The 72,089-nt window shown below is 43.5% G+C and overlaps 1 protein-coding gene and 1 long non-coding RNA gene across 2 annotated transcripts; one reads left to right on the forward strand and one right to left on the reverse strand.

Moving 5' to 3' along the window:
* Positions 1-9,376: 9,376 nt before the first annotated feature.
* On the reverse strand, positions 9,377-30,014 carry LOC140482405 (inhibin beta B chain-like). The gene is made up of 2 exons (XM_072579880.1): positions 29,603-30,014; positions 9,377-12,097 (listed from the first exon to the last, which is right to left on the reverse strand). Exons 1-2 carry the CDS (start codon positions 30,000-30,002, stop codon positions 11,307-11,309), a joined length of 1,191 nt encoding a protein of 396 aa, XP_072435981.1. The 5' UTR covers positions 30,003-30,014; the 3' UTR covers positions 9,377-11,306.
* Positions 29,660-46,160, forward strand: LOC140482408 (uncharacterized). The gene is made up of 3 exons (XR_011961723.1): positions 29,660-29,768; positions 34,696-34,965; positions 45,646-46,160. It is a non-coding gene; the product is annotated as an uncharacterized lncRNA (long non-coding RNA).
* Positions 46,161-72,089: the final 25,929 nt, after the last annotated feature.

Raw genomic sequence — 72,089 nt, forward strand, 5'->3', positions numbered from 1 at the left:
CATAGAAAAGGCTGGTCACATTAATCATGCACCTTTAATCTACATATGGACTGAGCAAACCATATTAACAATAATAATGTGGTGGATAAATTCTTAGGATGTGTACAAACTGGCTTCTGAGACCAATACATTGAGCAGCCAATTAGGGAACAGGCTATCCTAGATTTGATATTGTGCAATGTAGTGTCCTTTAGGGAATAGTGATCATAACATGGTAGAATTCTTCATTGAGCTGGAAAGTGAAGCAGTTCAGTCAAAAATGTAGTCGCTGAATCTAATCAAGGAAACTACAATGGTATTAGGGGTTGGTTACAATAGATTGGGTAACTTCATTTAAAAACAGTTAATAATAATAGCTAATATTTAAGGAACAAATGCATTGTAACACATTGTAATACATTGCTTTCTGCTACAAAAGCATGTCAAGAAAATTGGCCAATTTGTGGCTAACAAAAGAAATTAATGATACATTCCTTCCATTGGGAAGTCTAGCACATGTTGATCATTATGCTTCAGCGTGACTTCTGTTTCCAGAGGCCACTGCCATGTATGGACTACAGACATCTGTGCAGGGAGAAAACATATTATAAGGAATGTTATTTTGATTTTATTTTATTTATTATTGTCAAATCTACTGAGGTACAGTGAAAAGTATTGTTTTGCATGCTGTCCAGGCAAATCATTATTTACATAAGTACATCAGGGTAATAGAGGAGTGCAGAATGTAGTGCTACAGCTGCAGAGAAGGTACAGAGAAACATCAACTGTAAAATACTAAAGGTCCGTTCATAATTCTAATAACAGTGGGGTTGCTTTCCTGGGTAGGCAGAGTCAATGGAAGGAAGGCTGGTTTTTGTGATGGACTGGGCTGCGTTCACAATTCTGTAATTTTTTGCAGTCTTGGACAGCACAGTTACCATATCAAGCTGTGATGCATCCAGATGGGATGTTTTCTATGGTGTATCTATGATAATTGGCAAGAGTCATTGTGGATAAGTCAAATTTTAACCTTCTGAGGTAGTGGTAGTGTTGGTGTGCTTTCTTAACTGTAGTATCAATGTGGATAGACCAGGATAGATTGTTGGTGATATTTACTCCTGAGAACTTGAAGTTCTTGACCACAGCCACTTCAGCACCATTAATACTGACACTCAGCTTCCTGAAGTCAATGACCAGCTCCTTCATTTTATTGACATTGAGGGAGAGATTATTGTCATTGCTCCGTGCCACTAAGCTGTTTATCTCTTTCCCATACTCTGCCTTATCAGCAAATTTAAAAATTGAGTTAGAGCTGAATTTGACCACACGGCCGTGAGTGTATAAGGAGTATAGTAAGGGGCTGAGGATTATTCTTACTGATTGCAGCCTGCAGGTCAAGAAGTCAAGGATCCAGTTGCAGAAGGGTGAGCAGAGTCCGAGGTCTCAGAGTCTAGAGATGAGTTTGTTTAGAATTATGGTATTGAAGGTGGAGGTAAAAATCAATAAATAGGAGTCTGATGCAGGGCCAGGGAAATGGCGTCTGCTTGGACCTATTACAAAGATCAGTGAATTTTAGTTGATCATGGAAATCTGGGAGGCTGGAGTTGATCCATGCTAATACTAACCTCTTGAAGCACTTCATAACGATAGCTGACAGAGTGACTGGACAGTAGTCATAAGGGCATATTGCCTGATTTTTGTTTGACAGCGGGATGATAGTGGTCTTCTTGGTCATCGCTGTTTAAATAATGCTTGTCATTCTGCTTTGCCTATCAAAGTGGATAAACTCTCATTTAACCATACTACACAGCGTCAGCCATGAATTTGTCCATCCAGTCCACTGGTCTAAATGATCATGGAGCCTCTCTGCATGTCCCTTTTCACTGACAATGCCATCTTGTTCTACACCATCAGCAATAAGCTTGATCCACTCAGTGGCTAGTCAATAATTTTAATTAGATAAGCCTGTTATCTCAGGAACCTTGACTGAGTGAGAACCATTAAATTTTAGTTACCTAGTGTTAATTTTTGACATCCATTTAGTATCAATATACCAGTTATAATAACTTATTTTTGTGCAGCTTTAACAAGTTTATATGCTATACCTACCCCCAAAATTGTGACTATTCTATGCAACATGTTATATAACTCAACATTTCAGGTGATAAGGCATTCGATAAACTATTTAACCAATGCAAACATTTTACTTGGAAAATTTGGCCATCAATGCACTTTCATTTTATTTACCAATTTCTGCTTTGTTGCATCCATAATTAATTAACACTGGGTCAGATTTTCTTTGTGACATTTTACTCTCAATGTTAGTACAAAAACTTTCGTGGGGTGCAATTCAGCACCCATTGATGAACAGGGGTGCATTTACATTGCATGTGATTTCTGCTTTGAACAAATGAGTGTGAATCCAGATTTGACTCTTGACCCTAGAGGAAGAGTTTTACTCTGAGTTCTGAAGAAGTCACATCAGACCCAAAACGTTAACTCTCTCCCCAAACTCTCTCTTTCTGTTTGTCATTTTTATAAATGACCTGGAGGAAGGGTTAGAAGGTTGGGTGAGCAAGTTTGCGGATGATACGAAAGTCGGAGGAGTTGTAGACAGTGAGGAAGGATATGGCAGGTTACAGCGGGATATAGAGAAGCTGCAGAGCTGGGCAGAAAGGTGGCAAATGGAGTTCAATGTAGCTAAGTGTGAAGTGATTCACTTTGGTAAGAGTAATAAAAAGATGGATTACTGGGCTAATGGTAGACTACTTGGTAGTGTGGAAGAGCAGAGGGATCTTGGTGTCCATGTACACAGATCTCTGAAAGTTGCCACCCAGGTAAATAGTGCAGTGAAGAAGGCATATGGCGTACTGGCTTTTATTGGTAGAGGAATTGAGTTCCGGAGTCCTGAGGTCATGCTGCAGTTGTATAAGACTCTGGTGCGGCCGCTTCTGGAATATTGTGTGCAGTTTTGGTCGCCATACTATAGGAAGGATGTGGAGGCACTGGAACGGGTGCAGAGGAAGTTTACCAGGATGTTGCCTGGTATGGTAGGAAGATCCTATGAGGAAAGGCTGAGGCACTTGGGGTTGTTTTCTTTGGAGAAAAGAAGGTTTAGGGGTGATTTGATAGAGGTGTACAAGATGATTAGGGGGTTAGATAGGGTTGACAGTGAGAACCTTTTTCCGCGTATGGAGTCAGCTATTACAAGGGGGCATAGCTTTAAATTAAGGGGGGTTAGATATAGGACTGATGTTAGGGGTAGGTTCTTCACTCAGCGAGTCGTAAGATCATGGAATGCCCTGCCAGTAGCAGTAGTGGACTCTCCCTCTTTATGGGTATTTAAGCGGGCATTGGATAGGTATATGGAGGATAGTGGGTTAGTGTAGGTTAGGTGGGCTTTGATCGGCGCAACATCGAGGGCCGAAGGGCCTGTACTGCGCTGTCTTGTTCTATGTTCTATGTTCTAAATACTGCCAGACCTCCTGAGTTTCTGTGCTCATTTCAGATTTACACGTCCACAGCACTTTTGTTTTTATTGATATTTGTATTTTAGTCTATGTTGGTTTGACACCTCATTCATGGTAAACACAGTACAGTACTTCACAAAATGTTTGACATTTATTGCACTTGTATGGAACTGCAGGATTAATTGATTTTTTTATTTTATTTCTCCATAGATGCTGCCCTTGAATGTTTCAAGCATTTCTGATTTTATGAAGAAGATACTACCTAGTTGGAACCCAAACTGCAGCTAATGGTCTCACCCCTGTGTAAATGCATCCTCAAAACGAATAACAACAATAAACATTACAGCCAACAGGACATTGCTTCTGCTACCCAGTTGTAATACAGATGGATAGGTCCACAAAGAGTTGTGCCTGTGTTCTTTACTTGCTTATGTGGAGCTCAGCTCCCATCTGTTAAATATTAAAACTGGAGCAAGATTGCATACTCAGTGCATTTATAAAATACCCAGTAGTTCCAATAAAAGCCCTAATCTCTTACTAAATGTGGTTTTGCACCTCAGAATTTTTCCATTCCTTGTCAACTTTTGACTGCATCACCAAGAGGAAATAGTGGAGTAATAAAGTAGTGGTAATGTCAGGAGACTAATAATCCTAAAACCTCAGCCTAATGGTCTGGAGAAAAGGGTTCAAATCCCAAATGGCAAATAGTGACATTTGAATTCAATAAAAAGCTAGTCTAATTACAATTGTCATTAAAAAAAATCCCAGGGTGAAAGTGAGGTCTGCAGATGCTGGAGATCAGAGTCTAGATTAGAGTAGTGCTGGAAAAGCACAGCAGGTCAGGCGGCATCCGAGGCGCTGGAAAATGAGGCCTCATTGCTGATGAAGGGCTTTTGCCCAGAACATTGATTTTCCTGCTCCTCGGATGCTGCCTGACCTGCTGTGCTTTTCCAGCACCACTCTAATCCAGACATTAAAAAATCCCATCTAATTCCCAATGCCCTTTTCAGGAAAAAAATTCTGCCATCCTTACTTGGTCTGACCTACATGTGACTCCAGATCCACAGAATTGTTTTAGAGATACTTCGAACTGTCCTCTGAGCAGTTGGGGATGAGCAATAAATATTGGCCTAGCCAGTGATGCCCACGTTCTGTGAACAAATTTTTTTTTTAATCCCAAATTTTTCCATCTAATTAGTTCAGCACTAATGCTGATGCAGCACTGCATATGTTCCACCCTAACACCAGCTCAAGTCTGACTTGTGTTTTACCATCGTAAAGTGTTTTGCAAGTGAGTTATCAAATAACATTTCACACCAAATAGGAAATGTCGGTGATCAAAATTTGGTCAAAAGTATCCTAAAGGAGAAAGAGAGATTGAGAGACAGAAACGTTAAGAGGTGGTATTCATAACAATATAAGAACATAAGAAATTGGAGCAAGAGTAGGCCATCTATTCCATCAAGCCTGCTCTGCTATTCTATAAGATCATTTTTTTGTGATTTTTTCATGGACTCAACTCCATTTACCTGCCTGTTCATCATCACCCTTAATTCATTTACTGCTCAAAATCTATCTATCTATCTTTACCTTAAAAACATTCAACAAGGTAGCCTCAACTGCTTCACTCGGCATGGAATTCCACAGATTCACAACCCTTTGGGTGAAGACATTCCTCCTCAACTCAGTCCTGTATTCTACAATGTAAAGTCCATACTGCAGAAGGTATGGCCTCCAGTGACCAGCCAGTGAATTGGGGTTGGGGAGGAGGGCAGAGTGACAGAATGCAGAGATGGCCAGATGTGGAGGAGTACAGAGAACGCATAAGGATGTAGAGCAGTTTACAAAGTTGGGATAGGGGAGGGTGAAGAAGGTTTTGAAAACAAGAATAAAACTTGTTGAATTTTGAAGATTTGCTTTCTTCAGTGCCAATGAAAATTTACAAGGACATGGGTGATGGGTAAATTGGATCAGGTACCAATTAAGGTAGAGACAGCAGAGTTTGGGGTGAAATTTTAAGGAAGGTGGTAGCTGGAAGGCAGACTTGCAAGTAAAGAGTAGAGTTGTTCAGTCCAGTCCAAACAAAGAGTTTCAGTATAGGATAGACTAAGGACCAAATGAGGCTAAAGCTATGATACAAACATCAGTGCAGCAACATTAGCCTTATTCCCCAAAGTGCTTTTTAAACCTTAAAGTAGATAAAAACAGCTCTTTTGCAACAAACACCTTTAACAATAGCCATAACTAATGCTCCTCGTGCAGACAAGTCTTAACTGGACTTGTGAGCTTCCTATCCAATACTTCCAGACTGCTCAACCGGCTGGACTATGCTTTGCCAAACTCCGTGCATGTTAATATTAAGGAAACTCTCACTTATATTTCATTCCCGACAACACTCACCTATTTGTCACTGGGGAATTATGGACAAGTAGTTTTATCACAGCAAGTCCCCTTCTTTGCTGACCCACCTTTCCTTTGCTGGTCCCCATTGAAGTTGTAATATTGTAACATCAGTGTGCAAGTGTCTGGGCAGTGGGGATCAATGAGCGTGGAGCTTCATTAAACCACTGAAAGGGATCCACAGTCGTATCAACACTTAGCAGAAAACTAAGGGGAGTGAGAAACTTAGCAATTTTGTTTCATGATAGCATGAAAGCATGAACTGACACTGCGGAATTTGGTAAATTTGGAAAATTCAGCACCTCCCTTAGAGAGTTAAAAATCACACAACACCGGGTTAGAGTCCAAAAGGTTTATTTGGAAGCACTAGCTGTTGTGTGATTTTTTTAACTTTGTACACCCCAGTCCAACACCGGTGTCTCCAAATCATACCTTAGAGAGCCAGTTGTACTGGTCCAGGGAGCTGGGACTCTTGCATTGTAGGTGCAAGAAAAGATGGATCTTAATAACAGGATTGGCCTAACACTGGGTAGAATGTTTTCTCAATGAGTTGACAGACATTCCCATTCCCATGTACATTGGAATGGTTGACACAGATTTGTTGACATGTATAAGAAAACATAAATCCTGCAAATCGTGTTGTAATTGTTTAGGGTTGCAACTCTGAAACAAAACCAGCAAGTGCTGAAGAAAATAAGCCTATCAGTGGCAAGATTTAAAATGCCAGTCCAACATGACACTTCTTTGGAAATGACTCATGCCTCTCTCCACAAATGCTGCCAGACCTGCTGAGACTCTTCAGCACTTTCTGTTCTTATTTTAGATTTCCAGCATGATCAATTATTGATGATAATGCAGCTACGAAGGGATGTGAGGGACTGGCACTGAAAGGCTCGATGAGTGTAATGCTGTTGATGTCGTGTACATCGATTTCCACAAAGTATTTGCTATAGTGCCTCAAAACAGACTTGTGAGGAAAGTTGTAGGTCATGGTATAAAAGGGACAGTAACAATGTGAATACAAAATTGGTTGGGTGTTAGAAAATAGAGTAATTGGATATTCTTCAAGCTGGAGGAAGGTTTGTAATGATGTTCTCCAGAGGTTGGTATTGGGACCCTTGCTTTTCCTGATATATGTTAATGGTATACAATAATGATCGTAGTGTGCAGGGGGACAATTTCAAAGTTTGCAGACGACACTAAACTTGGAAGAATCATGAACCGGGAGGAGGACAGTGTGAAATTCCAAAGGAAAATTAACAAGTTAGTGGAGTGGATGGATAGGTGGCAGATGAGGTTCAACGCAGAGAAGTGTGGGATGATACACTTTGGTAGGAAGAACATTGAAAAAATAAAATAGGGGTACAATTCTAAAAGATGTGCATAAGGAGACGTTATACATGTGCACGGATCATTGAAGGTGGTAGGTTAGGTGGAGAGAATAATTAACAAAGCATATAGTGTTCTCGGCTATATTAATAAGGGCATAGAGAATAAGAGCAAGGAGATGATGCTAAACTTATACAAGACACCTGTTAGACCTCAGTTATAGTATACAGTTGTGGATGCTAAATTATAGGAAAGATGTGAATGATTGAAGAGAGTGCAGAAATGATTTACAAAAATGGTTCTAGGAATGAAAAACATCAGTTATAAGGATAGATTGAAGAAGTTGGGACTGTTCTTGGAGAAAAGAGGCTGAGAAAAGAATCATAAAAGTTTACAAAACAGAAAAAGGTCAAGTCTGTGTTGGTCAAAAACAACCACCTAAGTATTCAATTCCATTTTCCAGCACATGCCCCATAGTCTTGTAAGCTCTGGCATCACAAGTGTAACTCTAAATACTTCTTCTCTAAGGATTTCTGCCTCTACCATACTTTTGGGCAGTGAATTCCAGATTTCCACCATCTTCTGGATGATTTTTTTTCCTCACATCTCCCTTAGTCCTTCTGCTCCATACTTTAAATCTATGCTCCCTAGTCATTGACCCTTACCTCAATGGAAAAATTATCTTCCAGTCTACTTCAACTAGGTGCCTCATAATTTTTTAGATCTGTCATGTGTCTGTCCTCTGCTCAAAGGAAAACAACTCCAACATTTGATAGAGGTTTCAAAAATCATTTGCAGGTTGGGTAGAATAGGGAAGAGCTGCTCCCCCTCATAAAAGTAACAAGAAAACAGTGTATATTTAATGTGCAAAAGAAGCAAGGGCGATATGAGAAATAAACTTTTCACTGAGCAATCAGTTAGGATCTAGGCAAACGTGAGTACTGCAGATGCTGGAGATTAAGTCGAGAGTGTAGTGCTGGAAAAGCACAGCAGGTCAGACAGCATCCGAGGAGCAGGAGAATCGACGTTTCAGGCAAAAGCCCTTCATCAGGATATGTGTATTCCACCAAAGTTAAATGGGAGTCTGTTCATTGGACCTTCCCAATGCCTCAAATGCATGTAAGTATAGTTCTGCACAAGAGATGCCTTTGGTTTGTTTGATGGACAGAGTCAAACTTTGATGTTTGTTTGTTCCTTCATATGCTACTGTGCAGAACCAAACTGCTTCAGTTACTACGTATGTATATAACTCTCTTTAACGAATAAAATATATTGTTGAAATTTTAAAGTCTATTCCGTTGCCTAGAAATGTGGTGGAGGTAGATCCACTTGAGGTCTTCAATGACTACTCAGGTAGAAAGATTGTTTAAGGTTACCAATGTTTGATCAGACTATTGGGTTGCTCTCTATTAGAGAGGAATGTCAGGTGGTGGTTTAAGGTCATTGAGGGTTCCCATGGTTCAGGCAAGGGGAGAGGTTGGGGAGGAAAACCCTTCATCATAACCTCAGCTAACAGAGGAACTGAACCCATCTTATTGGCATCACTCTGTGTTGCAAACTAACTGTCCAGTCAACTGAGCTAAAACAACTTCAAAACACTAAGGATATGGGGAAAAAGCAGGAGATTGCATTAGATAATGATGCTCGTTCGAAGAGCTGGTGCTGCCATATTGAGTCTAATGGTCTTTTTTGGTGCCATACCAGTTCTGTGATTCTGTGAATACAGCTGACTGTTTAAACAGCCTAACTGAGCTCGGAAAGTTAAATTAGCTTGTTACAATTGCAGTCTGTTTATTGTAATATGTTCCAGAAATATACATTGTGTTGTGATATTTAATGGGGTCTGCAGTCCTCAATACAACCCCAATTTGTGGGAGTAATTGAAACAGGGTGTCAATGAGTAATTGTGTTTTGTGGTAGAGTGATAATGTCTCTACCTCTGGGCCAGAAGCCCCAGGTTGAAGTCTTGCTTGCCCTGGAGGTGTGTTATAATGTATCTAGATTGCTTACTTTTTCTGAAAAAAATCAACTGCTGGACAGGACAGATTAGGGACTTGCAGGGGTCTGAGAGATATCCGGTGTTGCCAAGAACTCGCTAGCAAAAGAACTGATAATTTGGAGAAAACACAGGGTCAGAGGGTGTGTCAGAGATCAACTCCACCCTGGGCTTGGAAGAAATAACTACTGACACAGATCCATCCATGTAGCCTTGCTTCTTTTTTTTTATTGTAGCCAAACTGTACAGAAATGTCAAATAGTCCAGCTGTTAGCTTGTAAATGGAGATGAATCTGAACCAGTTTGAAATGACCACACATTTAACAATAACGGTATGATGCAGCCAGAATGGGACAGGTTGGTACTATGGATATACGAATGTGCTAGCTTGTGATTAAATTACACGGGTTATTGGGACATTGAAGTAACATGAAGCTGACAAAATATTCATCTTCCTTGCTAATCAGCCACACTTAACACTAAACTTCTCAACGGCCTTGCCGCCCAATGACATTTACAGAATACTAAATACTTGACCTCTTTGGTTCCGTTATTTAATCCATTGATATTATAATACATTTCGATTACCCCTCCCCCCAGAATTCTTCTTCTTTCTATAAAAATAATATTTTCACTTTTTTTTAAAAATGGCAGTTTTTTTTAAAAACTAATCAACGCAACTTCTCAGTGCAAATAGAAAACGCGAACAGAACTATTATAAAACAATCATTCGCCGTATACCGGAAGCGAAAGATTTAGCTTCAAGTAATTGGAAAGATTTTAAATCCGACAAATTCACCTGTTTACTGCCAATCGCTTCCATTGCATAGCTCCCAACCGGCACTTATTAAAAAAAACGGAGTTGGGTAATTCATGACAAGTGCACTGTTTTAAGTACCATTTTTGTTTATCGTCAAGGCGTTCAGAACAAGTGCTTAATGTGCGTTCGGTACTTTGTAAGTGCTATGCAGCTCCAGCGTCTTCACGCAAGATATGATCAATAATGCACATTGCATTCATTCATTGTGGAGTGTTCCTGGACCGTGCTATCGCTGAAGGACCTCTTTTTAATACAATCGCCCATTTGGCCCACTGTGAATTCATTCGTCATCTGAAAACAGTTGGTGAAAGAAAGAAGGCTAGAAGGGGATGGAAGATACGATTAAAACACATCGTAGGAAAAGAGAAAACACAAACTCGGGAAGGGCGGGGCTAAACGTGTTGCATTCCACAGATGATGGATAATTGTATTAAAATGAGTCGATTCGTTATTTGGAAGTTGGTTGAAACGCGTGAAATCTTCGCCAAGTCGTCATTCAGACCGCCCCTATCCATGTCCGAGACACAGCCAGGTTGACTGAACAGAAAACAGAGACCCCAGTGTTCTGAGCTGCCTGCATTGCTGACCAGAAGTTACTTTCTGTGGGGCGGCCAAGAGGGGTAGTTTGTTCACTGGCGAGTAACGGTCAGTCTCTCAAAAGTTTCTCAGCGGTTAGATCGACATGCTTTTCTCTTTTATTTTCCACTTCTGTGCGTCCACGGTTCAAACAGAAGTGCGTGTGTAAACTCTACAGAGGGAGAGAAAGCAAAACAAAAACACAAGGCTGGCTTCCTTCAGCTCCGACCATTTCCACACCAGCTCTCTACAGCATAAAACAAAAGTCTTGGCGGCATAAATAATTGTGTTTCAACTTCTGGTCGAAGTTGCAAAGTAACAATCCTTTCCCCCACACACTTAAAAAAAACCTTTTTTAAAAAAGGTGACTCTGGTACCATTTAAATACATTGCTGATGTGCTTTGTTTTAAAAAAAAGTTTTACAGTGCTTCAAAGGGATTTGAGTGCTTCCATTGTCTTTAATGCACTTGGAGAGAAGCGACATCACTGCGTTTTGAACTGTGTCCAACCTTTGCTCCCGAGATGGTTCCAAGTCAGACGCTGGCCTGTCGCTGAGCCTGCTCCAAATGGACCAAATTTGACCCTCGAAAAGTCAACGACTGGAGGAAGGAGAGAAGGGAGGGGTTGGAGAAATACAAGCGTGGAGGATAACCACTCGACGGGGAAAAAAAAGTGTTTGTTGACCAAAAAAAACAAAATAAAATGGGTTGGAGGGGGTTGACTGCTGAAACACCCTCATGCACAACCGCACTCCTCCACGATCATGTTGGCCACGTCCCTCTTCACGATGTTGTACTCATCGTCAAAGTAGAGCATGGACATGGTGCTGAGTTTGGTGGGGATACAGCAGGAGTTCATGGAGCCGGGGCTCATGCCCCTCATGCGGTACTGGTTGACCACGGCGGTGTGGAACGACGACGCCGAGCCCGGAGCGCCCGCCATGTAGGCTGGGCAGCTCCCCTCGCAGTAGTTGCCATAGTAACCAGCAGGCGCGATGATCCAGTCGCTCCAGCCGATCAGCCGGAAGTCGATGTAGAACTGCTGGCGGCAGCACAGGCTCGTGCGGCCGTCACACTCCAGGCCCCGCTTCCGGATCCGGTGCTTGGCGTCCGGAGCGCGCGCCCGCACCACCAGGAACGGCCGGTGCGCCTCATCCGCGCGCTCCACCAGCACCGGTGACGCGGCCACTGCCCCGCAGGCCGAGCACTCGACCTCCAGCTCGTGGCGCCTCAGGCCCCGCTCCCACTGTGCCCTCACCGCCTCGGTCACCGGGAAGGTGTGCCAGCTGCTCCGCTTCAGCTCTAGCCGCTTCTCCACCGACGACCAGCGGGTCGACGCCCCAGCGCCCGAGCCCCGCAGGGACACCTTCACCGTCACTTGGCGCCGGCCTCCCTTGGAGGAGGAGGAGGAGGGCGGCGGCAGCAGCTTCAGGTACAGCCACAAGCTGGCCTGCTGCACCAGCAGGTTTTGGTTACCCTCGTTGGAAAGCAGAAAGTACAGGCGCGCTTTGGAGGATTCCGGTTCGTCTGCATGGACATGGACAGAGAGAATAAGTAAACAGTTATTAGGCCTGGAGTCAGAAATACATTCACCATCATCCTCTGTGTCTTAAGTTTACACTGACACTAACTCAGGTTTAACACCGAGAGGGGGCTACACTAACTCAGGTTTAACACCGAGAGGGGGCTACACTAACTCAGGTGTAACACCGAGAGGGGGCCACACTAACTCAGGTTTAACACAGAGAGGGGGGGCCACACTAACTCAGGTTTAACACCGAGGGGGGGCCACACTAACTCAGGTTTAACATCGAGAGGGGGGCCACACTAACTCAGGTTTAACACCGAGAGGGGCCGCACTAACTCAGGTTTAACACCGAGCGGGGGCCACACTAACTAACTCAGGTTTAACATTGAGGGGGGGGCCACACTAACTCAGGTTTAACATTGAGGGGGGGGCCACACTAACTCAGGTTTAACATTGAGGGGGGGGCTACACTAACACAGGTTTAACATTGAGGGGGGGGCCACACTAACTCAGGTTTAACACCGAGAGGGGGGGCCACACTAACTCAGGTTTAACATTGAGGGGGGGGCTACACTAACTCAGGTTTAACACCGAGAGGGGGCCACACTAACTCAGGTTTAACATTGAGGGGGGGGCTACACTAACTCAGGTTTAACACCGAGAGGGGGGGGCTACACTAACTCAGGTTTAACACCGAGAGGGGGGGCTACACTAACTCAGGTTTAACATTGAGGGGGGGGCCACACTAACTCAGGTTTAACATCGAGAGGGGGCTACACTAACTCAGGTTTAACACTGAGAGAGGGGGCCACACTAACTCTGGTTTAACACCGAGAGGGGGGGCTACACTAACTCAGGTTTAACACCGAGAGGGGGGGCCACACTAACTCAGGTTTAACACCGAGAGGGGGCTACACTAACTCAGGTTTAACACCGAGAGGGGGCCACACGAACTCAGGTTTAACACCGAGAGGGGGGGCCACACTAACTCAGGTTTAACACCGAGAGGGGGCTACACTAACTCAGGTTTAACACCGAGAGGGGGGGCCACACTAACTCAGGTTTAACATTGAGGGGGGGGCCACACTAACTCAGGTTTAACACCGAGAGGGGGGGCCACACTAACTCAGGTTTAACACCGAGAGGGGGGGCCACACTAACTCAGGTTTAACATTGAGGGGGGGCCACACTAACTCAGGTTTAACACCGAGAGGGGGGGCCACACTAACTCAGGTTTAACACCGAGAGGGGGGGCTACACTAACTCAGGTTTAACATTGAGGGGGGGGCCACACTAACTCAGGTTTAACACCGAGAGGGGGGGCCACACTAACTCAGGTTTAACACCGAGAGGGGGGGCCACACTAACTCAGGTTTAACACCGAGAGGGGGCCACACTAACTCAGGTTTAACATCGAGGGGGGGCCACACTAACTCAGGTTTAACATTGAGGGGGGGGGCCACACTAACTCAGGTTTAACACCGAGAGGGGGGGCCACACTAACTCAGGTTTAACACCGAGAGGGGGGGCCACACTAACTCAGGTTTAACATTGAGGGGGGGGGCCACACTAACTCAGGTTTAACACCGAGAGGGAGCTACACTAACTCAGGTTTAACACCGAGAGGGGGGCCACACTAACTCAGGTTTAACACCGAGGGGGGGGCTACACTAACTCAGGTTTAACACCGAGAGGGGCCGCACTAACTCAGGTTTAACACCGAGAGGGGGGGCCACACTAACTCAGGTTTAACACCGAGAGGGGGCCTCACTAACTCAGGTTTAACACCGAGAGGGAGCTACACTAACTCAGGTTTAACACCGAGAGGGGGGCCACACTAACTCAGGTTTAACACCGAGGGGGGGGCTACACTAACTCAGGTTTAACACCGAGAGGGGCCGCACTAACTCAGGTTTAACACCGAGAGGGGGGGCCACACTAACTCAGGTTTAACACCGAGAGGGGGGGCTACACTAACTCAGGTTTAACATCGAGAGGGGTCCACACTAACTCAGGTTTAACACTGAGAGGGGGGGCCACACTAACTCAGGTTTAACACCGAGAGGGGGGGCTACACTAACTCAGGTTTAACATCGAGAGGGGGCCACACTAACTCAGGTTTAACACCGAGAGGGGGGGCCACACTAACTCACGTTTAACATCGAGGGGGGGCCACACTAACTCAGGTTTAACATCGAGAGGGGTCCACACTAACTCAGGTTTAACACTGAGAGGGGGGGCCACACTAACTCAGGTTTAACATCGAGAGGGGTCCACACTAACTCAGGTTTAACATTGAGGGGGGGGCCACACTAACTCAGGTTTAACATCGAGAGGGGTCCACACTAACTCAGGTTTAACATCGAGGGGGGGCCACACTAACTCAGGTTTAACATCGAGAGGGGTCCACACTAACTCAGGTTTAACACCGAGAGGGGGCCACACTAACTCAGGTTTAACATCGAGAGGGGTCCACACTAACTCAGGTTTAACACTGAGAGGGGGGGCCACACTAACTCAGGTTTAACACCGAGAGGGGGGGCCACACTAACTCAGGTTTAACATCGAGGGGGGGCCACACTAACTCAGGTTTAACACCGAGAGGGGGGCCACACTAACTCAGGTTTAACATTGAGGGGGGGGCCACACTAACTCAGGTTTAACACCGAGAGGGGGCCACACTAACTCAGGTTTAACACCGAGAGGGGGGGCCACACTAACTCAGGTTTAACATCGAGGGGGGGCCACACTAACTCAGGTTTAACACCGAGGGGGGGCCTCACTAACTCAGGTTTAACACCGAGAGGGGGGGCCACACTAACTCAGGTTTAACACCGAGAGGGGGCTACACTAACTCAGGTTTAACATCGAGAGGGGGGGGCTACACTAACTCAGGTTTAACACCGAGGGGGGGCCACACTAACTCAGGTTTAACACCGAGAGGGGGCCTCACTAACTCAGGTTTAACACCGAGAGGGGGGCCACACTAACTCAGGTTTAACATCGAGAGGGGGGGGCTACACTAACTCAGGTTTAACACCGAGGGGGGGCCACACTAACTCAGGTTTAACACCGAGAGGGGGCCACACTAACTCAGGTTTAACACCGAGAGGGGGGGCCACACTAACTCAGGTTTAACATTGAGGGGGGGGGCCACACTAACTCAGGTTTAACACCGAGAGGGGGGCCACACTAACTCAGGTTTAACACTGAGAGGGGGGCCACACTAACTCAGGTTTAACACCGAGAGGGGGGGCCACACTAACTCAGGTTTAACATCGAGGGGGGGCCACACTAACTCAGGTTTAACACCGAGAGGGGGCCACACTAACTCAGGTTTAACACCGAGGGGGGGCCACACTAACTCAGGTTTAACACTGAGGGGGGGGGCCACACTAACTCAGGTTTAACATCGAGGGGGGGCCACACTAACTCAGGTTTAACACCGAGAGGGGGGGCTACACTAACTCAGGTTTAACATTGAGGGGGGGGCCACACTAACTCAGGTTTAACACCGAGGGGGGGGCTACACTAACTCAGGTTTAACATTGAGGGGGGGGCCACACTAACTCAGGTTTAACACCGAGAGGGGGGGCCACACTAACTCAGGTTTAACACTGAGAGGGGGGGCCACACTAACTCAGGTTTAACACTGAGAGGGGGGGCCACACTAACTCAGGTTTAACACCGAGAGGGGGGGCCACACTAACTCAGGTTTAACACCGAGAGGGGGGGCCACACTAACTCAGGTTTAACACTGAGAGGGGGGGCCACACTAACTCAGGTTTAACACCGAGAGGGGGGGCCACACTAACTCAGGTTTAACACTGAGAGGGGGGGCCACACTAACTCAGGTTTAACACCGAGAGGGGGGGCCACACTAACTCAGGTTTAACATTGAGGGGGGGGCCACACTAACTCAGGTTTAACACCGAGAGGGGGGGCCACACTAACTCAGGTTTAACACCGAGAGGGAGCTACACTAACTCAGGTTTAACACCGAGAGGGGGCCACACTAACTCAGGTTTAACACCGAGAGGGGGGGCCACACTAACTCAGGTTTAACACCGAGAGGGGGGGGCCACACTAACTCAGGTTTAACATCGAGGGGGGGGCTACACTAACTCAGGTTTAACACCGAGAGGGGGGCCACACTAACTCAGGTTTAACACAGAGAGGGGGGGCCACACTAACTCAGGTTTAACACAGAGAGGGGGGGCCACACTAACTCAGGTTTAACATTGAGGGGGGGGCCACACTAACTCAGGTTTAACACCGAGAGGGGGGGCCACACTAACTCAGGTTTAACACCGAGAGGGGGGGCCACACTAACTCAGGTTTAACACCGAGAGGGGGGGCCACACTAACTCAGGTTTAACATTGAGGGGGGGGCTACACTAACTCAGGTTTAACACCGAGAGGGGGGGCTACACTAACTTAGGTTTAACACCGAGAGGGGGGGCCACACTAACTCAGGTTTAACACCGAGAGGGGGCCACACTAACTCAGGTTTAACACCGAGGGGGGGGCTACACTAACTCAGGTTTAACACCGAGAGGGGGGCCACACTAACTCAGGTTTAACACCGAGAGGGGGGGCCACACTAACTCAGGTTTAACACCGAGAGGGGGCCGCACTAACTCAGGTTTAACATTGAGGGGGGGGGCCACACTAACTCAGGTTTAACACCGAGAGGGGGGGCCACACTAACTCAGGTTTAACACCGAGAGGGGGCCAAACTAACTCAGGTTTAACACCGAGAGGGAGCTACACTAACTCAGGTTTAACACCGAGAGGGGGGGCCACACTAACTCAGGTTTAACACCGAGAGGGGGGGCCACACTAACTCAGGTTTAACACCGAGAGGGGGGGCCACACTAACTCAGGTTTAACACCGAGGGGGGGGCCACACTAACTCAGGTTTAACACACGAGGGGGGGGCCACACTAACTCAGGTTTAACACCGAGAGGGGGGGCCACACTAACTCAGGTTTAACACCGAGAGGGGGGGCTACACTAACTCAGGTTTAACACCGAGAGGGAGCTACACTAACTCAGGTTTAACACCGAGAGGGGGCTACACTAACTCAGGTTTAACACCGAGGGGGGGGCCACACTAACTCAGGTTTAACACCGAGAGGGGCCGCACTAACTCAGGTTTAACACCGAGAGGGGGCTACACTAACTCAGGTTTAACACCGAGGGGGGGCTACACTAACTCAGGTTTAACATTGAGTGGGGGGCCACACTAACTCAGGTTTAACACCGAGAGGGGGGGGCTACACTAACTCAGGTTTAACACCGAGGGGGGGGCCACACTAACTCAGGTTTAACACCGAGAGGGGCCGCACTAACTCAGGTTTAACACCGAGAGGGGGCCACACTAACTCAGGTTTAACACCGAGAGGGGGCCACACTAACTCAGGTTTAACACCGAGAGGGGCCGCACTAACTCAGGTTTAACACCGAGAGGGGGCCAAACTAACTCGGGTTTAACACCGAGAGGGGCCGCACTAACTCTGGTTTAACAGAGAGGGGTGGACACCAACTGGTTTAATGGAGACAGTGTGCACATTAACTCAGGTTTAACACGGAGAAGGGGAGCAGACTAACTTGGGTTTAATGCAGAGGGGGTGCACACTAACTTGGGTTGAACAGAGAGGGGTGCACACTATCTCAGGTTTAATGCAGTAGGGGTGCACATTAACTCAGATCTAACCCACAGAAGGGGGCAGACTAACTCGGGTCAGCTTTAACATGGATGGGGGTCTCACTAACTCGGGTCAAACGCAGAGGGGGCACACACCTACTCGGGCTGAACAGAGAAGGGGCACACTAACTCAGGTTTAACACGGGCGAATGCTAACTTAGGTTTAACACAGAGGAAGGCACACTAACTCAGCTTTAACATGGAGAGTTAGGTTTAACATGGGGGGGAGCACACTAACTCAGGTCAAACACTGAGGGAGGCATACTAACTCAGGTCTAACGCAGAGGTGGGTGCACTATCTCAGGTTTAACTCAGGCGGGGATGTCATGATTGTCACAGGGTCAGGCAGGTGGACCTTACAGGCCTCTGAGGATTACCAGACCTGAAACGTTAACTTTGATTTCTCTTCACAGATGATGCCAGACCTACTGAGCTTTTCCAGCAACTTCTGTTTTTTGGTTCTCATTGAATATTAATTCCCTAATTGGGGCTGCTAATCTGGTCCATCTGGGAACCCTGGCTGACAGATATATAAAAGTGGGTGAGAGGGAGCATGTGGCATCCACCAACGCTTTTGACACCTTTAAGGAGAGATGCGAACCACGGGAGGGTGGTGTGCTTCATTTTGCCCCCCCACTGTCCCAATTCTATTTTGACTTAATCACTACTCTACCCTTCACGTTTTTCAAGTAAGCATTGCTGGTTCCCTGGAGACAACTGTTTTTCCTGGTGGTGGAAATATTGAATAAAATTATTTGCATGATGCTGTCTTCATGGAGCCCCTGCAATTAGCGTACATAACATAGGAGCTGTGGGGAAAAGTAAGCAACACTACTGTGTAGCAACAAGATACCAAGACAAAAAAAACAGGATTCAGAATCTCCTCACTTCAGGGGACTGAGTCAACGCTGGATAATAAACAGGAGGGTCAGAAGTCCTGTTCACTCTGACAGTTAGCTCAGGAAGCTAGATCAGTGTGAACTACTTTTCACGTGAAAATAAAAGGTGACTTGGTGACAGGATACTGGCGTCTGTGGAGTTATTTCAGTGGTGATGAGAGGAAAGAAATACACCCTGAACTAAACTGCCTCTCTTATTTTGAGGATCTTGTGTCTGTTTTGGAGTTCCTGATGCAGTACCCACCCTCCATCCACACACATACACACCCTGGAAGATCAGATTTAAGCTGGTGTGGGTTCTTCTCTCCATTAGCAACTGGAGCTATCCCTGTAGTTATATGAGAGGTGGTCTGAAAATCAAATAAGAACCAGGACAATTTGGTATCAAGTGAGCTGCAAGTTGTTTAAGCCTGCCATCAAAGTTTGGACTGCTTGCCACCAGACCATGGATAATATGGAATTACCCCGAAATGTTGAATGCCATTTGACTTTTGAATTCCCTGCTGGTAAATGATGGCCTGTGATCTGTGACTAACACTTCTGGGAGTATGTTGTTGCAAAAGTTGTTTGCAGCATTTCTATCATCGTCCTTCTGTTTGACAAATGAAGTCAATGCATGTCTAGCCACCTTGAGTGGGCATCCACAATGACTAAAATCTTGAATCTGTGGTGCAACCAGCATAGTAAATGTATATTCTGGATTAGTGGTGCTGGAAGAGCACAGCAGTTCAGGCAGCATCCAACGAGCAGTGAAATCGACGTTTCGGGCAAAAGCCCTTCATCAGGAATAAAGGGGAATTTAAGCTGGTGTGGGTTCTTCTCTTCATTAGCAACCGGAGCTATCCCTGTCGATTTCGCTGCTCGTTGGATGCTGCCTGAACTGCTGTGCTCTTCCAGCACCACTAATCCAGAATTTGGTTTCCAGCATCTGCAGTTATTGTTTTTTACCCCATAGTAAATGTGTAGCTGACCCCACGGTTTACTTGGCAGTTTGAGAACCAGGGGAGTTTGTGTTGGGATTTTTGACAATGTCAAGATGACTGGTGGAGGCATGTGACTTTGGTTTAAACCTTGAGGTGCTGAGACCATTTGGTATGTGGATTTAATGACATGACCATGCAGAATGCCTACTACCTGAATCAACTGGATTTCAAACACGCACTACAAAAGGCCTTATCATTAAAAATTTAGCAAGGAGAAAATATGAGTTAGAGGGTATGCCGATGGAAGTGGACACCCTCGCCAAGCCAAGTAAGCTTGGGGATTACTACTTAGGCTAAAGCAAGTGCTTAGTCTCACATGACATATCCTGAACAGACAGACTCTAGATCAGCCCACCACTCAACTCCAAAACGAAGCCAAGCCTTGGCCGAACGGTTAACATTTTCAGTGTCCAGCCAGCAAGCCATTGTACTTGCTGCTGGTATACAGACTCCAAGTCGGAAAAGAATCCCACTAGGCCTGAGTTGAGCAAGCAAACTCATAGGCCAATAACCAGGAGAGCCCAGCTACAGTTGATTTGGGTCAGTTAAATTGCTCAGCAACACCCAAATCAGAACCAATCAAAATAACTGTCTAATTAAATAGTCACTTGATTTTAATGTAGGTTGATACCAACAAGCTAAATCAGTCATTGCAGAATCAATCTTCAATAAATTAGCTTTGGACTCCCAACCCTTAGGTTTGTGTCAGAACTCAGCTAAACTGAGAACCTATACCAGGAAAGCCCTACTGATTAAGGCTCCTGTTTCATGAGAAGCAGCACTGATTCATTTACCACTGATTGTAGTAAAAGGCTCGAGCTCAAGCCTGATGGGGTGAAATTGGTTGAGAAAGATTCACCTTAATTGGCTCAACATCCTTTGATTAGAAACTGGGTGCCTGAGTGAAGTACTAATTAAATATCAGGAGGTTTTTCAAGAAGGTCTGGGAACTTTCAAAGGAGCCAAGGCCACTTTACATGTTGACCAGGAAGCAATTCCATGCTTCTGCAAGGCTGCTCAGTCCCATTTGCCGATTGTGCAAAAGCAGAGGCAGAAATCAGGAGGCTGGAAAGCGAATGAATCATCAAACCAGCCCAGTTTGAGGAATGGGCAGTACCTGCTGTACCCAATTGTGAAGTCTGACGGATCAGTTCGCATTTGTGGGGATTTCAAATGAACAGTAAACCACTTCTTGCAGCTGGAAAAATACCCAATCCCTTGCATAGAGAATTTATACACAAAGCTGGCGAGGGTGGGGGATGGGGAGCTGTCCTTTATGAAGCTGGACATGCACTTGATGAGAATTCCCAGAAGTATGCTTCAAATAATACCCATAAGGATTTGTAACAATATATGAGGCTGCCTTTTGGGACATCATGAGCCTGCGATTTTTCAGCAAACATTTTATACGATCAACCCCAGGTCATCATTTACCTGGTTGGTGTGCAAATAACAGGGAAGACCAATAAAGAGCACTTAGAGAACTTGGACATAGTCCTTAGATTTTTCCTGAAGGCAGATCTTTGCCTTAGAAGGGAAAAGTGTGTGTTCCAGGCATCCCCAGTGACCTACTTGGGCTACAGATTCGACAAGACCAGTTTACACTTATTGGAAGATAAAGTGAGGGTGATCAAAGTGCTCTGGCTCTCATGTCTGAACTGGAGCTTAGGATTTTCTTTGGATTGGTGAATTATTGCAGAAAGTTCATAAGTAACCTGGCCTTTATCCTGGAACCCTTCCATCTGCTATTGAAAAAGGGTCAGCCTTGGAAATTGTCTCAAAGTCAAGGCATAGCCTTTAGGGCAGTAATGAAACATCTTTCATCATCTAAGGTGTTGAAACACTATGATCCCGTGCAAGATCTGGTGCTGACATGCGATGTCTCCCTGTAAGGTATCGGGATAGAGTTGGCTCACAGATGGCCCAATGGGCAGGAATGACCAATAGCTTATGCTTCCTGGCCTTTGGCTGATGCACAGCGCAAATATACCCAGGTAGAGAAGGAAGGTTTGGCGGTAGTCTTTGGTGTGGAAAAGTTCCACCAATACCTATATAGATGTAAATTTGTAATAGTAACAGACCACAAACCCCTGCTAGGGCTGCTCAGAGAGGACAAGATCATGTAACCCATAGTTTCAGGTCAAGTTCAACAGTGGGCTCTCATTCTAAGTGCTTACAATTGCAAGTTGGAACATTGTCCAGGAGGCTAAGTAGCAAATGAGGATGTCTTGAGCTGCCTCCTGCTGGCAGATACACCACCAGTGATGCCGACACTGGGAAGAGTCCATTCTGCTTTTAAACTTTATGAACACCCTTCCTGTCACTGCTGACAACATGAAACTGTGGACACAAAAAGATCTGGTCCCGGCAAAACTAAAACAGCTGGTGATGATGGGGGAAACAACCAGAACTGAAACATTTTTGGACCTGGAGAGTCCAGATCACCATGGAGGACGATATTTTATTACAGGGAGCAAGAGTGATTGTCCCAAGCAAAGACCGCCATCAAATGCTGACTTAACTCCACTAGACTCTTAGAGTGGTGCTGGAAAAGCACAGCAGATTAGGCAGCATCCGAGGAGCAGGAAAATCGATGTTTCGGGCAAAAGCCCTTCATCAGGAGGCTCCTGCCCAAAACGTCGATTTTCCTGCTCCTCAGATACTGCCAGACCTTGCTGTGCTTTTCCAGCACCACTCTAATCTAGACTCTGATCTCCAACATCTGCAGTCCACACTTTTGCCTACTTAACTCCACCTAGAGTCATCCATGGGTTTCCAAAATGAAGATGGTGATACGTTATCTCTGGTGACCAGGATTGGACATAGCCATGCTTGTGGGGCAATGTGCAGAGCGCCAACAATGACAAAAATTACCACCAGCAGCTCCCCCCCCCCACCCCTCCCATTCGTGGAAATGATTGGGTACATCCTGGACTTGGTTACACATCAACTATGCCAGCCCTTTTACGCACTCAACATTCTTCGTCATTGTGGATACCCAGTCAAAATGGTTGGGCATGCATTGAGTTCATTCATTAAATAGGGGATGACAATAGAAAAGCTGCAAGCATCTTTTGCGATACATGGGCTCCCAGAAGTATTATAGAGTCATGGAGATGTACAGCACGGGAACAGTCCATCTCATCCATGCTCACCAGATATTCTAATTAATCTACCCCAATTTACTAGCATTTGGCCCATATCCCTCTAAACCCTTTCTATTCATGTACCCATTCCAATGCTTTTTTAACTGTTGTAATTGTACCAGCCTCCAGCACCTCCACTTCCTCTGGAAGCTCATTCCATCCAAGCACCACACTCTGTGTGAAAATGTTGCCACTTAGGTCCCTTTTAAATCCTTCCCCTCTTGCCTTAAATCTATGTCCTCTAGTTTTGGACTCCCTTACCATGGGGAAAAGACCTTGGCTATTCACTATTCATCCTATCCATGACCCTCATGAATTTATAAACCTCATATAAGTCACTTCTCAGTGTCTGACACTCCAGAGAAAACAGCCTCAGCCTATTCGGCCACCTCCCCATAGCTCAAACCCTCCAACTCTGGCATTATCCTTGGAAATCTTTTCTAAGCATTTCAAATTTCACACCATCATTCCTATAACAGGGAGACCTGAAATGAATGCAGTATTCCAAAAGTGGCCTAACGAATGTCCTGTACAGCTGCAACATGACCTCCCAATTCCTGCTGACTAACAAAGACACGGGTACCAAACATCTTCTTCACTACCCTGTCCACCTGTGATTCCACTTTCAAGGAACTATGAACCTGCATCCCAAGGTCTCTTTTTCAGCAACACATCCCACGACCTTATCATTAAGTGTATAAATCCTTCCCTGATTTGCCTTACCAAAATGCAGCAACCTGCAGACTAGGGGCCATCGTTTACCAGCAGGGAATTCAAATATTTCTTAAAGTTGAATTCAGAATAAGGACAGCTCCAACCATCAATCGTACAATGGTCTGGTGGAGAGCGCAGCCCAAACGTTGAAGGCAAGCTTAAAGAAACAGCCTGCAGCTACACTAGACAACAACTGTTCCGGTTCCGATTTAATTTTCGGACCACCCCTCATGCAGCTCCAGGGATCGCTCCAGCAGAGTTGCTAATGGGTTGAAGTCTCCAGGTTAAATCTGACCTCCCAGACCTGGGCAGGTGAAGGGCATTGAAATGGCATCAGGAATGCTGGGCACAAGACTCCTCTACACAAGAGAGGCAGTTTATCTCAGGAGACATAAATTTAGTGCCAAAACCACAGAAATGACCCTGCATAACTAAGAGGCATAGTTGACTTGCGGTCAGGTCCTATGATGTACAAAATTCAGGTAGGTAAGGCGGGATTGAACAAGCATGAGGACCACATGAAAGCTGCAAATTCACAACCAGGGCACGAGCAAATCTTACTCAGTCCCACAGAACAGCCAGAAGGCTGTCAAACTCCATGGCTGCTTCCCCCCCTGTCTTGCGTCAAAGAAAGCTTGGAGACTGAGATAAACACATCGGATGTTAGAGCCTCAATACTTTTTCCACCTGAAGAAGAGGATGAATTTTTTGCGAGATGCTCCAGGCACAAGAGGGAGGCTGCAATCTTGCAAACACTGCCTGTATCCAAGGCCGAGTCAAAAGAGCCGAACCTGGTACAAAAATGCCCCAGGAGATGCAGCAGCACTTACAGTGGGAGAAGTGTAGTGATTGTAATGAGGTCAACCAGGTGGACTTTATTGAATATGAGTTTTCTGATTGGGGAAGTTAAACTGATCCAAACAGGGAGCGCTGGCTGACAGATATAAACAGGAGTGTTGGACATCCTATTCACTCTGAGAGCTGGCTGAGAGGAAGTCGGACCTGTGTCAACTGCTATGCATGTGGAAATAAAGGGTGATTTGGTGATGGGGTAAACCACCCTCTGTGGAGTTATTCCAGAGGGGATGCACTAACTCAGGTTTAACACAGGGAAGGTGGCACACTGACTCAGGTTTAACATAGTGAGGGGGCACACTAACTCAGGTTTTACAGGGAGTAGGGACATACTAACTCAGGTTTAACACAGAGAGGGGGGCACACTAACAGGTTTAACATGGAGGAGGGGTCACACTAACACAGGTTTAACACAGGGGGGCACACACTAACTCAGGTCTAACATGGGAAGGTGCACACTAACTCAGGATTAACAAGGACACTGGGGTACACTAACACAGGTCTAACACAGAGCGGGGGGCACACTAACACAGGTCTAACATGGAGAGGGGGGCACACTAACACAGGTCTAACACGGAGAGGGGGGCACACTAACACAGGTCTAACACAGAGGGGGGCACACTAACACAGGTCTAACATGGAGAGGGGGGCCACACTAACTCAGGTTTAACACAGAGAAGGGGCTACACTAACTCAGATTTAACACAGAGAAGGAGCCACACTAACTCAAGATTAACACAGAGAGGGGGATACACTAACTCAGGTCCAACACAGAAAGGGAGGTACACTAACTCAGGTTTAACACAGAGAGGGGGGCACACTAACTCAGGTTTAATACAGGGAGGAGGCATACTAACTTTAGGGTGGCACAGTGGATAGCACTGCTGCCTCACAGCGCCAGAGAACCGGGTTCAATTCCCACCTCAGGCGAATCTCTGTGTGTAGTTTGCACAATCTCCCTATGTCTGTGTGGGTTTCCTCCGGGTGCTCCGGTTTCCTCCCACAATCCATTGGCCATGCTAAATTGCCCGTAGTGTTAGGTGAAGGAGTAAATGTAGGGGAATGGGTCTGGGTGGGTTGCGCTTCAGTGGGTTGGTGTGGACTTGTTGGGCCGAAGGACCTGTTTCCACACTGTAAATTAAGTAATCTAACTCAGGTTTAACGCAGAAAGGGCCACACTAACTCAGGCGTAACACAGAGAGGGGGCCACACTAACTCAGGTTTAACACCGAGAGGGGCACACTAACTCAGGATTAACAAGGGGGGAAACAAAAACTCACGATTAACACAGAGTGGGAGGCACGCTAACGCAGGATTAACACAGATAGGGGTGCACACTAACTGAGGATTAACACGGGGGTCACTAACTTAGGTTTAACATGGAGGGGCACACTAATTCAGGATTAACACCAGGGGGCACACTAACTCAGGTTTAACACGGGGGAGGTGCACACTAATTCAGGACTAACACTGGGGGACACACTAACTCAGGATTAACAGGTGTGGGGGCTTTCGGAACATGTCTCTCTGTAACTTCACACCACTAAGCCTTGGGGACATTGTTAACAAGCACCTCTCATTAAAACAGAAAACACCTCTTCCAAATAAACAGATGAAAGAAATGGCTCAAAAGCCTCCTCATCAGCTTCACACATTGGTGCTGCAGGCTGGAAATCACACTGTGTCACATTCAGAGACATCCACAACATGCCATCGGGGATGGGCTACCTAATCAGGCTGCTATAGAAAAGTGTCAAAAAGTGTGGTCCTGGAAGCACAACAGGTCAGGCAGCATCTGAGGAACAGGAAAATCAATGTTTTGGGCACAAGTCCTTCATCAGGAATGTTGGGAGGTGGGGGGGGGGGGGAATAAGACATAAATAGGAGGCTGGGGGTGTGGGTGAGGTAACTGGGAAGGCAATAGGTAGATGCAGGTGTGGGGTGATGGTGGTAGGTCTGAGGGGACAGTGGAGTGGATAAGTGGGAAGGAGGATGGACAGGTAAGTTAGGTCAAGAGGGCTGTGCTGAGTTGGAGGGTTGGATCTGTCATGGGGTGGGGGGAGGGGAGATGAGGAAACTGGGAAAGTTGATGTTGATGCTGTATGTTTGGAGGGTCCCAAGGTGGAAGATGAGACATTCTACTCCCAGGCTTGGATTTGACAGTGGAGGAGGCCCAGGACTTGCATGTCCTTGGCAGAGTGGATGGGGGAGTTGAGGTGGTGCATCCATTGCTCTCAAAGTGGCCTCCTCTGCATTGGGGAGACAGGACGCCAACTTAAACATGTCAGAGAACATCTCTGGGACACACACACCTAACAACCCCATCACCCTGTGGCTGATCACTCCCTCTCCCACTCCGCCAAGGACATGCAAATCCTGGCCCTCCTCCTGCACCAAATCCAAGCCATCCGATGCCTGTAGGAAGAATGCCTCATCTTCCACCTTGGGACCCTCCAATCACAGGGCATCAACATAGACGTCACCCAGTTTCTTCATCTCCCCTCCCCCACCTTATCCCTGATCCAACTCTCCAACTCAGCACCGCCCTCTTGAACTGTCCTACCTGTCCATCTTCTTCCCCTCCCTTCCCTCTGACCTATCACCATCACACCCCCCCCCATCACCTTCCCAGCTACCTCACCTCCAAGCTCCTATTTATCTTTCAACCCCCTTCCCCCCACCCCATCCTCCACACATTCCTAACTGAAGGGCCTATGCCCTAAACGTCGATTCTCCTGCCCCTCGGATAATGTCTAACCTGCTGTGTTTTTCCAGCGCCACACTTTCCGACTCTGATCGCCAGCATCTATGGTCCTCACTTGAAAAGACCACTCTCTATTTCTGGGAATCACGGTGGCCAGAGAGGGCTTGTTCAGGTTAATCCGGGGAAATTCGCGACTTTCCCTCCGGTACAGAGTCAATGGTCATGTCAATGGCAACCCCCTGGCGGGGGATATTTGTTTTACGCGCGTTTAGACTGAAACATGAGAATAATAAAAAAATAACTTTTCTCTTCCACGCTGGGACTTCGGGCATACTTTGATGTGCGTTCTCGCGCATCATTACCACGACATGCCAGAAATACTGCAGGGTTCAGTGCACTTCAATGTAACTGGCTCATTCAAGCACGGCTTTACAGTTTACCCCCTATAATACTGGCACACTTACATATTGGCAAAAACGTACAGTCGCCATGTGCAAGTGAATCCAACTGTATGCAACAGATTGGGTGATCAAAACCTTTCATTTTTACAAGCTGACCCTTGCCCAGATCATCAATCCCCAAATGCACTTTGTGCACAGACTCGGTTGAAGTTAGAATTGAATGTTTAGATTAGAACTTGTTCTGAAGCAGAGTGTATCTTCTGAAGCATTTTTGTTATCGATACGTTTCCGACAGAAAAGACAGTCGGCTGATGTAAAGATGGTATGGTTTAGGTCGACAGGTTTCAAAGACTTCGTGTTGTCACGGCAGGAGAAGCAACTAGGACTCTGCCACACAGCAGCCGCATAGAGGCTTCTGTAAAAATGTGGGAGCGCGTTATTCCAAGGCCCTGAAAACCATGTTCGCGCCGCTATTGTGGAGCTGACTGCAGACTGGGATGCAGCATTTTCTTTGCAAAGACCTACCGGCTGTCGGGAGCTCTCTGGAAGGGAGGTTCTTCACCTAACTTGCAAGGAAAGTAACCAGGAAAGTGTGCGCACGATACAAACTATGAAACGCTGGAACACTCTCTGATGCTTACTTTCCTCATGTCGCTGCCAAACCAATGGGTCTCATTCGAAAAGGAAAGTTATAGCCACGCTGTAACCCGGCAGGAAAACACCATTTTAGGTTTAATCCCGAGAGCTTGCTTCCTTTGAAATCAGACCTCCCCCCCATACGTATCAGGAATCGTGCGTTTATTATGGTTACGGAGAGGGTATTTTATCTGTAATACTATACTGTATCAAGTATCGCCTCCGAATAGATCTAACGATTTCATTGAATCCCTACAGTGTGGAAGCTGGCCCTTCGCCCCATCGAGTCCACACCGACCTTCTGAAGAGCATCCCAACCAATCCCTGTAACCCTACATTTCCCATGGCTCTAGCATCTAACCTGCGCGTCTTCGGACTGTGGGAGGAAACCAGATCACCGAAGGGAACCCCACGCAGACACACGGGGAGAATGTGCAAACACTACACAGTCGCCCGAAGTTGGGGTCGAACCCGGGTCCCTGGTGCGTCGTGGTAGCATTGCTAACCATTGAGCCACCATACTCCGATTTCCCTTACACTACGGTACAACTATCTTGAATAACTGCTATTCCTTCATCGATTTGTTACACATCTCACTTAACCAATCGCATAGACAAAATCAGGAATCCTTCCTTATCCAGAAGTTCCCTGGTTTGGTTTTCTGTTAGATCATACTTTGAACACCTCAGTTGAGCTGTCCAATCAGTTCACGCTTTGTTTATTGCTGGTGTGTGTACGGGTTGGCATCTACACACCGTGAAACCGATGCGAGAAAGCAGCGAGGGCTTTTGCCAGCTACTTTTTGTGACCAAACGTGACATCAAACTACTTTTCTCGGGTTATGGTTATAAATTGGAACTGCTCCCTCTCAGACACACACACTGCTGAATAACATTGGTCGCCACATAACTGAGCCCAATATAATTCTCTCCCACGTCCCTTTTGACCGTAACCCTTTCCACGCTGCCTTTTCCCCCCCGCAATTCTGTTTTTTGGTTTGATTCTGCACATGTTACAGTCATACAACAGCTACAGTGTTCACCTTACTGGTGGCTGTAGTGCCTAGTAAACTGCTCTCACATCGGAGGTGAGACTCACGGAATGCAATCTAAACACCCCTTCCACATCTAAGACTGTCATATGCTTTGGGACTAGGTTTCAGCTCTAGTGGTGTCTGAGCTGCGTTACAGTTAACTTTGTATACTGGCGAAAGGGAGATTCTAACTCGTGTATTATCCTAGCCGTTTTAATCGAACGCTCTGACCGGGAGCTGTTCCCATTCTTCAGTCAAACGCGAAATTTGGGGAAGCCTTTTAAACCCAGGCATTAGGTACTGAGTGGACTGGAGTAAAGTCACTGACAGTATTACTAAAGGTGGGGGGGGGGTCCTTTCCAATTTATTCCAATGATTTTACTCTCATTGTTGGGACTTTGGTATCCGTGAAAGTTTACCGACCTCTCTCAGCGAAACTGATGATCTCCGAGGTCTGCTCCTGCAGTTCCTTCCTGGTGTAGCTGGTCGCATGGCCATCCAGGTGTGGGATCTCCAGTCTGCCGTCTTCTCTCATCTTGCCGGAGTGCAACTTCCTCAGGGCGGTCACCATCGCCGCTTTGGGCACCGGGTGAGTGATGTTGGGCCTCTCCCGCATCTGCAGGCGGCTCAGGATGTGCTTCTTGACGGCTTCCAGCAGCAGGGCGTCGGTCTGGCCGGGCTCGTCCGGCTGGGCCAGCCCGCAGGTCGCGCAGGAGCTGGCGCCGGTGATCGGGAGGGAGCCCTCGGCGGCTGGGGCCGGCGTGCAGCCGCCACACACCACGATCGCCAGCAGCCACGCTCCGCTCAGGCAAAAGACGCTCATCTTTTCAGGGCCAACGAGATCTCTCCCCCTCCCACCCCTCCCTCCCCCCCCCCACCCCCCCAACAGAGAGGGAAAAAAAGTCCCCTATCAAATGTGACTTAGAAGTGGCTGAATATTCGTTGTGGGGTCGCCACTGTGTTGCGGTAGCGCCTCGGTTAGCATTATATCAGCAGACAGGAACCTGCTTTCGACTTGGAAGGTGTCTAGATAGCATCAAGTTCCTTGCGATAAATAACGTTTCGTTTTCTACCCCCACCCCACCCCAGAAACAAAACTGAAGGGGCACTGGGATACCAAAAAAAAATTAGCATCCACACTGAAAAGCTCTAACTCTTTTATTGCACTTTTGAACGCCGTTTCAGGCTTGCTTAAAGTTAATCTGCACGGTTTAACATTCCACCTCTGCCAGTCCCAACTTTAAGCCATTCTAGCGGCCCAGTATATAGACATTTATAAGAGAGATGCCAAGTATCCAGTTGGAAGAGCAAGGGGGAGGGTGGGGTGGACAAAAAGAGTGGGGAAGAGGGGATTTTGTTTGTAAAAAAAATAGCTATGGTTCGCCAGGACAGGAGTTCCCCTTGTCTTTAAAGTAGTACTCCAGCATGGGTCACTTTGCGTTATGATCCTGGGCCTCCACCGGCGTTAAAGGCAGTTCAAGTGACCGTGGCGCTGACTGTATTTCCCTAAATTCAGCAGCAGCAGGAACACTCCCCACTCCCAGGCGGCGCTGCCAGCGATAAGGACATTCGAGTCACTAGCAGCAAACTTTTATACAAACGGCAGCACCACGTGGGCAGTTCCACCTATGAACTGACTCGCTCCAGAGACAAGCGAGGGATCAACCGAACACTCCTGGGCACAGTTACTCCGTGGAAGAGTGTTTCCAATCGGGTTCCCCTCCGCCCCCATAACGCCCGAAACCAAACCAAAAAAAAGGGATTTCGGTCTTCCAAAACATCAATTAAACAAAAATAGCCCCAAACAACTCACAGGAATAAAAGCCAGCAATCTGAAATAAAACAAAGAACTGCAGAGGTTGGAAATCTAAAAGAAAATTCGCTGGAGAAATTCAGCATGTCCTTTCAAATTAACCCAAAAAGTTAATTCTGTCCCTCTCTCCACAGGCTTAGAGTCATTGGGATATACAGCATGGAAACAGACCCTTCGGTCCAATCTCGTCCGTGCCGACCAGATATCCAATATAAATCTAGTCCCATTCGCCAGCATTTGGCCCAAATCCCTCTAAACCCTTTCCGTACCCATCCAGATGCCTTTTTCTTTGCCGAATTTCTCTAGCAATTTCTGTTTATGTTAGCTCCAACCTTGACGGACGAGGGGAGCGAATGGTATGCGAGATTTCACGAGAAATTGGTTTTATTTTGTGTGGTGTTTGCCTCCTTTCGACGATTGGGGATGTTATTCAAACGCTCACGCTCCAAACTAAGATAAAGGATTTGAGTTACCTGAGGTAGCATTGTTGGAGGACGACGCCAGCTTTCCTAACTGTTTCTATTCCAGAATGTGTCTTGCAAAACTTAGAAGCTTCAGTTGAAACTTGCTTGTGGGGTTGTGTGTGCAAAAACTACTCCCGAACCTCTGCAGTCCCTGGGACCTTGCCTTAGTTTCCCCTCGTCAGATGTTTTAGATTGTAGTATTTTGCTCAGAAATAGAGCTAATGTCTCGGTCGATATCGAATAAACAGTTTCTGATTGAAAATCGATAACGTTTTGGGTCGTGGTTTGGATTTGAGTAACGCTGAGTGCAGTGCAGTTTAGAATCACCACGCACTATTACATGGGATGACATGCCCTTTGATTCCAGCCACGATCTCCCACACAGTCAATCCTGGTCAAGTATGCAAAATGCAAGCGAGCCTCCAACATGTCCCCTTGCCCTGCAGCGGTCAAGAGAGGCGACAGCAAAGGGAAATCAAAGCAGAGCTACTTAATCCAGGCACTTTTCAGAAAAAGACAATGCACACGTGGGCCAACATTGAGATTTTTACAAGCAGGATGCGATCGATACTATCCCCCCACACAGGTGACCTGGTGGTGATCGCCTTGGGCAGCTCTGAACGTAAATGTCAAGGGGTTTTAGCTCCTCCTGCCTCGGTTCATGAAGACTGACAAACTGAATGATTTTTCAGGGTGAACAACACCTCTAGCCCCCGCTCAATGAGTCCCAGCATCTGCAGTACCCACTTTCGCTTGCTCAATGAGTGTCAATAATGGACTGATTGCCATCGATAGTGACTTAGGTGTACTTAGGTCCTGATGGCATTGGTTTATAGCTCTCTCTCTCTCTCTTTCATCGCGGGAATTGGCTGTCTATCATTTCTGTAGCAATTCGCTTTCGTTGACCTTTCGCTTTCAAGAAAATCTTTCCAATGTCCTCGAAGTACGGGGTGATGGGGGGGAACGTGGGTCAAACAGGATGAGGGGACGTTGCGAAATATGGAAACTGGTTTCTGGCTTTGGGGGTCGGTGCTGATAACTGCACGGCGGAAAAAGGAATTCTGGTCAAAGCCTTATCAAGTAAATAGAGCGCCACCCACCTTCACAAGCGTGTGAGCAGCAAAGGTCCTGTCCTCGCCGCGCACTGACGCTGGTCAATGTAACGTGCAATGCTGTTACTCTGGAAGCCAGGGTCGCCACTTGCTGAACAAATCCGGGAGAGGGGTCACTGGTTGGTTTTATTGGATTGCGTGTTCTTGTTGCGGCCATGTAATACAGGTTCGGTCAACAACAAGTGGGAGGTGGGATAAATGTGTGAATCCTCTTACTCTTTAAACAGCTTCCTCAAATTAAAACACAAATTGCGAGAGCATCTGTGGAGAGAATTTTATTTCAGCCTCCTTAAATTGTCGCCTGCAGAATGAATAGTCACCCGGTCAGTGCGGGTTAATGAAGGAGGATGCTGTACTTGCTGGGTTTTGTCCGTTAATGAGGGAACAACAAAGCTTTTAAAATCAAGACGTTTTTATTCACTCGTGGGACTTGGGTGTTGCTGGCTGGCCAGCATTTATTGCCTATCCGGAGTTGCCTTTGAGGAGAAGGTGAGCTGCCTTCCTGAACCGCTGCAATCCCTGGTTGACCCACAACGACCTTAGGCAGGGAATTCCGGGATTCTGATCCAGGGACCCTGTGGAAATAGCAATACATTTCCAAGTTAGGATGGTGATTGACTTTGAGGGGAACTTACAGGTCATGGTGATCCCATGTGTCTGCTACTCTTGTGGTCATGGTTTGGAAGTTGCTGTTTTTGGTAAATTTCTGTAGTGCATCTTGGAGATGGTACACACTGCTGCGACTGAGCATCAGTGGTGGGGGGTGTGGATGCTTGTGAGTGCGGTGCCATTGTTGGAGCTGCACATCCAGGCAAGTGGGGAATATTCCATCACACTCCTGACTTGTGCCTTGTAGATGGTGGATAGACTTTGGCAAGTCAGGAGGTGAGTTACTCACTGCAGTATTCCTTCCCTCTGACCTGCTTTTGTAGGCACTGCGTTTACGGCAAGTCCAGTTAAATTTCTGGTCAATGGTAATCCCCAGGATGTTGATAGTGGGGGATTCAGTGATGGTATCACCATTGAATGTCAAGAGACAGTGGTTAAATTGTCTCTTATTGGTGATGGTTATTGCCTGGCATTTGTGCAGTGTGAATGTTACTTGCCGCTTGTCAGGATTAGAGTGGTGCTGGAAAAGCACAGCAGGTCAGGCAGCATCTGAGGAGCAGGAAAATCGACATTTTGGGCAAAAGCCCTTCATTAGGAATCATTCCTGATGAAGGGCTTTTGCCCAAAATGTCAATTCTCCTGCTCCTCGGATGCTGCCTGACCTGCTGTGCTTTTCCAGCACCGCTGTAATCTAGACTCTAAACTCCAGCATCTGCAGTGCCCACTTCTGCCTTGCCACTTGTCAGTCCAAGCCTGGATATTGTCCAGATCTTATTGCTTTTGAACATGGACTGCTTCAGTATCTGAGGAGTTGTGAATGGTGCTGAACATTGTGCAATCATTGTTGAACATCCCTATTTCAGATTTTATGTTGGAGGAAAGGTCATTGATGAAACAGTTGATGGTGGTTGGGTCTGGGACACTACCCTGAAGAACTCCTGCTGAGATGTCCTAAAACTGAGATGTTTGACCTCCAACAACCATGACCATCTTCCTATGTGTCAGGTATGAGTATAACCAGTGAAAGTTTTGCCCCTGATACCCATTGATTCTAGTTTTTCCAGGGCTCCTTGAAGCCACACTTGGCCAAATGCAGCCTTGATGTCAAAGGCTGTCACTCTCACTTCACCAGTGGAATTCAGCTCTTTTGTCCAGGAGAAAGTGAGGACTGTAGATGCTGGAAAGTCAGAGTTGAGACGTGTGGCACTGGAAAAGCACAGCAGCTCAGGGCAACATCCAAGGAGCAAGAAAGTCGACACTTTGGGCATGCTGCTCCTCGGTTGCTGCCTGAGCTGTTGTGTGTTTCCAGTGCCACACTTTTTGACTGTGTCCATGTTTGAACCAAGGCTGTAATGAGGTCAGGAGCTGAGTGGCCCTGGTGGAATCTAAACCAGGCATCAGTGAACAGGTTATTGCTGAGCAAGCGCTGCTTGTGAACAATGCTGATGACACATTTCATTGCTTTAGAGACGATGGCGTGGTACTTAGCTGAGTTGGATTTTTCCTTTTTGTGTACAGGACATACCTGAGCAATTTTCAACACTGCTGGGTAGATGCCAGCATTGTAACTGGACTGGAAGAGCTTGGCTAGGGGAGCAGCAAGTTTTGGAGCACAAACCTTCAGTACTATTTTGGAATGTTCTCATGGCCCCTAGTCATCACAGTATCCAGTGCCTCCATCCATTTCTTGATATCATGCGAAGTGAATTGATTTGGCTGGTATGTATGACGCTGGGAATCATGGGAGGAGGCTGAGATGGATCGTCCACTTGGCATTGGTGCCTAAAGGTAAGCAAAGCTTGGGTACTATGGAGAATCTACAAGTGCCAATCTGTACCACAACATGGTACAATATTTAAATAGTGGGAGAAATTCACTTTTTTTCTGTGCAATTCAAAGGTGGCAAGATATTAATTTACATTTGCTCTTGTACACAGTGAATTCATATATATAAGCCAAAGAAGTGTACACTGTTGCAGATTCAATATCTTATTGATTGAGGTAAAACTCTTCCAAGTATTCTGAATCTTGATGGATATGCCCCATTATATTCAACTTGGCTAATCACTGCAAGAGTTCCTTGGGGTAGTATCCTTGGCCCAGCCATCTTCCACCATTTAATCAATTATCTTCTTAGTATTATAAGGGCAGAGGTGGGGATATTCATTGATGACTGTATTTTGTTCAGCACCATTCATGACCCTTCAGGTACCCTTCAGATAGTCATTAGACCTGTACAACATCCAAGATTGACATGTAGCAAGTAACCAGAAAGTGCCAGGCAATAACCATTCCCAACAAAAGAGAACCCAACCATCCCTCTTGGATAATCAATTGTCACAGAAAAAGAAAAGACTTCTGGGTTGCTGATGCAATTTAGGGAAGGAAACTGTCTTTACCTGGTCTGATCTATATGTGACTCCAGACTCACCAGTTTCCTAATTTTCCCTCCCCCTACATTATTCCAGACCCACGCCCCCAAAGTGGCACCACCCTCCTGACCTGTCCATCATGTTTCCCATCTATCCACTCCACCTTCCTCTCTGAACTATCACCTTTTCCCTCAGCTTCATCTACCTATCGTATTCTCAGCTACCTTCTCCGCAACCCCACCCCACCCTCCTATTTATCTCTCAGCTCCCCCAGCCCACAAACCTCATTCCTGCTGAAGGGCTTATGCCCGAAATGTTGATTCTCCTGCTCCTTGGATACTGCCTGACAAGCTATGCTTTTCCAGCACCACACTCTTAACTTCAGACTCACAGCAATGTTGTTAAGAAGGGCGGTAAAGACAAGACAAGCCAGGGAACTATAGACTGGTGAGCCTGACCTCAGTGGTGGGCAAGTTGTTGGAGGGAATCCTGAGGGACAGGATGTACATGTATTCGGAAAGGCAAGGACTGATTTGGGATAGTCATCATGGCTTTGTGCGTGGGAAGTCATGTCTCACAAACTTGATTGAGTTTTTTGAAGAAGCAACAAAGAAGATTGATGAGGGCAGAGCAGTAGATGTGATCTATATGGACTTCAGTAAGGCATTCAACAAGGTTCCCCATGGGAGACTGATTAGCAAGGTTAGATCTCATTAAATACAGGGAGAACTAGTCATTTGGATACACAACTGGCTCAAAGGTAGAAGACAGGGTCGTGGTGGAGGCCTGTGACCAGTGGAGTGCCACACGGATCGGTGCTGGGCCCTCTACTTTTTGTCATTTACATAAATGATTTGGATGTGAGCATAAGAGGTGCAGTTAGTAAGTTTGCAGATGACACCAAAATTGGAGGTGTAGTGGACAGCGAAGAGGGTTACCCCAGATTACAACAGGATCTGGACCAGATGGGCCAATGGGCTGAGAAGTGGCAGATGGAGTTTAATTGCGATAAATGCGAGGTGCTGCATTTTGGGAAAGCAAATCTTAGCAGACTTATACACTTAATGGTAAGGTCCTATGGAGTGTTGCTGAACAAAGAAACCTTGGAGTGCAGGTTCATAGCTCTTTGAAAGTGGAGTCGCAGGTAGATAGGATAGTGAAGAAGGTGTTTGGTATGTTTTCCTTTATTGGTCAGAGTATTGAGTACAGGAGTTGGGAGGTCATGTTGCGGCTGTACAGGACATTAGTTAGGCCACTGTTGGAATATTGTGTGCAATTCTGGTCTCCTTCCTATCAGAAAGATGTTGTAAAACTTGAAAGGGTTCAGAAAAGATTAAGAAGGATGTTGCCAGGGTTGGAGGATCTGAGCTACAGGGAGAGGCAGAACAGGCTGGGGCTGTTTTTCCTGGAGCGTCGGAGGCTGAGGGGAGACCTTATAGAGGTTTACAAAATTATGAGGGGCATAGATAGGATAAATAGACAAAGTCTTTTCCCTGGCATTGGGGAGTTCAGAACTAGAAGGCATAGGTTTAGGGTGAGGGGGGTAAGATATAAAAGAGATCAAAGGGGCAACTTTTTCACGCAGAGGGTGGTACGTGTATGGAATAAGCTGCCAGAGGATGTGGTGGAGGCGGGTACAATTGTAACATTTAAGAGGCATTTGGATGGGTACATGAATAGGAAGGGTTTGGAGGGATATGGGCCGGGTGCTGGCAGGTGGGCCTAGATTAGGTTGGGATATCTAGTCGGCATGGACGGGTTGGACCGAAGGGTCTGTGTCCATGCTGTACATCTCTATGACTATGACTCAAATGCACTCTGGGCAATTAGGGTTGGGCAATAAATGTTGGCCTGGCCAGCAATACTGACATCATATGAATGATTTTTTTAAAAATCACTAAATCCTGCCCTATCATCTTCCTAGGAGTTAACTGTTGACCAGAAACTGAATTGGACTAGCCATTTAAATAATCATAAATATCTCATCTTCAACCATTCCGAAGTGTGTCCACTATATAATAGACACAAGTCAGGAGTGCAGTGGAGTACTGGCCACTTGGCTGGATAGGTGCAGCTCCAACAACACTCAAGAATCTTGGCACCAGACAAGGCAAATCAGCTCACTTGACTGGCAACCTATCTGCTACATTCAACATTCACTCCTTCCATCACGAATGCACAGTGGTAGCATGGTGTACTATCTACATAATACACTGCAGCAAATCATCATAGCTCCATTTATAATTTCTTCTGTACTGATGACTTCTATCACCTAACTGAACAATAGCAGTGGATTCATGACAGTACACCATCTACATGTTCCCAAGTCACACACCATCCTGACTTGGAGCTATACTACAATCCTTTCATTGTTGCTGGGTAAAACAAAAACTCTGGAACTCCCTTCCTAACAGCACCTTGGATGTACCTACACCATAAGTACTGCTGCAGTTTAAGAAGACAGCTTACCATCACCTTCTCTGGGGCAATTCAAGATGGAAAATAAATGCTAGCCTCGCCAGAAAAGTTCATATTCTCTTGAACAAATTTTTTTAAAAGGTTCTGCTGCTATATTCTTCATAAAGTGACTCCCTTCTGCTACTAAGCTAAAGGTAATGCATAAAACTAAGGACGTTGACATTTCTGAGCAGACTCCAGGAATTAAATATGACTCTCCAAATCATTACAATAAATACTCCAACAGAAAATGTATATTGGCATCAAAATGAACAGTGTTTTAAAACTTTCTTTGTTTTTTATTGTTTATTAATTATGAAAATACTGATGATGGGTATAATGGCTGTTTGACTAATAGTTCGGAATTATCCAATTTGTTAATGATTTGTTTTCTATTTAAGTGCAATAGATACAATGTGAGTTTGAATGTGCTAAGCAACCAATGGCATGGAGGATGATTATGAGCAATTATGTGATGAAACTTCATGGAATACATCCAACCAGATTGGTAACATTACATAAGCCAGATAAATACCGTGAACTGTCTTCTTGATTTATGGAACTTACTGCATATTTCACTTCCCCACAGTCTGTTCTCTATTTCATTTGTGTTGAATGGCATACCACTGCCAAATAATATCCAGAATATGCTTATTATTGTGAAGTATATTGTTGTGCTTTAACATGTAAATAAATACAAAGCACTACAGTTCAACTCAATAGACTTTCCCTTCATAGTATTTAATTCAAGCTCGTGACACACTCATGATTGGAAGTGTTTCCATAATTTCATAGAATCCCTACAGTGCAGAAAGAGGTCATTTGGCCAACTGAGCCTGCACCAATCTTCCAAAGAGCATCCCACCCAAACCCACCCCCATAACCCCTCATGGTTATGTTTTTGTTAAAAACCATGGCTAAGCCACCTAACCTGTACATCTTTGGACTGTGGGAGGAAACCCATGCAGATAATGTGCAAACTCCACATGGACAGTTGCCCAAGGCAGGAATCAAACCCAGGTCCCTGGTGCTATGAGACAGCAGTCCTAACCACTGTGCCACTATGCCATCTAATTTTTAACCTTTTCACAGAAGAATACAAAAATATATTTTGAGGGAATGATATTTCAGATTTAAGTATTTTCTTAAGTCATTTATTAAATTTATGAGTTACCTGCCACATTATAGAAAGTTTTGATTAAATTCTTGATAATAGTCAATGCGTTCCAACCTTTAAGATTATCTGAAATAAACCACAGAAATCCTACAAAGACAAAATTGTGACACAACAGGTGCCTGAGGTGGTCTTGCTCTGACAAGCATTGATAAGCAGTTTGCTCTGCCTGCCTTGGTAGCTTAAGCTGTATTTACACTGAACGTTTTGTGTCATGTTGCCATCATGCTGAAACTGTAGGATAGTTCCAGAGTTCAAACTCTAGAAAGATTCAGTCAGAGACTCCCTGGAGAAGGCTAATCTGACATTGTATCAATTTGTTACCTGTCAACCAGTGTCGGATCAAACTGGGTTTAAAACCCGACAAACTTGCGTGACGTTATTTAAAGGTGTTACCATGGTGGCTGCACTCTTCAAATATTTACACTGGAAGAACTTCACGCAGATTGGTAGCTGCAGTATAAACGTACATTTAAAGATATAAATTATAATATTTAGTCACTATTGATACAGAAAGTATAGCCCTGCACCCAGTGGAAAATTACTTTTTTTTAACCATTCGAGTCACCTTTCGTTCCTGTCATGTCTTACCTCCTTTCAAGCTATTGAGTCAGCAGCAACTGATTACTGAGTTACTTCAAGCCAGTAATCACAGCACAATATTTCAACTATTACACTGTCTCCAAACCAGTGTAAAACACATTGAAATATTTATTAAAGCCAAATTAATAATTAAGATTGAAAAAAGACTATTTGGCTTATTCAGTTTATTTAATGGTCAGTGTCAACACTGACTCAGTGGGCACAATCACCTCTGAGACATAAACATTTCAGAAATAGAACATTGGGTCTCTCCAACCATTCAGTATGCTTCTGGCTGATCACAATTTCACTTTCCCATCCATTCTCCCTGTCGTTTGCTTCCCTCAGAGACCACAACCCTCTGGGACAAGGAAGTCCAAAGATCCCTTTACAACCTTCTCTGGACTGCCTCAAATGTCAGTATATCTTCCCTTAGAAAAATGGGAAACCTGTTCACAGTATTGCAGCTGCTGTCTAACTAGTGCCTTACAAATTTTGCAAAACCCTCCCTACTTGCATACACGGTTTCCTTTGAAATATAGGCCAACTTTCCATTTGCCATCCTTATTACCCACTGAAACTAGATATGAGCTTTATGTGATTCTGGCACAAAGACCCCTGAATCCCTCTGCCCTGCAGCTTTCTCTTAAATAATACTTAGCTCCTCTATTCTTCCAAAGTACATGACCTCACATTTTCCTACATTGTATTCCATCTGCCAAATGTTTGTCCCATCATTTAACCTGTCTATATCCCACTGCAGACTTTTTGTGTCATCCTCAACCTTTCTCTTCTCACCTATATTTGTGTTATCTGTAAACTTGGCTATAATACAATCAATTTCTTGTCTGAGTGATTAATATATGTTATAAATAATTGTGGCCCCAGCACTGATCCCTGTAGGACTCCACCAGCTACAGATCCACCAATGGGAACAGATCTATTCTGCAGAATAGATCTATCTATTTTGCCTCAACACCTTATGAATTTGACCACCTTTATCAGCTCTCCTCTTAACCTCCACCTCTCAAGGAAAACAGTCACAATGTTTTCAGTCTGTCTATGCAACTGAAGTTCCTTATCCCTGGAACCATTCTCATGAAGCTTTCCTGCACTCTAGGAACACAGGACTTAGAAGCAGAAGTAGGCTATTTTGCCCTTCAAGCCTGCTTCACCAATTAATAAGATCATGGTTCATCTGGTTGTGGCCCTGACTCCACTTTCCTGTCTACCCTCATAATGCTTTGCTCACCAGTCAATCAAAAATCAATTTTTCCATGAATAAATTCAGTGACCTCACCTCCACTGCTGTCTGTGGAAGAGATTCCACATAATAATGAACCACCAAAAGCAAAAGAAACACTTAAAAGGGAGACCTCTTATTCTTAAACTAAACCTCCTAGTTCGAGTCTCTGCCATAAGGGGAAAAACTCTCTAACACCTTTGTATCCTTTCTAAAATGCCCTGAACTAGATGCAATGCATCAACTGAAGCTACAGGTAGCTATTAATAAAGTCTAGGATAATTATGCTTTATTAACCATTCTCTCAACATGTCCTGTCATCTTTAATGACTTATGCACATATACATGTAGGTCCCTCTGGACCTGCATCCCCTTTGGAATCATACCCTTTATTTTATGCTGTCTTCCATTGTCCTCATACAAAATCAATTCATTCTCCATTCTCTGCTTTAAATTATATCTACAATTTGTCCACCCATTCTATAATCTTGTGTATGAACTCTTGAAGTTCTACACTGTCCTCCTCACAGTTCACAATGTTTCTAAATATCATATTGCCCTAAATAGAACATGCTCTTCTAGCACCACTAATCCATAGAACGTTACAGCAGAGTAAAGGCCCTTCGGCCCTCGATGTTGCGCCGACATGTGCAACCAATCTGAAGCCGATCTCGCCGACACTATTCCATTTTCATCCATATGCCTATCTAATAACCATTTAAATGCTCTTAAAGTTGGTGAGTGTACTACTGTCGCAGGCCCGTACTACTCTGAGTAAAGAAACTACTTCTGACATCTGTCCTATATCTATCACCCCTTAATTTATAGCTATGTCCCCTCTTGCTAGCCATCACCATCCAAGGTGAAAGGCTCCCAATGTCCACCATATCTAACCCTCTGATTATCTTATATGTCTCAATTAAGTCACCTCTCAACCTTCTTCTCTCTAATGAAAACAGCCTCAAGTCCCTCAGCCTTTCCTGATAAGACCTTCACTCCATACCAGGCAACATCCTAGTAAATCTCCTCTGACCCCTTTCCAAAGCTTCCACATCATTCCTACAATGCAGTGAGTAACATGAATAAAGAGTACTGGGCTAATGGTAAGATTCTTGGTAGTGGAGATGAGCAGAGAGATCTCGGTCTCCATGTACATAGGTCCTTGAAAGTTGCCACCCAGGCTGATAGGGTTGTTAAGAAGGCATACAGTGAGTTAAGTTTTTATTGGTACAGGGTTTGAATTTCAGAACCATGAGGTATGCAATACTCCAAGTGCGGCCACACCAGAGGTTTGTACAGTTGCAGCATGACCTCATGGTTCCGAAATTCAATCCCTCTACCAATAAAAGCTAACACACTGTATGCTTTCTTAACAACCCTATCAACCTGGGTGGCAACTTTCAAGGATCTATGTACATGGAGACCGAGATCTCTCTGCTCATCTACACGATCAAGAATCTTACCATTAGCCCAGTACTCTTTAGTCATGTTACTCCTTCCAAAGTGAATCACCTCACACTTCTCCACATTAAACTCCATTTGCCACCTCTCAGCCAAGCTTTGCAGCTTATCTATGTCCCTCTGTAACCTACAACATCCTTTGTCACTATCCATAACTCTACCAACCTTAGTATCATCTGAAAACTGACTAACCCATCCTTCTATGCCCTCATCCAGGTCATTTATAAAAAAGACAAACAGCAGTGGACCCAAAGCAGATCCTTGTGGTACACCACTAGGAACTGAACTCCAGGATGAATATTTCCCATCAACCACCACCCTCTGTGTTCTTTTAGCTAGCTAATTTCTGATCCAAACCACTAAATCACCCTCAATCCCATGCCTCTGTATTTTGTGCAATAGCCTACCATGGGGAAATCCATATACACCACATCAACTGCTTTACCCTCATCTATCTGTTTGGTCACCTTCTTAAAGAACTCAATAAGGTTTGTGAGGCACGACCTACCCTTCACAAAACTGTGTTGACTATCCCTAATCAACTTATTCCTTTCTAGATGATTATAAATCCTATCTCTTAGAACCCTTTCCAGTACTTTACCCACAACCGAAGTAAGGCTAACTGGTCTATAATTACCAGGGTTGTCTCTACTCCTCTTCCTGAACAAGGAGACAACATTAGCTATCTTCCAGTTTTCTGGCACTATTCCTGTAGACAATGACAACATAAAGATCAAAGCCAAAGGCTCAGCAGTCTCCTTCCTGGCTTCCCAGAGAATCCTAGGATAAGTCCCATCCGGCCCATTGGACTTAACTATTTCTACCCTTTCCAAAATTGCTAATACCTCATCCTTGTGAACTTCAATCCCATCTAGTCTAGTAGCCTGTATCTCAATATTCTTCTCAACATTATTGTCTTTTTCCTGTGTGAATATTGATGAAACCTATTCATTTAGTTCTTCCCCATCTCCTCTGACTCCACACACAACTATCCTTGATTTGCCATACTCTTACTCTAGTCATTCTTTTATTCCTGACATACCTATAGAAAGTCTTAGGATTTTCCTTGAACCTATCTGCCAATTACGTCTCATGTCCCCCGCAGTAACTGTTCCTTGAATAAGCTCCACATTTTAACTGTGCCTATCTCCTGCAGTTTCCTTCCACATCCTATGCATTCTAAATCTTGCCTAATTGCATCATAATTGCCTTCCCCCCAGCTATAACTCTCGCACTACAATATATATCTATCCCTTTCCATTACCAAAGTAACCCTAACGGAATTGTGGTCACTGTCACCAAAGTGCTCACCTATCTCCAAATCTAATACCTGGCTGGATTCATTACCCAGTACCAAATCTAATGTGGCCTCACCCCTTGTTGGCCTGCCTACATACTGTGTCAGAAAACCCTCCTGCACACATTAGACAAGAATTGACCCATCTAAAGTTCTTGAACTATAGTATTCCCAGTCAGTATTTGGAAAGTTAAAGTCCCCCATAACAATTACCCTGTCACTCTCATACCTATTGAGGATCATCTTTGCTTTCCTATCCTCTATATCTCTGGAACTATTTGGAGACCTGTAGAAAACTCCCAACAGGGTGACCTCTCCTTTCCTGTTTTGTAACCTCAACATTTCTCTACCCACCTATTTTTGTGTTATCTGAAAACATGGCAATACTACAATCAACTTCTAAACTTTTGCAATGTTGCCATGCACAGGTCATTCTGCTATAACGTGTGTTTCGTTAGTGCGAATTCGCTATGTTATGATTGATGAATTGGGGACATTGCTGCTAAAGGGGCAAACTTTTAAAGTGTGTATTGGTTATAACATGATTCTGGCCCCATTACTTTAAACAGTGCTGCTATTACATGATTTTTCTTATAACTCAGGATTGCACGAGAATGGAACTACCACTATAGCAGGACTGACTTTACATTAAGTCTAAATTATGAATCTATTTCAGGAAGAGTGGGGATCTTAATACCAATCCCTTCAACATAAATGTTCCTTCTGTCAGAATAAAAACATCCAGTAGGCACCTCTCTGTCTCTTGTCTCTCAGCCACTTTTATTTTTATGTTGTTACTGTCCCTTTTAATCCATGAGCAGTAACTTTGTTCATAAGTCTTTGTTAAATGCACTTTGGAAATCCATGCATACTACATCGATAACATTACATTTATCCTTCTCTGTTATCAAAATATCCAGCAAGTTAGTTAAACATGATTTGTCTATAACTAATCCATTATGGCTTTTCTTAATGAACCACATTTGCACAAGTAAATATAATTGGTCCCAAATGTTCAGATCTAGAAACCTCCCTATCATTGAAGTTAAACTGACTGTTCTGTATTTGTTGGGTTTATCTTTGCACCCACTATTGAAGAAATGTGTAACAATTTCAATTCTCCAATATGTTGACACCATCTTTGAGTCCAAGGAAAACTGCAAACATAATGGCCGATGCTTCTGCAATGTCCGTTCTCATTCCCTGTGTACCCTTGAATGCATCCCAATTCACCTTGATCCCTTGTTATTTCAAGGACTGAGAATGTATATCTCCTTTTTATTAATTCAAAATCCTTCACATGTTTGAATTATCTCCTGTTTCACCATGACCCATGCAGCATCATCTTTTTTTGGAAAGACAGATGTAAATTATACATTTAAAACCTCAACTGTATTCTATCTCCACACATAAATCTCCTTTTTTGTCAGTCTTTGCCCTCACTCACCCTTTTACAATCCTCTTACTATTTATATGCTCATCAGAGACTTTGGGATTCCCTTTTATGTTAGTTGCAAGTCTTTTTTCATATTCTCTCTTTGCTTCCTTTATTGACTCCCCCCCCCCCCCCCCCCCCCACTAAGGTTTTAGATTTTATTTACTGTCACATGTACTCAAGTACAGCGAAAAGTGTATAATCTCACCAGAGGTGGTGCCAACTTAGACACCAAGGTATCTAGATACAAAAAAACGCTTAGGCACAAACCTATTAGAGAAACGATCATTACGAATGTAAGTATTACTTCAAAGAATATTAGAAAAATAAAGAAATAGATAATAGTTTACATTAAAATCTTTTGTAGTTTAAACTAGGAAAATCAAGGAATAAGTTAAAGTTCAACAGTCTTTGATGAGTCCTCTGCTTATCTTGCTCTGCCTTCAGTTCTCAACTTCGCCACAAAGTTACCATTGCTGCTGCTGCAATGCTGCTTCTCTGAACTCTCCGGAGCCTCAGGAACATGCCTCGAGTAGAATCCACTTGCACACCGATCGGAGACACCGCCGTGAGCCACCGAGAGACCAGCCGACGTACTGCCAAGAGACCAGGCTGAGAGCCACCCAGAGAAAACGCTATAGGGCCCCCCCAAGAGCCACTGAGAGACCAAGACACCAGGCCGGGACCCACTGAGATATTCCATGTTCACTTGGGTTCTCAGTTATATTATCTACTTGACATTAGTCATAAATACATTTCTTCTTCATCTTAATCTTTATCTCGTGTGTCATCTGTTGAAATGGATTCATTTATAATTTGGTTTATAACTGCCGTAAGATTTTTCAAACTTTAATCATGCTCTTTCTTGCATGCTAGCACAACTTTTGCTTATTTAAAATGATAACTGGCAAATTTCAGGTGTGTTCCACAATGATAAATAATAATTTAGTTAATGCATTTATTCCAGCCTAATAAATATATAGCAAAACTGAATAAAATCTGTGGCCCCATTTAATTACACTCTTCATGCGCCATTTAAAAGTGCAGCTTTGAAAAAGAAATATTAGTGTGATCGAAATATATGTTGTTAGCTGATCGTCTTGTGGTTGGACATGCACTTTAGAATCTTGTCTGAAGCATTTTGAAATCTGTTTCAAGATCAAAGTATTATAAAGGTAGCATACATGAAAAGCATATTTCAAATCCTGTGTTAGTTCACTTTATGAAAGCTCATAGTACTACAACTACTGTGTTCTTCAAAGAAAGTGAGCACTTATCATAGTACCATTATAGTCGTAAATTTTCTAAACCCCTAGAGGCCTGGACTTGTGGCATTATTTAAATCATTTAATACTTGATAGCATAAAAGAGTAAGTTTGAGGAAACACTATCCAGCCACCCAGCTCACCTCATCACATAATTTCTTTCTCATGACCTTCTTTGATCCAAGAGAAATGTTGCCCTTAATATATATCCTCCATTTAAACATCAAGTAGTTATGTTCTTTTAATTCATTCACAGGATGTGGGCATCACTGGCTAATCCACATTTATTGCCTATCCTTAATTTGCCCAGAGGGCAGTTAGGAGTCAATTACATTGCTGTTGTTCTGGAATCACATGTAAGGATGACAGTTTCCTTTCCTCGAGGACAGTGGATGGGTTTTTTTTCAACACTCAACAATAATTTTGTGGTCATTATTAGCTTCTTAATTTCAGATTTTATGGAATTCAAATTCCACCATCTACAATGTTAGGATTTGAACCAGGTCCCTAGCTTATGTACCCAAGAACAAGCAAAAATGCAAATCAGTACCTCTGGATTAACAGTCCAGTGATAATACCATTAGGCCATTGCTTTCTCTTAAAGGGGAATTTATTTAATTATTACCTTTTCATGGGATGTAAATATTGATGGTGAGGCCAGGATTTGTTGTCCATCCTAGTTTTCATTGAACTGAACAGCTGCTCAGCCGTTTGATTAAGAGTCAACCATTTTTCTGGGGGTCTGGAGTCATATTTGTACCAGATCAGTCAATGATGGCAGAAAAGGAAGGGAAAAAAAAGTGAATCAGATGGGATCTTACAACAATCAAAGTCAGTCATCAACAGACTTTAGATTACAGACTTGTACACTGAATTTAGACTCCACCAATTTCCATGGTCCAATTTTAACCACAATGGTTTGAGCCTGCACCTCTGGATTACTCGTCTAATGACATTACTCCTACGTCACCATTGCCCACTAAAGTTTAACTAATGATCCAAACTAAGAAATTTACAAAGAATGTGAAGCACAGAAAGAGGCTACTCAATCGATTAGATTATGTTCCTTGAAGAAGGGTGGTAAGGACAAGCCAGAGAACTATAGACCAGTGAGCCTGACCTCGGTGGTGGGCAAGTTGTTGGAGGGAATCCTGAGGGACAGGGTGTACATGTATTTGGAAAGACAAGGACTGATTAGGGATAGTCAACATGGCTTTATGCGTGGGAAATCATGTCACACAAACTTGATTGAGTTTTTTGAAGAAGTAACAAAGATGATTGATGAGGGCAGAGTGGCGAACATGATTTTCAGTAAGGCGTTTGACAAGGTTGCCTGTGAGAGACTGGTCAGCAAGGTTAGATCTCATGGAATACAGGGAGAACTAGAAGACAGAGGGTGGTGGTGGAGGGTTATTTTTCAGACTGGAGGCCTGTGACCAGTGGAGCGCCACAAGGATCGGTGCTGGGTCCTCTACTTTTGATCATTTAAATAAATGCTTTGGATGTGTGCATAAGAGGTACAGTTAGTAAGTTTGCAGATGACACCAAAATTGGAGGTGTAGTGGACAGCATAGGAGGTTACCTCAGATTACAATGGGATCTTGATCAGATGGGCCAATGGGCTAAGAAGTGGCAGATGGAGTTTAATTTGGATAAATGTGAGGTGCTGCATTTTGGGAAAGCAAACCTGAGCAGGACTTATACACTTAATGGTAAGGTCCTAGGGAGTGTTGCTGAACAAAGAGACATTGGAGTGCAGGTTCATAGCTCCTTGAAAGTGGAATTACAGATAGATAGGAAAGTGAAGGTGGCGTTTGGTATGCTTTCCTTTCTTGGCTACACTGGACATTAATTAGGCCATTTTTGGAATATTGCATGCAATTCTGGTCTTCCTATCAGAAGGATGTTCAGAAACTTGAAAGGCTTCAGGAAAGGTTTACAAGGATGTTGCTAGGGTTGGAGGATTTGAGCTATAGGGAGAGGTTGAATAGGCTGGGGCTCTTTTCCCTACAGCGTTGGAGGTTGAGGGGTGACCTTATAGGGATTTATAAAATCATGAGGGACATGGATAGGATAAATAGACAAAGTCTCCTCCCTGGGGTGGGGCAGTCCAGAACTAGAGGGCATTGGTTTAGGGTGAGGAAAAAGATGTAAAAGAGACCTAAAGGGCAACATTTTCACACAGAGTGTGGTATGTGGATGGAATGAGCTGCCAGAGGAAGTGGTGGAGGCTAATACAATTGCAACATTTAAAAGGCATCTGGATAAGTATATGAATATGAAGGGATTCGAGGGATATGGCTGGGTGCTGGCAGGTGGAACTAGATTAGGTTGGGATATCTGGTCGGCATAGACAGGTTGGACTAAACCGTCTGTTTCCGTGCTGTACATCTCTATGACTATGACTCTATATGTGTCCTTCCACTCATTCTCATCCAATCTTACTTACATAACCTGAACATCCATTTTTCTCTGATGTGCAGATTTTCCTTCCCCTTGGCTACATTTATGCAATTCACCTCAACCATTCCTTGTGGTACCAGGTTTCACGTTCTAACCACTCTCTGGGTGTAGAACTTAACTCAACAAATCTGTTAATTTGTAGGCTGGCACCAGAGAGGGAACATGAAAGCTGCAGGGAAACAGATTAACTAATGATCTTCAGGGAAAATGCCTTCTGTCGCCATCCAGTCTGCCCTATATGTGACTCCAGACCCATAATGTGTGGCTGACTCTTCAAGCCCTGAGGGAAAGTAAAGCAATGGGTAACGAATGCTGACTCATCGGCTCATGCCCCACGAGCAAACAAAAATGCAAATCAATACCTTTCTCATAGTCATCATAGAGTTTGTGACAATGAAGTAAGACTTGATTGAGTAACCTGTGATGCGTTATTAACTTGTGCCTCAGGCATTCTTCATGTTAATCTTAACAAATTTGGATTTCACTTTTTTCCAAAAGCTTCTTCATAATTTCAAACGTTCAGTTAAACACACGTCTTGTTTCTCTGTACTGCCTATCGGGGTGACAGAAATGCTGAAGTCAGCAGTGGGAGGAGACTTATCCTAACATAGCTCTGTCAGGTAATAAATAGAGATTATACCTGGGATATTGCTCAGAGTCTCATCTTGGCATGTAAATCATCAATGGTGTATAATTTGATTAAGGCTTGTAATATCAAAAGCACTGAGTAGACTAAGTGCAGTGAGCTGTTAGACAGACAAGGGTAAATCATAAAATGAAAAAGGAAAATGCTGGAAATATGCCAGCAGGATTAACAGTTACTGTCAAGCGAGGAACAGAATTAACATTTCAGAAAACGTTTTTAAAAAGGATGAAATATACATTGTTTCGCACTCCACAGATGCTGCCTGACTTGCTGAGCATTTTACAGGACTTTCTGTTCTTTGTTTCAGATTTCCACCATCCTCAGTAATTTGATTTTGGACCAGAGTAGGTCTTAAGTGTGTGGCAGTGTAATATGGTTACCAAGGAAGCAGCCCATTTTGTGCTCCCTCTGCTTTTTATTGACTTTGATTTTACTAAGTAATAATAACAAGCATCAAGAATAAATGATTGATAAAAGATGGTGCCATTATATACAGAGTTCATTAGCCTGAAAGTCCATTTGGCTCCAGCAAAGACCACTAGAATTCCCTCAGAAAATGACAGATACCTACTTATATTAAACATATGTCACATCTGTGAAGGGCATTGGTCTTAAGTGCTTTGCCCCTTCAAAGTTCTCACTATCCTGACTAATTTGGGATCTGATATTTCCTTGGAGCCTAGTAAACCAAGTGTGCTATGGTATATCCACTTCGACAAAATGGATTTCAACGGCAGGCAGGGAAGTGCCCTGCACAACCAATATCAACCTCACTACTCCAAACTATCAATCACAACTTTGAGAATTTTTAACTGACCTTCCACAAGCACCCCTCCTCCAGCCTACCCCAGTTTTTAGGGGGTGAAAGTGCCGTATTTCCATGATCACTTGTGTGAGAAACTGCTTTCTAACAACATCTTTGAATGACCTCTTTTTAGCTTAAATGCTATGCCCTTTGTTCTGAAACCCATCCTTTTTAAGATTTCAATCATCTTTAACATTTCAATGAGATCACTTTCAAGTATTCAATATGAAAAGGAATACAGACCTATAATGTCAAACTTATTCCTATAAGTTCTGATTTAGAGGTGCCAGTGTTCACTCTTTTAGACCTAATTCAAGAGACTGTTCATTACACATCCTCCAAAGACAATTAATCTGCTCTCGAGTTGTGAGGCTGAAAATGAATGTGGTACTTCTGAGAGGATCTATCCAGAGTTTTATTTATCAATTTACTCTCCAACAAACCCTGAAGACAGACTAATGCACAGCAAGGCAATATGTGGGAATTTCAGACTTGTTTTCACGATAGTCCTGTATTCCTATACTTGAGTACATGTTACAATAAAACCTAATTCTACTTCAGAATGCCTGCATGTTCAGTGCAGTGGGTGTGCCAGCCACGTTGATCCGAGTGGTTCATGTCACTTTTTAGTTCAGTTGTCCTCCGAATGCTGTGAGCATGATTGTGAGAGGGCAAAAAATCCACGGTGCCCTGGCTGGCAGGTCAGGCTGGGAATGGGAAACAGAGATAAGGAACTGATGGCAGAGGGGTTCACATACGAGATAATCATGGGCTGTGGCATTGATATGGAGCCAAAGGAGCACTGCTGCACCTTGGTGATTTAATTGGCTGTTGCTGCCAATAAGATATGAAATAATGCTGAGACACTTGACAAAGCTTTCAAGGCATCTCTTGCCAAAATACTGGCATCTTTGCAATTGTTCTGAGAAGTGGGTGATGAAAAGCTTGGACGACATGGCTCCTTTCCCAGCAATAGTCAAGTTCTGTGCTACCTACAGACTGCTTAACATATAAAGTGGGCGGCACAGTGGCACAGTGGTTAGCACTGCTGCCTCACAGCGCCAGAGACCCGGGTTCAATTCCCGCCTCAGGCGACTCTCTGTGCGGAGTTTGCACATTCTCCCCGTGTCTGTGTGGGTTTCCTCCGGGTGCTCCGGTTTCCTCCCACAGTCCAAAGATGTGCAGGTCAGGTGAATTGGCCATGCTAAATTGCCCGTAGTGTTAGGTAAGGGGTAGATGTAGATGTAGGGGTATGGGTGGGTTACGCTTCGGCGGGGCGGTGTGGACTTGTTGGGCCGAAGGGCCTGTTTCCACACTGTAAGTAATCTAATCTAATAAAGGGCTGAAACATCTACTTATCATTCTTTCTCTCCTTTCTACTCTTAAAATGCTCAACAGAGAGAATTGTTAAAGGTAAAAGAAAGACCATGTATTTAGGTAGCATTCTTTACAACCTCAGGATGTGATGAGGTGTTATAGAAGTAATGAAGTAGTATTTGAAATGTAGCCACCATTATAATGTAGGAAATATCATACCATGTTACCAAATTGCATAGCATCTACTTCCTTCTGGCAAACATTGCTTGGAATTACAGTGAAGTTAATATTCGGGGTACATCGTTATGCACTGCATTAAATTATACCAAACTAAGCTAGTACATGCATTTTCATAGTGGGGAATGTAGAAAATGCTCACCTCAGTTAGTTATCAATAAAAGTTTTAACTGCAATTTGCATTAAAAATAAAATTGGCAACAACATCTGATGGCGATGTGAAATACTCATGCGTTATGTAATAAGGGAAAGAAGTGAAATGCTTCCAGTGATAACTGGTACTGAAGAGGTTTTAGACAATGACTCCTTCCTGTTATCATATCCTGCTACCAATTATTAGAGTAAACTGTAGTAGCATGTTCCTTGGTCTCTGCAACTCAACTCAGGAAACCATGATGTGGGTGTTACATTGACAGCTCAGGGCAGGCTCATTCTGTACATGTCATGCCACCTAGTTTGAAGATACATTTGGAGAGAGATGAAACACTAAAAAGGTGGGGATGGGGGGGAGGGGGAAAGAGGTGGTGGTTAATTATTCACCCTTTCAAAATTCTTTAAATGATCCTTACTAAAAGGAAGTCGGAAGCCACGAGGATTAAGACAATAGACAATAGGTGTAGGAGTAGGCCATTCTGCCCTTCGAGCCTGCACCACCATTCATTATGATCATGGCTGATCATCCTTAATCAGTATCCTGTTCCTGCCTTATCTACATAACCCTTGATTCCACGATCCTTGAGAGCTCTATCCAACTCTTTCTTAAATGAATCCAGAGACTGGGCCTCCACTGCCCTCTGGGGCAGAGCATTCCACACACCCACCACTCTCTGGGTGAAGAAGTTTCTCCTCATCTCTGTTCTAAATGGTCTACCCCATATTTTTAAGCTGTGTCCTCTGGTTTGACACTCACCTATCAGCGGAAATATGTTTCCTGCCTCCAGAGTGTCCAATCCTTTAATAATTTTATATGTCTCAATCAGATCCCCTCTCAATCTTCTAAACGCAAGGGTATACAAGCCCAGTCGCTCCGGTCTTTCAGCGTAAGGTAGTCCCACCATTCCAAGAATTGACCTCGTGAACATACGCTGCACTCCCTCAATAGCCAGATTAAGTAAAATTTAATTTGAATTCTTCAATCCAGGTCCTTCAATGATCAAAAAAATACAATCACATCTACAACGTCACTCCAAAAGAAAATCAATTATTTTCAAATGCAGCGAGCTACCATTTAGGTAAGCAAGAACCATTTTGCATAAAACGAGATTCTACTAACAGCAATATCTTAAATTACTTGTTAGTCAGTTTTCATAATATGAGTTGCAAACGGGATTTCTTCCTTAAATATTGCCATGTGTTCAAAACAGGCAAATTGCTGGTCAGTCAACGATGTCACGTGAAGAATGACAGCTTGCAAAATGCAAATTTCAGTGCTGTACAAACATGTCGGCCTACAAAATTTACGTAAGTCCTGCAGTACAGCTCGAACTCCCAGTCTTAGGCCTGCATTGGGAACTAAATCATAACACTTTGTGGTGAGCTGCAGATTTCAAGATATATCTTGTCAACCTTTTTCAACTCCACCTGACATTTCCTTCCACCTCTTTTGTGTTCCAAGTTGAGTTTGTGCTTGAAATTGTATACAGATTATTGATATGGTAGTACAACACAATGATATTTACATTTAATATAACATTAGGACTGAATGAGAGCATTAGGACTCAATGCAGCAAAATGGGAACAGAAGTACACTAACTGCCTTTGATCCTGCTCCAGCATGCAATAAGATCATGGATAATGTTCTTTCTCAACTCCACCTTTATGTCTTACCCCATATTTGTTGACTCCCTCATTATCCAAACTTCTATCAACTATGCTTTGAATATACTCAATGTCACAGCCACCACAGTTCTCTCAGGCAGGGAATTCCAAAGATTCACAATTTTGAAGAAGGGTCATGGGATTTGAAAAATGAACTCTTGTGACAATGTTGCTCCTTTAACAAGGTTGGGTTGACATTACATTTTTGAAAAGGGGTTATAAAAGGCAGAGGTTCTGATTTGTCTGGGAAGCCCACTTAGTTTATGGCTAACAAATGCTGCCTAAGGCAACAATGAGGGAAAAGGACTTTTACGGTTTTTTTTAAACACTTGTACAATGAAAGGGGAATGGCCAGTTCTCCCAGTTCAGGGATTTTTCTAGTTTGGTTTAGTTTTAGCTGGGGACCCTGAGAAACTGCTGCCGTGGAAAGAGGTCCCATGCTTTTGCAATTGATCCTTAGCTGATCCTCTCTCTCTCTATCTCTCTCTCTCTTTCTCTGACATCTCTCCTGTAAGAATCTATGTTCGAATTTACACTTTTTTTTGTCAAGGGGTGTGTTTATGAGAGTGTTGCAGGAAATTGGAAGTGCTCCTTTGTTAAGTTGGAGGGGATATCATGTTGGTTCAATTTTCAAATCATTGTTATTCTAAATTCTGTTTTCTTTTGCTTGTATTTCATTCGGTGGTGTGTAAATAAATTGTTTTACTTGAAGCCAAGTGGTTTGACCAGCTTGCAGTGACCAGTGGGGTACCGCAGGGATCAGTGCTGGGACTGCAACTTTTAAAAGAAAAAAGAAAAAAAAAAGTGGTTAGCACTGCTGCCTCACAGCGCCAGAGACCCAGGTTCAATTCTCGCCTCAGGCAACTGACTGTGTGGAGTTTGCACGTTCTCCCCGTGTCTGCGTGGGTTTCCTCCGGGTGCTCTGGTTTCCTCCCACAGTCCAAAGATGTGCAGGTCAGGTGAATTGGCCATGCTAAATTGCCCGTAGTGTTAGGTAAGGGGTAAATGTAGATGTAGGGGTATGGGTGGGTTACGCTTCGGCGGGGCGGTGTGGACTTGTTGGGCCGAAGGGCCTGTTTCCACACTGTAAGTAATCTAATCTAATCTAATCACTCCTGCGATATCCATCTGACATCTACGTAAAGCAACTAGAAACGTTAAGGTATAGGCTACCTTCTTAAAATGTCTTGAGGGGGTCTGGCCTGGTCCATAACTCTCGGCTTTCCATCCACAGATGCTGCCAGACCTGCTGATGTTTTTCAACAATTTCTGCTTTTGTTTGATTTACACCATCTGCGGTTCATTGTTTTATCCCAAGATTCACAATTGTTTAAACAGAGACATTTGTCCTTGTCTCATTCCTAAGGATCACTGTCATTATTCTGAAAGCCCCCCCCACCCCCAATCATTTCTAGATTCCCTATGCTCCTAACATCTATCTGCCATGCTCCTGAAGAATTTTACGTTTCAGTGGCCTCCTCTCATTCCTCTAAACTTGAAAGAATGCAGGCTTAGCATACTCCATGTCTCTTTTTCTGATAATTACTTGTATTCCAGGAATCCATCCAACTTACATAGCACTCTCTGAGATAAGTATATCTTTAGGTAAGAAGACAAAAATTGAACACAATACTCCAGGTGTGGTCTCACTAGACCTTATATAATTGTAGTAAGGCTTCTTTACTTTTATACTTTAATCCCTTTGTAATAAAAACCAACATATGATTCATTTTCCTAACTGCTTGTTTACTTTCATACTAATGGCTCATATGCAAGCATACCCAGGATCCTCTCATCATTTAAAAATATTCAATGTGTTTCTATTTTTCCTACCAAAGTGAGTAACATCACACCTTTGTATATTATACTCCATCTTCCGTGTTCTTCCTCAAAATTTAACCTGCCTAAAGCCTTTGTAACCTCCTTGCATCCTCCTCATAGCTTATGTTTCCACCTAACTTTGTATCATAAACAAATTTGGCTATGTTAACATCAGTGACAATGGCAACTAAGTCATTCATGTGGATTTCAAATATCTCAGACGCAAATCCCCATGAGTTACAGTCTGTCAACTATTTCTGCATGCTCATAGCTATCCATATGAAAGATTTAAAAGATATAAGTGTGCTCCTTTGGGTTTCTTTGTTCTACACCTTCAGGATAATCTGTAATCTTTAACAGTACTAACATTAATCTGATTTCTCTATAAATATTAGGCTCTTCAGGAGACACCACCTGACTGTGGTTAAACTGTCATAAGATGGAAAGACACAAGTCTTCAACCTGCTGTAGATCAAAACACAAAACAAAAGACAATTGCAAGATTGTTGAATAGTACCAGATACCTTTTGGGAGAAGCTAGCTAAGTACAGGATGGATAATGGAATAGTAGGCTCTGTAGATATGGTTAGCTGAATTAGATGGGTGGAGGCACACGTTGAGTATAAACACTGACAGACTAATTGGGTCACATGACCTGTTCTGTGATATAAATTCCATGTAATTCTATGTAACAATTATTGCATGGATTCCTTGCTGTCTGGCTATAACTTTGCCCGTGACATTGTATACGAGTCTCATATTGAACAGTTGGTTTCAAGTTATGAAAGTGTTGAAAATGCAAATTAAAAATCTGCATTTAATTTTTCATTTCTTATCTTATCTAATTGAACCTCCTATTGATATGATTTCAAAGCTACACAATTGTTCTTAGCTACATTGGGGGAGGTGCGGTGACAACTGGCCATAGACCCCAGGTCAGGAAGGGTAAATATCAACTGGGACTTTTATTGTTGGTCATTGTCTACTGCTCACTGCTGAATGTCAGATGAGCACAGAATCAGGAATGGCTATGATTCCACCATCCCCCCATTTAACAAATGTTAATAGATTCAAATCAGACAACTGATTCCACTCTGACAATTTGCATGGAATACAATCCCTTCTCATCTCTTAAAATTAGTAACTGTGTTCAGATGCTTTTGGAACCTTATCGCTAAAATCCTCCAGTTATTCATCTTATTCAAGATTCTCTGTAAAATCTACCATTCTGATGATGTTTTTGGATACTATATCTAATATCTGCTTCCTTGGCATTGTCATCTGCCTTATATATGCTTCTATGAAGTCTCTTTGGCACATCTCCACATTAAATCTGCCTTATAAATTGCTGAGCACCTAACCTCTTTATAAGGGTGCAATTTTAATAACGTATTCATTTAAAACAATTTAATACCTCTATTATATCCTAAAGTCCTTTAAAAAAATAAGGATTGAATTAATTTCAAACAAACATGTTAAGCATTGCATGTTGGTAAAATCTCCGTTCATTAGCATACTATAATTTGACCAAAACTGATAATCTAAAAATAAAAAAAAGTAACCGGATGTTGAGTACACACCACTGTGATCTATGCTGAATGAAGTAACTTGTTTAGGATGCCAATGAGTGACATATCATTTTCCTGGAAGCCTATCAAGGAATGATCAAATCCAGCATCTATCAATCTTTTCAAACCAAACCTCAACACTGAATTTTTATTAGAGTCACTGCCTCAAGTTTGCACCCGCTGCCAAGAGAACTCAGTGAATGCACCCCTTCAAAGGCTCTAAAGACACAGGCGTCGTAATACTGCAGCATTTCACATTGTAAAGATTTATTAGGTATGTATTAGTTAAATATTAGGGAATCATCAAAAATTCTTCAAGATGTAATTCCACATTTAAGGCTTCTGCAATCCCAAGAAGTATATCAGGATTACCTCCGTAAGTAACTTGCTCAGCCACTGCTCTGGGCTGCAAGTGTCTCATAATTCTACTTAAAAATAATTCGTAATGTATTATCTGTCTACAATCAGAGTTCATAGTAGTGACTGAAATGTTTAGAACTAGATTCTGCAGTTAAGTCACTGATTTCTTCAGCGTTCCCCAGGAACATTATGTCTAATTCTAGGCTGCAGCAAAATGGTGACATTGTGCTAAATATTACAATGGAACTGGCATTTACTGTTATGTCCCATTGTTTCATGGTCTGCAACACACTAAGTGCCAAAATAATCGGCAAATTCTTGATTAATTTACCCAAATATGTCATTTTTATATTCACTCGTGGGATGTTGGCATCACTGGCTGGGCCAGGATTAATTGGCTATCTATAGTTGCCCTTGAGAAGATGGTGGTGAGCTGCCTTCTTAAACTGCTGCAGTCTATTTAGTGTAGGCACATCCACAATGCCATTAGGGAGGGAGTTGTAGATGCCAGGCAAGCAAGCTCCTTGATTAAGGATCAGGATTCCTTCACCATTTGTTCAGGCCACTTTTGGAATACTGTGCACATTCCTGTTTTCTCTGCTGTAGGAAAGATGTTGTGAAACTTGAAAGGGTTCAGAAAAGATTTACAAGGATGTTGCCAGGGCTGGAGGGTTTGAGCTATAGGGAGAGGCTGAATAGACTGGGGCTGTTTTCCCTACAGCACCAGAGACATTATGGAGTTGCAGCTGTGTTAGCTATAGGCAATTGATTATAAACTGGCTTATAGAAATTTATAAAATCATGAGGAACATGGATAAGGTAAATAGACAAAGTATTTTCCCAGGGTGGGAGAGTCCAAAACTGGAGGGCATAGGTTTAAGGTGTAACAGAAAAGATTTAAAAGGGATCTAACGGGCAAACTTTTCACACGGAGAGTGGTGCGTCTGTGGAATGACCCGCCAGAGGAAGTGGTGGAAGTGAGTTCAATTACAGCATTTAAAAGGCTTCTGGGTGGGTATATGAATAGGAAGGGTTTAAAGGGACATGGGCCAAATGCTGGCAAATGGGACTAGATTAGGTTGGGATATCTGGTCAGCATGGACAAGTTGGATCGAAGGGTCTGTTTCCATGCTCTACGTGACTCTATTTCTATGGTTACATTAGATTAGATTAGATTATTTACAGTGTGGAAACAGGCCCTTCGGCACAACAAGTCCACACCGACCATCCGAAGAGTAACCCACCCAGATCTATTCCTCTACATTTACCCCTTCAGCTAACACAACAGGCAATTTAGCTTGTCCAATTCACCTAACCTGCACATCTTTGGACTGTGGGAGGAAACCAGAGTAGCCAGAGGAAATCCACACAGACACAGGGAGAATGTGCAAACTCCACACAGACAGTTGCTCAAGGTGGGAACTGAACCCAGGTCTCTGGCACTGTGAGGCAGCAGTGCTAACCACTGTGCCACCGTACCACCAAGAAACAAATCCCTCTGGACATACTACAACTTTATGATGTTGAAATTTGTTGGCGCTTAGGGACAAGTATGCTTATTTGTAATTTCCAGGGCTCTAGACATAGATTTATAGAAACCATAGTGCTGAGTAGCTGTCGCCAGAATGTCCTTTGACTCCTCCCTTAAGAGTGATAATTAGATTAAAAAGAGTAATCCTCTTTAATTATAGTATTTCTAACTTCTACTGAGAATGATGAAATATAAATTTTAATGTGCCTATTGAGATAGATCCAGATACTGGTATTGATTCTAAGATAATCTGCTAAACTAGCAGCAAAACACTTTTTGACTTCCACAAGTAATTCTACGCATTGCTGCTCTGCCGATCTACAGCTTTGAGAGTGTGAAGCCAGGAGTTTGAGACCTGAATTTGGTGTGCTGCAGATGAGGTCTGTAAATTGTCAGGTTTATGTGGCTAAATACCACCATCGCATACATGAGATGGTTTGAAGCTTCCCCAAGAGTATGGAGACACGGTCCAGTATTTGGATTGAGACATTATAGAGTTGCAGCTGTGTTAGCTATAGGCAATTGATTATAAACTGGATTTTGAGCTGACAACATCCACTGCATCTATCTGAACAAACTGCATCTGGCTAAGCCTGACACCTCTTTGTTTTAAAATCAAATGAAATACTTCCTTTTGATCAAGAAGAGCTGGAAAACTTCGATTTCTTTAGATGGTGGTCAACATTTTAAAAGACCAATGTTCACATTGAGCTAAAGGAAATTTCAAATAGATTAATACAGTTCTCCTTTTCATGATTAATAATAGTAAAACTTTCAGGACCACGAATGTCGTATCTGGCCCAGATGTTAGTTTTGTTACCATATGGAAAAAGATAACTATTTTGTCTGACCTGTCAATGTGACTCCATTTTCATGTGCATCTCCTTTTCTGTTAAGGAAATGTAGGTCGCTGTTGCTTTATTTATCATAAACCTGCTGATATTACTTTGGACATTTTAGGTTTTGGAAGTGACGAGATGAGTTGATTCATTGTTTCAATAAATTTTAAAACAGTCAGGATTCTGTAAAAGCACTTCCCCCAGGGATTTGCATTGCATGTTGCATCATTTAAAGACATGCTTTGGCGATAGGGTTAATATAGGTATTGCACAGTGTTGTGCTAACATGACTGTTCTGCTTAGCTTGAGACCATAAAAACTGATAGTACTTTTTCCAAGTTTCCAATATGATCCAGATTCCATTGTTTCAGATGTAAACATACAATAATAGCATTACATTGAAACCCCATGGTGCCCCAAGGTTTTGGTCCATCATAACAAACAACTTGTAATGAGAACCTTTGTGTTATTACTCAGAGAATTAAAACAAAGAGACTCTTTACATTTGTGAATTTATTCCTTTTGCACCAAGCATTGAAAACTATTTTCAGGACTTGTGAAGGAGAAGACGAGATAATGTTGTGACCTGCATCGGAAACAAATGGGCTTTAGGGTATTAATAGCTCACATTCCGGGGTGTAGCATAACAGGATAAAACAACAGCAGATCAGATCAGATCAGATACAGATCCTATGCGTGTTAGAGATCACAAAACTGCTGCTGTGTTATTACAGGCCATCATGTAAAGAAGACAGCTGCTATAATTAACGTATTTTGTGTGGGTTTTTTGCACACTATTTAAATTATTTTGATTTGTTTTAATTAAAAGGCAGCGGAAAGCAATACTACCCTCTTATGTGTCCTGCACTGTCAGCTTTTTATATCTCCTTACCTCATGGAATATTTATATATTTGTACATGAGACGTTAACCACTAGGCACCTTCAAATAGGGAATCCTTACGGATCATAGAAAGGGCTCAGAGGGATATGGACCAAATGCCTGCCAATGCAACTATTAATGTAGAATATCTGGTCAGCGTGGACGAGTTGGACCGAAGTGTCTGTTTCTGTGCTACATATCTCTATCACTCTATGTCCCTTATTTCCTTGCATTGCCTTGTTCGTCATGGTATAATTTTGCACTCTTGATTTATCTCCAAAAGTGACTATAACCTGCTACCTTGCTCCTCATGTTCAGTGGTATCTCAAATGTCTGCTGCCTTTCACTCGGCCTTTAACCTCATACCATTTCTGTAGCCTATTCCATACTACTCAAAATCACCCTGTCGAAATTAGTTTTACTCCTACGTGACAATCCTTTCCCCTTTAATGTGCCAATAACTACACTCATTACAAATTAACATTTCCTTTCTAATGCCTTCCCCCCACCCCACACAAACATCTGGCCCAAGTCTGAATTGAATGAAAATACTTTATTCTACCATTAGCCTAGCAATTCAGATCTCAAAATATTAAGTAAATGCATTTTATTCTTTGCACTTCAAAAATTCTCTCAGCGATGTTTCTACTTAAATAGAGTCCATAATGTCTCCCATTTCCTGATCATTTTTGTTTTCCAATGAGAATCTAGATTTTGTTCAAATTAAGATAATAAATTACCTGCCATCTCCAGCGCATAACCCAGTTTCTGGTTACAATCTGGGTAATTGATCCAACAAAGGACCTTATGCTGCATTGAAAAACAATCAATATGTCAATTAAATTATTATACATCTCTCCTCCAGTTCAAGATAATTGCTAACGACTGCTTATCATCTCTTTGTAGCCCTCCATAATTACTCAGTCAGTGGAGCATCAATCCCAATACTCTTTCTTCAAACCACTAGAGATTATGATCAATTTCTGGACAACTATTCTACACTGGTTGCCACAAATCTCTGTGGATTTTTTTTTTGCATCTACAGTTCATACAAGTCCAGAAATTAATTTCTCCATTTTTATTCATAAAACAATATTTAGTTAGGAGAACTACAGGCCACTAATTCAATTTGCTTGTTCATCTGAATTGCTGGGACAATGAAATAACATAAGTAATTACATTCATTTCAGTCTTGGTCCAATTGTTTGTTGATGGAAAAGCATTGCAAAGGGAATCATTAATTTTCCTCACATCTCTTGAATCCTAAGACTAAAGTCAGATATTTAACTCAGGTAACTTAGTGCATATAATTTTGTTTTGTATATCCTAAATATTTGGTCAGTTAATGGCCTTATTTTCCTTCTGGGGAAGATACAGTGACACTATTGCTGAGATTTGTTTATGAGAGTACTTACCATTCAATTCACTTGTTCAATCTGTATTATTTAACAAATTATGCTTCACAAATTTTCTTTTACATGAAATAAGAGAAAGGTACACGCACAATTAAAGAAATAATGCATAGAAGCAGAAATGATAGTACTTGGGCTCTAATTTTAGCCTTTATTTGTTTGCTTTTGTATATTTGTCTTCCTTAGCTGATTTTATTTCCCTTTATTTGCATCCTTTTTGCATTTGACTTTTATTATCATTCTTATTATCATTATCAATGGGCTGACTCTCTCAACAAATGGAGGCATGTGAAGGGGCTTGCTACCTTAGCACTATCGTTTGCAATTTGAAAAAAAAAATTTTAATTACTTATTTAAAAATGACTAAGTATCTTCAAACCTTTCCAAACAATATATCTTCTGCTGTGGATTTTCATGGAAGGATTTTAATTAGCATTATTAAAGTGTCAGTTCTAAATCTAAAGGATTTTCCTATTTTCTTACCTTAGACTTGCTCTCTTTTGAGTAGTAAATTCAATGATTTTTGTTATTTTGAAGAAATATAGCATGTTCTTTCAAGCAATTTATCCAGTAAAAATACGTTTTGACATGAGATTATCATTCCCTAAGGCAGGAATCATACTGGTATCTTCCAAACATTGTTTTAACTCAATATACGGAAAGAAGACAATATAAAACAGCATCCATACTCTAGAACTGGTCACACTTATTGATATGTATTATGTCAATATAACTTTTCATGAACTTCCAGTGCACCCCTGTTCACCCAATTACCTTTTTAATAACTGCCTGACACCAACCAGATGCTCTCAGAGCGTGATCACTCGCAAATTCTATTTCTTCTATTTCAAAGACTTCTATCACGCCAATGGAAATCCTTTCAAGTCGTACATGCTTGCTGTTACTTGATCCTGAATGCATTATCCTACATTTATCCATATTAAATTCTATCTGCCAAATCTCACTCTCATCTCAGTACTGTAATTGGAACAAGCCTCTCTGAAGAAAGTTAGTATACTTTTGACTTGCCCACAAATCTCTGTGTCGTCAGTAAATTGAATATCACAGTTGCCCTGCTCTATGTAATTCACAAATATTTTAAGAAGCCAGCCATCCCAGAATAGATTCCTGTTGAAATTACATTTTAGGTAGAATATTACCTCTTTGCCACTGAGTTACATTTTGTTGTCCTCGATCTATTGAAATAATACATGAATTTTCTCACAAACCTAAACTTCATTTAACAGCCTCATGCAAGGAACCATTACACAACTTTAAGAACTCCAGATGAACACGATGGACAGGATATAGGAGCAAATTACTGCAAACAGCAAATGCTGGAAATCACAACATCCAGGATTACAGGATTATCATCATCCATCAGTTTAGTTATCATCAAAGAATTTTAGTCCTGTTCATAAGATATGAAACATTCTCATTGTTGGTAATGATGGTGGCATAGTGGTAATGTCACTAGACTGGTAACCTAGTACTGGTCAGTGGTTTGAATCCTACCACAGCAGCTGATTTGAATTCAATTAACAGATCCAGACTATAAAGCTAATACTCAGTGATAGTGATCATGCCACCTGCCATCAATTATTGTTTAAAAACTAATTGGCTCCACCGTTATCCTTCAAGGAAGGAAATCTGCCAACCTTATCTGATTTGACTTTCATGTGAGCCCAGACCCACAGCAGTGTGATTGACTCTTAACCGCCCTCTGATAGCAAGCAACGCAGTGCAAGGACAATCAGGAATAGGCAACAAATGCTGCTTTTACTGGTGATACCCACATCCTATCAAAAAAATAAAGTTTAGCTGACTGATTTACGTGATAGATATTTTTAAACAGCCATTGATGACTGCATTGGCGCCACCTCGGGCTCCCGCGAGGAGGTTGAGCAATTCATCAACTTCACCAACACATTCCACCCTGACCTTAAATTTACCTGGACCATCTCTGATACCTCCCTCCCCTTCCTGGACCTCTCCATCTCCATTAATGACGACCGACTTGACATTGACATTTTTTACAAACCCACTGACTCCCACAGTTACCTGGATTACACCTCTTCCCACCCTACCTCTTGCAAAAATGCCATCCCGTATTCCCAATTCCTCCACCTCCGCCGGATCTGCTCCCAGGAGGACCAGTTCCACCACAGAACACACCAGATGGCCTCCTTCTTTAGAGACTGCAATTTCCCTTCCCACGTGGTTAAAGATGCCCTCCAACGCATCTTGTCTACATCCCGCACATCCGCCCTCAGACCCCACCCCTCCAACCATAACAAGGACAGGATGCCCCTGGTGCTCACCTTCCACCCTACCAACCTTCGCATAAACCAAATCATCCACCGACATTTCCACCACCTCCAAACAGACCCCTCTACCAGGGATATATTTCCCTCCCCACCCCTTTCCGCCTTCCGCAAAGACCGTTCCCTTCGCGACTACCTGGTCAGGTCCACGGCCCCAAACAACCCACCCTCCAATCCTGGCACTTTCCCCTGCCACCGCAGGAACTGTAAAACCTGCGCCCACACCTCCTCCCTCACCTCTATCCAAGGCCCTAAAGGAGCCTTCCACATCCATCAAAGTTTTACTTGCACATCCACTAATATAATTTATTGTATCCATTGCTCCCGATGCGGTCTCCTCTACATTGGGGAGACTGGGCGCCTCCTAGCAGAGCACTTTAGGGAACATCTCCGGGACACCCGCACCAATCAACCACACCGCCCTGTGGCTCAACATTTCAACTCACCCTCCCACTCTGCCGAGGACATGGAGGTCCTGGGCCTCCTCACCATCAGACGCCTGAAGGAAGAACGCCTCATCTTCCGCCTCGGAACACTTCAACCCCAGGGCATCAATGTGGACTTCAACAGTTTCCTCATTTCCCCTTCCCCCACCTCACCCTAGTTCTAAACTTCCAGCTCAGTAACTGTTCCCTTGACTTGTCCGGACTTGTCCTACCTGACTATCTTCTTTTCCACCTATCCACTCCACCCTCTCCTCCTTGACCTATCACCTTCATCCCCTCCCCCACTCACCCATTGTACTCTATGCTACTCTCTCCCCACCCCCACCCTCCTCTACCTTATCTCTCCACGCTTCAGGCTCACTGCCTTTATTCCTGATGAAGGGCTTTTGCCCGAAACGTCGATTTCGAAGCTACTTGGATGCTGCCTGAACTGCTGTGCTCTTCCAGCACCACTAATCTAGGATCATTATTATAATCTGTGGAACACTTATACTTTCCCCAATATGGGTCATGTATAATTACAAGACAGAAGCAGACCATTCAGCCTGATCTTGGTGATTATTCACCAAAAAGATTTGATTCCATCAGTTTTTCCTCATATTTTTCTCTCACAAATTTCTTTCAATATATTATCGAGGCTATTGATGGATATAGACATGGGCTCTGCATCAATTATTAACTCTGGTGTTGCATTTTAATTGTTTATTCTACTCTCTGTCCTAAATCTCTTACATGCAAAATCTTAGCAACGTAGCCTCATATTTTATATTCCTCAAATATCTGGAAATGGTCTGTTCTAAATACTCTCACCCATGTAGTTTCAGACATTTCTATCCCCTTTGTTCTATTGAAAACAGCCTCAGTTTTTGAAGTCTCTCAAATTAATATACTCTCAATATTAAAAAAGATTTAGAACACAAATTACAGGCCAGTTGGATGTACCCTGCAATTAGTTATTTTGTGCACTACCTTTTTTTCAAACATACACTTCTCTTTGTCCAGTTCTCACGTTCTTTTCAGGCGTGTGATCTCAAGGAACATGAGTCAAAAAGTGTGGTGCTGTTAAAGCAGAGCTGGTCAGGCAGCATTCAAGGAACAGGAGAGTTGACATCTTGGGTATAAGCTGTTCATCAGGAATGTGATGAAGGAGCATGGAAAAGATGGCATCGAACTTTAAAGGTAAGGATTAAAGCGGTTGCCAAGAATTTCCTAAATGATTGTGATTTCCTTATTACTGTTTGCCATTATAAATGCCCTCAGTGAATCCAGAGGATTCAGTCTTTTGAACTGACAAAAGGACACTAGATAAGTGGACCCCTAAACTGATTAAAACAAATTTATTAACTAAAGCTCAGAGACTAATCTTCCTGCTTAAGGTTCAAGCTTCAGAGAGAAAATGGCCAAAGCATGTGCATTGGCCAAAAAGCATTTTAAATAATAAAAAAGTAGTTAAGAAGGGCAAAGCTTGAAATTTTGTTGCTGGAGACACTGCATTGACATTGTGACCTGTCTTTGCAGACCACTAAAAGCAAGGTATACCGGACTTAATTAAGTCAAAACAAACTCAATGATGACTCCTCCAGGCAGGAGCAAAATCAGGTGACCATTGTCATGCTAAATGGTGAAGGATTACTGTGACTGGGAGGATAGTTATATGAAGATCGAAGACTAGAAAATATTTATACTGGTGGAAGAAATAAGGAGTAAAATGAAAATATCAGAATGATTCAGGAATAAGAAATTGAAATTTCAAAACTTGGATCTTAGAGTAGATAATACAGAGATACTTAAAATATTAGATGGAATATTATGCTATCTTCCAGAAAATAATCTAAGTGACTTTCAAAGGTTATTATGGACTCAGAAATCAATTTATGCAAATATCTTTGGCTACACGCCAAAGAAAATCTAAATATATAATATATATTGACATCCCCAGGGTAAGGAAGTCCAAAACTAGAAGGCATAGATTTAATGTGAGAGGGGAAAGATTTAAAAGGGTCTGAAGGGGCAACATTTTCATGCAGAGGGTGATGCATGTATGGAATGAGCTGCCAGACGAGATTGTGGAGGCTGGTACATATAAAAAGCATCCGGATAAGTATATGAATAGATCAGTTTTTCAGGGATATGAGCCAAATGCTGGCAAATGAGACCAGATAAGTTAAGGATATCTGGTCAGCATGGTCAAGTTGAACTGAAGGGTCTATTTCCATGATGTGCATCTCTATGACTCTGTAATGTAGGGATGTGTTACCCATAAAACGACATCTTAACAGACTCAATCTAGAGAAGTTATTTCAAGTTAGGATAAAGATTAAGTTCATGATGGACAATGACATTATTTATCTGAGTCACAATAGATTGAACTCACCAATCAAAATGATGCTGAAACCATATACATCACAGAGACTCTGCGTTGATTACTGCCAATTCAATACAGTAATAAAATTGAAACCTGATTCCCCACTTGGAAAATGGTATTGAAAGGATTGGACAAGTATGATCGGTTACAAAAAAAATTAATTTTTCAAAGAATCTGAGAAAACTCCATTGACTGATACAGCCAAAGAAATATCAGATTTTGAAACACCAGACAGACTTTATCCATGTAAAGGGAATGGAAAAGTTTTCAATAATTAATTAACAAAGTCATCAAAGGAGTATAAAACTGTGTTGTGAATATTAATGCTTTGGTTGTGTCCTGCCAAACATGGAAGAACATATACACTGTGTGAATTATTTGTTTGATTGGCTACAAAGAGCCAAGTTGGTCATAAATTTAGGTAAAAGTGAATTTTCCAAAGAAAACTGACTTATTTGGACAACACTGTTGATCAAGGCCAAGTAGGAACCAGAGAAGTAAATATAATTGGAAACTTTCAAATCTTCCCTCACACTTACGTGGTAAATCGGTGACTCTTCACTTCCCTTCTTTGACTTCAATGTTTCCTTTTCTGAGGATAGTCTGTCCACCAATACCCACTACAGACTCACTCCCATAGTAACCTTGCTTAGGAGAGGGTGCAGAAGAGGGTTACTAGGACGCTGTCTGGATTAGAGGCTACGTGTTATAAGGATAGGCTAGAAAAACTCACGCTTTCTCTGGAGAGGCAAAAGCTGAGGGGAGACTTGATGGAAGTCTATAAAATTATGACATGCAGATATGGGGTTGACAGTCAGAATCTTTTTCCCAGAGTTGAAATGTCTAATACTAGGAGCATGCATTTAAGGTGAGAGGGGAAAAGTTCAAAGGAGATGTGAGGAGCATGTTTTTTACACAGAGAATGGTAGGAGTCTGAAATACACTGCCAGGATGGTGGTGGAGACAGATACGACAGGGGCGTTTAAGGGACTTTTAGATAAGCACATGGATATGCAACAAATGGAGGGAAAAGGACCAAGGACAGGCAGAAGGGATCAGTTTCATTTGGCATCACGTTCGGCACAATACTGTGTGTCAAAGGGGCATTCCTGTGCTGTACTGTTCTACATTCTAACCTCATTACATTTTCTCACACTGTGCTTCCTCAAAATTCCATCTTTCTAGTTTCCAAGTTTCCATTGCATCTGTTCTAATGATACTACCAAGATCCTTGACCGTGTTACACTTTGGCCAGGAATTTTTAATCATCATCCTTTCCACTTCTAACATTAATCGCTAACTCGTGTACATGTTGTAAGTCAGCTAGCCATAGCGTCATAGAGACGTACAGTATGGAAGCAGATCCTTCGGCAGCCATGTTTACTATAACCAAAATTTCCCGACACTGGATCGTGAACACTGGTGTGAAAAGTTCATTTATATTTATGGATAATGCCTTATCCAATTTATCCTATAACATATCTCCAGCTTCTTGACTTTCTTCCTTGAATGTGGTTGTGCCATAGTCCAATGTCATAGCTCATGCACATCTGCATTTTTGGTGCCTTCAACCTGATAAATGAATTTTGTCAGTCCATTATCTCCAGATTTCTATCTCTCCAGTAAAAAAAATCAGCTCACTTCTACATTACCTCATAGTTTAGATCAGTGTCTCTGAATCACCTCCTTTATTCTGCCCTGCAATCTCACCAAGGTCTCAATAGGCTTTGATCAGGGGTTCTAAGGAAGGCTCCCAGGCTGAAAACATTAAATGTTTTCTCTCCACAAATACTGCTAGACCTGTTGAGATTTTCCTGCATTTTCTGTTTGTATTTCAGAACTCCAGCATATGCAGTACTTTGGCTTTTGCTTTAAAGGCAAGTTGTCCAGAATTATATACTATATTCCAAAAGTGACTTATGAAAGGTTGAATTAACTTGTTTTGACTAATGTTTTGGTTATACTCATCTATTTATATTTACAGTACCTTTTAAAATAATAGGTGGAATCTTTATCAATAATCATACCCAGATCTTTTTCCTTTACCACCTTTGCTAATGGACAGACTGACATTGTTTATTGCTTGATACATCCTGCTCCAGCAAACAGTGGGTCAAGTTTTCCTTGGTCATTCTGTCTCTGCCCTGACCCATTTTCCGTTGTCAGAGTCTTTGAAGATAACTTATATGTTTGCAGTAAGATTCCTGTAGCCAAGAGAGGTGGTCTGCTCATTGCCAGCAATAGCTGAGGCACTTAAAAGGAGTGGAAAAGCCCCAAAATAGGTTGGTAGTTCTCAGCAGAAACTGGGGCTTACATAGGTAAGGGCATGGTATAAGATGGCTCTGTCTCTATCCAGTAACAGTTATGTATAGAGATCACAAGGTCCTTCAACATGAGATTAAACTACAACATCACGTTTCAAAAGGATTAATTAGGACAGGTTCCTCAAAACATCCTCAAAGAGGGAGAATCACAGAATCTAAAGTTTAGAGCACACGAAATGGTCACTTGGCTCATCATGTTTGCAAAGCCAAGAAATGAGCCACATAGCCCAACCCAATTCCCTAGCATTTAGTCTGTAGCCCTGCATGTTACAGTAATAGTAATGGAAAAGGATAGACCTAGTCTAAAAGTTAAAATTCTAAATTGGAGTAAAGCCAATTTTGACGGTATTAGGCAAGAACTTCCAAAAGGGCAAAAGGAGGACTGCAGATGCTGGAAACCAGAGTTTAGATCAGAGTGGTGCTGGAAAAGCACAGCAGGTCAGGCAGCATCTGAGGAGCTGGAAAATCGATGTTTCGGGCAAAAGCCCTTCATCAGGAATAGAGGCAGGGAGCCTCTAGAGTGGAGACATAAATGGTGGGGGGTGGGGGGGAAAAGAAGGCAGCAAAGAGTACAATAGGTGAATGGGGGTAGGGATGGAGGTGATAGATCAGAGAGGAGGGTGGAGTGGATAGATGGGAAGGGAGATTGGCAGGTAGGACAGGTCATAAGGACGGTGCTGAGCTGGAAGGTAGGAACTGGGGTAAGGTGGGGGGAGGGGAAATGAGGAAACTGGTGAAGTCCACATTGATGCCCTGGGGTTGAAGTGTTCTGAGTTGGAAGATGAGGCGTTCTTCCTCCAAGCGTCGGATGGTAAGGAAGTGGCGGTGGAGGAGGCCCAGGAGCTGCATGTCCTCAACAGAGTAGGAGGGGGAGTTGAAATGTTGGTCCAAGGAGCGGTGGGATTGATTGGTGCAGGTGTCCCGATGTTCCCTGAACTGCTCTGCGAGGAGGCGTCCAGTCTCCCCAGTGTCATTTATTGTACACTTACACATCCACCAATGTCATTTATTGTATACCTGCACATCCACCAATGTCATTTATTGTATCTGTTGCTCCCAATGCAGTCTCCTCTACATTGGGGAGATTGGATGCCTCCTAGCAGAGCGCTTCAGGGAACATCTCCGGGACACCCGCACCAATCAACCCGACCGCCCTGTGGCCCAGCATTTCAACTCCCCCTCCCACTCTGCTGAGGACATGCAGCTCCTGGGCCTCCTCCACCGCCACTCCCTCACCACCCGATGCCTGGAGGAAGAACGTCTCATCTTCTGACTCGGAACACTTCAACCCCAGGGCATCAATGTGGACTTCACCAGTTTCTTCATTTCCCCTCCCCCCACCTTACCCCAGTTCCAATCTTCCAGTCCAGTACTGTTCTCATGACCTGTCCCACCTGCCAATCTCCCTTCCCACCTATACGCTCCACCCTCCCCTCTGACCGATCACCTCCATCCCCACCCCCATTCACCTATTGTACTCCTAGCTACCTTCCCCCACCCTCCTCTCTGACCTATCACCTCCACCCCCACCCCCACTCACCAATTATACTCTTTGCTACCTTCTCCCCAGCCCCACCCCCATTTATCTCTCCACCCTAGAGACTCCCTGCCTCTATTCCTGATGAAGGGCTTTTGCCCGAAATGTCGATTTTCCTGCTCCTCGGATGCTGCCAGACCTGCTGCGTTTTTCCAGCACCACTCTGATTAAGAACTTCCAAAAGTTGACTGGCAGAGGCTATTTCAGGTGAAGGGACAGTTGGAAAGTGGAAGGCCTTCAAATATGAGATTACAAGAGTCCTGAGGCAATATGTTCCTGTTAGTGTGAAAGTCAAGGCTAGTAGATGTAGAGAATGCTAGATGATGAGACAAATTGAGGCTCTAGTCAAGAAAAAGAAGGAGACATATGACAGATATTGACAGCTGTGATTTAGTGAATCCCTAAAGGAATATAAGACCAGCAGGAGATAGCTTTGTCAAATAGGGTTAAGGAATATCCAAAGAATTCTACAAATACATTAAGGGAAAAACAGTAACTGGCAGAGAATAGGTCTCTTCAAAGAACAACAGGCCATCTATGTGTAGACCTGCAGGAGATGGGTGAAATACTAAAAGGGTATTTTGCATCAGTATCAGAGGAGGATATGGAAGCTAGAGAACTTGGAGAAATAAACAGCGATACCTTGGGAAATGTCCATATTACAGAGGAGGTGCTGGACATCTTAAAACAAATAGAGGTGGATAAATCCCTGGAACCTGATCAGGTATATCCGAGAACTTTGTGGGAAGCAATGGAAGTGATTGCTGGGCTTCTTGCTTAGATAGTTGCATCATGGAAACCACAGGTGAGGTGCCAGATGACTGGAGGTTGGCTAACCTAAGAAAGATGGGAGGAAAAACCAGGGAACTATAGACCGGTGAGCCTGACATCAGTGCTGAGTAACTTGTTGGGGGGGATTTGAGGGACAGGAT

The sequence above is a fragment of the Chiloscyllium punctatum genome, chromosome 10 (assembly GCF_047496795.1).
Source record: "Chiloscyllium punctatum isolate Juve2018m chromosome 10, sChiPun1.3, whole genome shotgun sequence".
NCBI classification, from domain to species: domain Eukaryota; kingdom Metazoa; phylum Chordata; class Chondrichthyes; order Orectolobiformes; family Hemiscylliidae; genus Chiloscyllium; species Chiloscyllium punctatum.

Excerpts from the sequence above, each read along its gene's own strand:
- LOC140482405 (XM_072579880.1), bottom strand. The coding sequence starts at position 30,002 with ATGAGCGTCTTTTGCCTGAGCGGAGCGTGGCTGCTGGCGATCGTGGTG. Across the intron at positions 12,098-29,602 it reads CATCAGTTTCGCTGAGAGAG|ACGAACCGGAATCCTCCAAA; the intron begins GTCGGTAAACTT and ends ATGTCCATGCAG.